Source organism: Phyllobates terribilis, unplaced genomic scaffold (assembly GCF_046119375.1).
Source record: "Phyllobates terribilis strain yellow unplaced genomic scaffold, ASM4611937v1 Scaffold_11__3_contigs__length_659146591, whole genome shotgun sequence".
Taxonomy (NCBI): domain Eukaryota; kingdom Metazoa; phylum Chordata; class Amphibia; order Anura; family Dendrobatidae; genus Phyllobates; species Phyllobates terribilis.
In genome coordinates, this window is record NW_027362771.1 from 561083381 (window position 1) to 561154895 (window position 71515).

General features: G+C 45.6%; 1 protein-coding gene, 1 long non-coding RNA gene, 7 other non-coding genes and 1 pseudogene across 9 annotated transcripts in view; 7 read left to right on the plus strand and 3 right to left on the minus strand.

Moving 5' to 3' along the window:
* UBL5 (ubiquitin like 5) overlaps window positions 1-4788 on the plus strand; it is a 5889-nt gene extending 1101 nt beyond the window's left edge. The window contains exons 2-5 of the mRNA XM_073650935.1: window positions 1330-1393; window positions 1626-1709; window positions 2450-2487; window positions 4544-4788. Of these exons, the coding sequence (XP_073507036.1) occupies window positions 1338-1393; window positions 1626-1709; window positions 2450-2487; window positions 4544-4587 (222 nt within the window). The 5' untranslated portion in view covers window positions 1330-1337 and the 3' untranslated portion in view covers window positions 4588-4788. The remainder of the gene's footprint in view (window positions 1-1329; window positions 1394-1625; window positions 1710-2449; window positions 2488-4543) is intronic.
* A 769-nt stretch (window positions 4789-5557) lies between these two features.
* LOC141167378 (uncharacterized) lies at window positions 5558-12902 on the plus strand (annotated as a pseudogene).
* Window positions 12903-28050: 15148 nt separating this feature from the next.
* Window positions 28051-28122, plus strand: TRNAH-GUG (transfer RNA histidin (anticodon GUG)). Its single transcript has one exon. It is a non-coding gene; the product is annotated as a tRNA-His (tRNA).
* A 4959-nt stretch (window positions 28123-33081) lies between these two features.
* Window positions 33082-33153, plus strand: TRNAH-GUG (transfer RNA histidin (anticodon GUG)). Its single transcript has one exon. It is a non-coding gene; the product is annotated as a tRNA-His (tRNA).
* Window positions 33154-33589: 436 nt separating this feature from the next.
* Window positions 33590-33662, minus strand: TRNAM-CAU (transfer RNA methionine (anticodon CAU)). Its single transcript has one exon. It is a non-coding gene; the product is annotated as a tRNA-Met (tRNA).
* An 8201-nt stretch (window positions 33663-41863) lies between these two features.
* Window positions 41864-44675, minus strand: LOC141165335 (uncharacterized). Its single transcript, XR_012251143.1, has 4 exons — window positions 44577-44675; window positions 44255-44376; window positions 43858-43968; window positions 41864-42071 (listed from the first exon to the last, which is right to left on the minus strand). It is a non-coding gene; the product is annotated as an uncharacterized lncRNA (long non-coding RNA).
* On the plus strand, window positions 42194-42265 carry TRNAH-GUG (transfer RNA histidin (anticodon GUG)). The gene has a single exon. It is a non-coding gene; the product is annotated as a tRNA-His (tRNA).
* A 75-nt stretch (window positions 44676-44750) lies between the features above and the next one.
* On the plus strand, window positions 44751-44822 carry TRNAE-UUC (transfer RNA glutamic acid (anticodon UUC)). The gene has a single exon. It is a non-coding gene; the product is annotated as a tRNA-Glu (tRNA).
* A 260-nt stretch (window positions 44823-45082) lies between these two features.
* On the minus strand, window positions 45083-45155 carry TRNAM-CAU (transfer RNA methionine (anticodon CAU)). Its single transcript has one exon. It is a non-coding gene; the product is annotated as a tRNA-Met (tRNA).
* A 563-nt stretch (window positions 45156-45718) lies between these two features.
* TRNAE-UUC (transfer RNA glutamic acid (anticodon UUC)) lies at window positions 45719-45790 on the plus strand. The gene has a single exon. It is a non-coding gene; the product is annotated as a tRNA-Glu (tRNA).
* The last annotated feature ends 25725 nt before the right edge of the window (window positions 45791-71515 follow it).

Sequence of the window (71515 nt, forward strand, 5' to 3'; positions counted from 1 at the left end):
CCCATGATAATATCATTAATTACCCGGTAAACGCCTAGAAGAGGAAAGAGATGAAATGGAAGTGGCAGAATTACTGATTTTTGGTTGCTGCACCTCCACCAAAAAATGTCACAAAAGCGATCAAAACATTGTATGTACCCCGGCATGGCTCCGACAATATGTCCGCTCACCCCGCAGAAAGCCAAGTCCAGGAAAATTCCAAACCGGGTCTTAGAAAATGGCGACACAAAGTAATAAATACGTTTGTTTTTTTCACAAAGTTCTACATTTTGATCCAAGCCACTAAAATAATAACAACTATACAAGGTTGGTATCGCTGTAATGGATCTGGAGAATCGTACCGCCGGGTCCATATCACCCCACAGTGAGGGGCGTAAACAATGGCAGGATTGCGCTTATGTCACCGCTCACTATTTTCTTCTGTTATTTCAGTACATTACATAATTAATTGAACGATGTCATTCAAAGGTAGAACTATTCCAGCAAAAAAAAAAAAACAGAAATCCTTCATGCTGCAATGTTGATACAAAAAAACAGTTATGGGTCTTGGAAGAAGGCAAGGAGAAAATGAAAAAAATCAGGGGTATTCCCATCTCAATATGTAGTAAGTATAATAATAATAATAATATTAGCAAATACCTTAAATTAGAAATGTAGTATAGTTCTTCTGATTTGCTATGTCGCTTACCCCATGTGAAGGGCATTGCAGTAGCTTAGGTATCCATGGTTACAACCACTAGCAACTAACTTTCACTATATGAGTGGTCATAACCATGGATACCTAAGGCCCTGCACATGGGGTAAGCGACATAGGGAATCAGAAGAACTATACTACATTTCTAATTGAAGATATTTGCTATTATTATTATTATTATTATTATTATTACACCTACTACACATTGGGATTCGATCTTGGAGATGGGAATACCCCTTTAAAGGCGTCTTCCAGCACTTTTATATTGCAGGCCTATCCTTCAGATGGGTAATCAGTATCCGATCAGTGATGGTGCGACACCCGGCACCCCTGGCCATCAGCTGGCTCTAGTGCTGGCAGCATCAGATGTGATCAGCCGGGTACCGCAGATTTTCCCCTATTTATTCAGGTAGGGGTGGGTGTGCAGTACCCGGCAGTGGCCACTATACTGATGATGGCGCTGTGCAGCTTCATTACTGATCACACCCGGCTGGCGCTACCAATCTGATATTGATGATTTATCTGAAGAATAGGCCTTAAATATAAAAGTACTGGACAACCCTTATAAGGGGTTAAGGAGGTCTTTGACTACGGTGCCATAATTTGACTGAATCTGATGACTTTTTTATCTCCAGGGCTCATCATGATCGAGGTTGTATGTAACGACCGATTGGGAAAGAAAGTGCGAGTAAAATGCAAGTATCCTTACAATGTCCGCCGGAAACAAGACATGCCAAGAACTCCATAGGCTTTCTGCCTGAATCTGGAGGTCTGGCCCACCAGTCCTTGTAGAAGCCGTCACAGACCGTCCCGGCCGTACAGAGAAGGCCGTGCGTCCCTCGTCTTTTCTCTCATGGTTGTCAGATATCCTCTGTATTTTTCTGCAGGCGATCGTTTTATTAGAGTGTTTCCTTAACCTTGTGTTGTGTAGCTCGGAAGACACCATCAAAGACCTGAAGAAGCTGATAGCCGCCCAGACAGGAACACGGTGGGAGAAGATTGTCCTGAAGAAGTGGTGAGTGCCGGGGACGAGCGCCGATCAGTATCTGCTGCTGCGTGTAAGTGGCAGGCGGCACCCCCAGACAAAGTGTGTGAACAGGGGGTGATGTACGGAGACAACTTACACACGGACAACATTTCTGGTAAAGTAAGAACTACGCACACCGGTGGCTGAAATAACTTGAAAATGGAAATCTAGTACTATGTGCAGGGACCTTAGATTAGTAGCACCAGTCGAGTGGTGGGGGGGGGGGGGGGGAGTGCAGGAGTGGGGCTTTAAACTTTACTTTTCCAGAATTTTGGAAATTGTTCTTGTGTTCAGTAAGGCAGAGATTAAAATCTTACTTTTCAAAAGGGGTGTACTTATTTATGCTGAGCACCGTGTATATGACGCAGCATCCAGCAGCCATACGTGTCCGGTACTGTAATGACTCCGGAACGGCAGCGGGTGTCAGCCGTGTATTACAGGATTGAGAGAACCGTACTACCTGTTGTTGATGCCGTGGTCAGCAGTCACCGTTGCATCTTAACCAGTTACTTTTAGTATCGCTGTAATCGTATTGACCTGCGGAATTAAGTTATCAGGAAATGTATACCATATAGTCAATGTCATATAAAAATACTGAATTTTTGTTTGTTTTTTCTCAATATCCCCCCCCCCCCCCACCAAATAAAAAAAAAAGAACTTTTATACACCAAAATGGTTCTACAATAATGGTAAATACAGTCTGTTTTCTGGGTATTCTCCGTTTTTAGGTATACGATATTTAAGGACCACGTTTCACTTGCTGACTGTATCCTTTCTGAGTATGAAGACACGTACAATTCTCAATGTATTGTGGATCCCACGCTGGAAAAGCAATAATATCAGGGAGCGTCACAGGATAAAAGTCTGGAGTGAAGGTTGTGTCCTACAGTGTGTAGAGATTCCCGGTGTACACAGGCCTCCTGCTCGGTTATGTGGAAGACACAATAATGTAGATGCATGGGGCATTAGAAGGAACATTGAATTTTGCTTAAAGATGATCTATCACCTCTTAAATATAAAACTTTTCTTTCTTCGCGAAAAACTCAGATAAACCCCTTTAAAACCATACATCTCCTCTTTCTTAGATTAACCCTTTACAAGCAGCCTCTAGTACAGAGATGGGCAATTAATTTTTCTTAAGGGCAACGTAAGAGACTGTGACTGTTGCGAAGGGCTGAACCACTACGCTAAAATTAATTCTGTTCAATATTAATATTAACATTTTTATTTGCTTATTCAGTAGATCAAAACCCTATAATTTACAGATTTTTTTTATTATAAGCTTTGTATAAAAAAAAAAACACTAAATCATACTGTTCTTGTTATTCAACTCTTGCACCATGATCAACAGCTGATTCAAAAACAGTATGATGTCCGCACAGCTCCCAAACACAGTTTGATGGTTCCCACAGCCCTGTGCAGACTGATGGCCCCCACAAAGTATGATTTCACGCATAGACTCACCGTCAACATAGTATGATGGCTCCCACAGCCCCCCATAAATATTATCCAGAATGATGATACCCATTCAGTTTGATCCCGTATAGCTCCCTATTTACAGGATGTCCCTCAGTGTGATCCCCCATTCCTCCAACACCTTATGATGACCCTCACAGCCCCCTACACACAGTATGTTAATGATCCCCCACGTACAGTTTGATTCCCTCCCCACAGTCCACCTACTCAATATGATGGATCCCACAGCTCCCCACAAAGTATAATGCCTCCACAACCTGCTAAAAAGAATGACACTACACACAGAATGATGGTTCCCCCCTCATAGTATGATCTACAGCTTATGTACAGAATAATGACCCTCACAGTATTGTCCCAATGGTCCCTTCACACATTATGAGCTACCAACAGAGTATGATTCCTCCCATGGCTCCTCAACAGAGTATGATAGCTACCACAGCCCCCTATAGACAGCATGATGATTCCCACTGCCCCCCACACAGAATGATGTTCCCCCTCCTTAGCTCTGTAAGAGTACGTTGGACCTTGCAGCACACACAACACAGAATGATGATCCCCAGAGTATGATCCCATTCCCCATAGCTCCCCGACACAATGTGATGGCTCCCACAGCCCCCCCCCATACACAGCAGAATGATAACCCCCCCCCCCCCAATAGCTCTGCAACAAAGTATGTTGGACCTCCCAGCACCCCCCAACACAGTATAAACACCACAACATGCCCCCGCAGCCCCTCAAACACAGTGTGATTGGCCCACATATTACCCCCCCCACACAAATGACTGACAATAAAAAGAAAACAAACGCTTCTCAACTCGCCCACGATTCCCCGACTCGCTGCTCTGCAGACATGATGTCGTCGCACCTGTGCTGAGATGCTGAATGGTGAAAGACTGAGTAGATGTCTCCCTCCTCCACCATTATATTCACCGGTATCTGCATCCCCAGGATGCCGATACCAGAGAAATCGAAATGCCGGACGGAGGTGGTGAGGGAGGCCGCAGCGTGCTGGTAAGGTTGGGACGTGGTCTGCAGGCCATAGATTGCCAGGTCTGCTCTACTAGATTCAGTTCTAGGCAGCCGAATCCTCATTTTCCTGGGCTGCATAGTACACAGAGATCTCTTAATACATGACTGATAAATACCAGTATTCTGTTTGAAGGAAAGTTTAGGCTTCATTGGGTGAAGGTGAGGAAAAATTTCACATTTTTGGTGAATTTTTGAGAATAAATAATTCAATTCTCCTTGGTATTCTGACAACTCGACAGTCGCGGTACTTGAGTGTATTGTGCGCCATTAACCTGTACACATCCAGACTAATCATTCCTTAACAGAATTCCTTCCAGATGAAATACACGATGGGATGAACCTGGAGTTATATTACCAGTAGCCGTCACCTTCTCGCCGCCCTCGCCCACTACTCTCTGTTTTTCGGTGTTTGTCCACAGTCCGGGATCAGTCTGCTCGGATCAGTGGAGATTGCATCCTACATTATGACCATCAGGAGGACTTCAGTCGCCATTTTGGCTTACATTGTTTTTGGATAAAGTTTTTTTTTCTTTTTAATAATAAAATCTTGTTCTGTACATAATTTGTCCGGTTTAGTGTTCGTCTTCTTCAAACAGCGGCCATCTTCTTGGTTCCAATTTAACACTAATCTGGGTTGGTGGGAGGACATAATGGAGGACATGGCAACGTCGGTGGGATCCATGGAGGGAACCTAACTCCTCAACATAGACTATTAATGGGTAATTATTGGGGATCCGTTGAGGGAGCCCAACTCCTCAGCATAGACTATTAATGGGTAATTATTGGGGATCCGTTGAGGGAGCCCAACTCCTCAGCATAGACTATTAATGGGTAATTATTGGGGATCCGTTGAGGGAGCCCAACTCCTCAGCATAGACTATTAATGGGTAATTATTGGGGATCCGTTGAGGGAGCCCAACTCCTCAGCATAGACTATTAATGGGTAATTATTGGGGATCCGTTGAGGGAGCCCAACTCCTCAGCATAGACTATTAATGGGTAATTATTGGGGATCCGTTGAAGGAGCCCAACTCCTCAGCATAGACTATTAATGGGTAATTATTGGGGATCCGTTGAGGGAGCCCAACTCCTCAGCATAGACTATTAATGGGTAATTATTGGGGATCCGTTGAGGGAGCCCAACTCCTCAGCATAGACTATTAATGGGTAATTATTGGGGATCCGTTGAGGGAGCCCAACTCCTCAGCATAGACTATTAATGGGTAATTATTGGGGATCCGTTGAGGGAGCCCAACTCCTCAGCATAGACTATTAATGGGTAATTATTGGGGATCCGTTGAGGGAGCCCAACTCCTCAGCATAGACTATTAATGGGTAATTATTGGGGATCCGTTGAAGGAGCCCAACTCCTCAGCATAGACTATTAATGGGTAATTGTTGGTCCGCAGTACTAAGTGCAGATGCTCCGCTGTCCCTGGACATACATGGAAAGAGACCCTCCTACGATCTACAGAGCGCTAGCGACTCCGATATCTCAAGTATATCTCCTCCATGTGTATCCCATAAAACAATCCCATCAATTGGGACCTAAAGACTCAACAGCAGGTGTTCAATATCCTTACAGCTCCCCTGCAGGGGAACTTAAGTATTACACAGGTCCTCCAGAGTGACAGATTCTACTTAAAGAGGTATTCCCATCTCCAAGATCCTATCCCAATATGTAGTAGGTTTATTAATAATAATAATAATAATAATATTAGCAAATACCTGCAATTAGAAATGTAGTATAGTTTTTCTGATTCTTTTTCCTCATGTGCTGAGCATTGCAGGACCTTAGGTATCCATGGTTACATCCACTGATAGTTAGCTAGTTGCTAGTGGTCGTAACCATGGAAACCTAAGGGCCTGCACACGAGGAAAGAGACCTAGCGAATCAGAAGAACTATACTACATTTCTCATTGGAGGTATTTGCTAATATTATTACACCTACTACATATTGGGATAGGATTACCCCTTTAACCCCTTTACGACATAGGGCATATTAATACGTATCTGTGCCCTGGGCCTTATGGACCAGATACGTATTAATACGCCCTATCTTTAATGCGGCACCGCGACCGAAGTCGCGGTGATAGCATTAAAATTCAGGTGCCATCTTACCTTAGGGTAGATGGTGCCGGCATCTCGGGGGGGTGTCGCCGCCCTTTCACACCCACGATCGCTGTGATTGGCTGTTCAATTCTGAACAGCCAATCACAGCATTTCTCACTGTTTCCGGCAATCAGATTGCCGGAAACAGTGATGTGCCTAGTAACCCTAGCCCTCTCCCCAAACTGCTAGGATCGGTGCGATCGCTGATCAAATCGATCGCACCGATCACAGCGGTAACAGGGCGGTGACCGGCTTGTGACCTGCCTGTCACCTCCCCATGACCCCCTGTGATGTAATAGAAGCCCCAGCCAGCTCTGATTGGAGCCATCGATGATGACATCGATTGCTCCAATCAGAGTACCTGAACACAGGTGACAGGGCAGTGACCGGCTTGTGACCTGCCTGTCACCTCCCTGTGACCCCCAGTGATGCTGCTCAGGCCCCAGCCATCTGATTGGTGCGATCGATGTCATCATCGATCGCACCAATCAGAGTACCTGACCGGGTGGTGACCTGCCTGTCACCACCCTGTCACCCCCCCCCCTGTGACCGCCCTGCAGATCCTCACACTTGGTGAGGATTTCTACAGAGCGGTCACGTCTGATCTGCGCTGTGCTGGGCCTTGTAGTGCCACATAATCTTCTGTTACACTACAAGACCTTTCTCCTACCTGCTCCAGTCTCTGCTGCTGCTCCGGCATCCTGCTGCGGTCTCCAGGGCCCTGGATCTCCTGCTCCGGCGTCCTGCTGCTGTCTTCAGTGTCCTGGATCTCCTGCTCCGGCGTCCTGCTGCTGTCTCCAGGGTCCTGGGTCTCCAGCTCCTTATCCTGCTGCTGCGGATTCTGCTCCAGAGCCTCTTCCAGAACCTGCTGCTGATCCTGCTGAAAGAAGAACAGAGAAGACTTTGGTAAATCCATCTCCCCACCCCCCCACACACAGTTTTTTTTTTTTTTTTTTTTGTGCGTCCTGCAGCTACCGAGCGCTGAGCAGTGTATGTCACTGATCAATGTCCGTGCTCGCTGCTTTTCAGGACTTTTTCTTTGCACCACATCCGCACACACACCCAGCAGCTGCCGAGAGTTGATTAGTGACATAGTTCACCGATCCGCACTCGTGCTCGCTGTTTGCACCACCTACTGTAGTTCCTTTTTTTCTCTTTTTTTTTTTTCAGAAAAAAAAAAGTTCACACCAAGTACACTGACACACACACACTCTAAATAAAGTACTGACACACACGCACCACATACACGAGAAAAAAAAAAATGTCCGGCTCATCCCAAACTCGCTATTCAGCGGAGGAGGCATACGCTATTGTTGCCTCCGACACTGAGACTGACAGCGAGGGCAAGGATCTACATTTCACCATCCTCATCTGCATCACCCCCGGGCACCCTCCAACCATCTGAGCCATCCAACCAGACCCTCCGGCCGGCCTGGTGCCCTGCGGCCCTCACCTTAGGCCCGAGCCCCGACACCGCCGGCACCCAGGTACATCCAGCGCTCTCAGTACCCGGATTCCTCCAGCGCTCCCGGCTGCAGACCACGTGCGACCAGCGGCCGTGCCCTGCGGCCCTCACCTAGGCCTGAGCCCCCGACACCGCCGGCACCCGGGTACCTCCAGCGCTCCCGGCACAGTCCCCCAAAGGCTGCGGCGCTCATCCGCACTGCTGCAGCTCCGGTCCTCTGTGCGGCTCCTCACCACCTGGACCACTGGTAAGTGCGGTGCAGCCGTCCCCGTCCTCCACACCCCGCCACTGCTGCAGGCCCGAGCGCGGCCTGGCCTGCTCCCTCCTGGACTCCCGTACCTGCGCCTGGCCCCCGGCAGTGCTACAGAGCTGTGGGCTGCAGAGGGCAATCGGTGCTCCCACGGGGTCCACTGCAGCACCCCAGCTGAGGACCAAGTGGAGCGGCCAACGCTGCCCTCGGGACCCTCCACAGCGGTGCGGGACCGTGGGCTGTGCGGGGATCGACGGCGCCGCCTTCGGTGCCCTACCCTATCGGCCCCGGCCTAGCGTGGAGCCCACTGCCCCACGACAGCTCCGAGCCCATAGACTGTGCAGCGGACCCCCCACACTGGCCTGCCCCACAGCTGCCCACAATGCAGCCAAGACCATCCGGTCAGGACCCTAGGCCGCACCGGGCCCCCAGCCACATCTGGCCGCACCTGTCTTTGCCGGCCCGGACTGCACCGTACCCCAGGCTATATTGGGCCCAGCCACACCTGGCCCCTGGCTACACCTGCCTGCGCCGGCCCCGACCGCACCGAGCCCCCCGACCGCGCTGAGCCCTCAGCTACGCCTGGCCCACCCGCAGGTTCAGGCCCTTAGCTGCAACGTGCCCCTGAATGGACTGGGCCCTCGGCTTCACAGGACCCGACAGCACCTGACTCCGCAACGAACCCCCTCTGGCCGCCTCTGACCCTGCTGGCCGCCTCTGACCCTGCTGGCCGCCTCTGACTCTGCTGGCTGCCTCCCATCCTGCCTCCCACCCTGCTGCCTGCACTAACCCTGCCAGCCGCTCCTAAGCCCCTGGCTGCTTCATCCTGCTCCCGGCTGCATCATACTATCCACGGCTGCATCACCTGCACCATCCTATCCTCGGCTGCATCACCTGCATCATCCCATCCTCGGCTACACTATCCCATCCTCGGCTGCATCATCCCATCCTCGGCTGCATCATCCCGTCCTCGGCTGCGTCATCCCATCCTCGGCTGCACCATCCCATCCTTGGCTGCACCATCCCATCCTCGGCTGCACCATCCCATCCTCGGCTGCATCATCCCATCCTCGGCCGCATCATTTTATCCTCGGCTGCATCATCACATCCTCGGCTGCATCATCCTATCCTCGGCCGCATCATCATCCCTCCCTCGGCTGCATCATCCCTCCCTCGGCTGCATCATCCCATCCTCGGCTGCATCACCATCCCATCCTCGGCTGCATCATCCCATCCTCGGCTACACCTTCCCATCCTCAGCTGCATCTTCCCACCATTGGCTGCTTCACTTCATCCTCAGCTGCCTCCTCTCACCTCGGCTGCATCACCTCACCCCGGCTACATCACCTCATCTCCGACTGCATCATCCCACCCCGACTGCATCACGTCATCTCCGGCTGCTTCATGTCATCCCCGCTGCATCACCTCACCTCCAGCTGCCTCATCTCATCCCTGCCGCGTCACCCCACCCCTGCCGTATCATTCTATCCCCAGCCGCACCCTCTCATCCAGGCTCCATCACCTCATCCACGGCTGCTGCATCTCCCCCGGCTACTTCACCTTCACCTCTACCCCGGCTGCTTTTACCTCTCCCCCGGACTGCAACTCATCCCTGAACTGCACCCCATCCCTGATCGCATCCTATCCCCTAGCACCACCTCTCATGCGGCCACCCGTCCCCCACTAGGACTCACCCCACCTACACATCTCCCGGGCTGCCTCCCACCCCTGTCACCTCTCGCCCACTACCCACCCCAGCTATGTTCCCGCTTCTTCTCACCCTCACTCCCATCCTTCTCCACTTCCTACTACCCCCACTCATCACTCCCCCCAATAATGAACTGCTCATCTCTCCCTCCATCCTACCTACTCACCTCACCCTCTCCTCTGAACTCTTCCTCCACTTTCAACCCTCCACCTCCAAACAAACACGCCCGACACACAAGCTCTCCTGCCCGCACCTTCTCACCCTCTCCCTGCTCCTCCTAATTGCGGGTGACATCTCCCCTAATCCCGGTCCACCCCATCACACCACCCCCTCACTCCCACGACATATAACCAACCCCCGTAACCTCAACAACCTCAGACCCATACCTCCCGCCCCTGCTTCTCCAGTCTCCCTTCCGGGCGCCCTCTGGAACGCCCGCTCGGTCTGCAATAAACTTCCATACATCCACGACCTCTTCATCTCCAAAAAACTCTCCTTCCTTGGCATCACGGAAACCTGGCTCACCCCCTCTGACACAACCTCCCCGGCCGCCCTCTCCTACGGTGGGCTTACATTTTCCCACACCCCCCGCCCCAACAACACCCACGGTGGAGGTGTCGGCCTGCTCCTGGCCAATACGTGCTCCTTCATCCCGATTACGCTGCCCCCCTCCTACCCCCTCCCCTCCTTCGAGGCACACTCCGTGCGCATCTTCTCCCCCTGCAACCTCCAACTGGCAGTTATCTACTGTCCCCCAGGATCCCCTTCCTCCTTCTTTGACCACTTCACATCCTGGCTCCCCCACCTCCTCTCCCCTGACATCCCCACCATCATCATGGGTGACTTCAATATCCCCGTTGACACCCCCTGCACCGCCGCCTCCAGACTCCTATCCCTAACCTCCTCCCTCGGTCTCTCCCAATGGACCTCATCCGCCACACACACCGACGGTCACACACTGGACCTTGTCTTCACCCGCCTCTGTTCCCTCGCTGACCTCGAAAACTCACCTCTCCCCCTATCTGACCACAACCTACTGACCTTCTCCTCCCTCTCCCCCCCTCTCTGATCGTCCCTCCCCGCTCACTCCCCCACCCCCGCAGAAACCTCAAACTCATCGACTTCCACTTACTCTCCGAGTCCCTCCTCCCTCTCTCCGACCTAGCTTCTTCCCAGGACGCCGACGCTGCCGCCACCCTCTACAACACCACCCTCACCACAGCCCTCGACCAAGCTGCCCCGCTCTCACACGTCACAACCCGTGCACACAGACAACCCTGGCTAACGCCCCTCACGAAAAAACTTCGGCAGACGTCTAGAGTGGCTGAGCGAAAATGGAAGAAATCCCACTCTGCCGAACACCTCACCCTGTTCAAACAGTCCCTCACCGCCTTCAAGACCGCTCTCACGAATGCAAAACATGACTACTTCTCCTCCCTAATAATCACCCTATCCCGCAACCCCAAGCAACTTTTCAGTACCTTCAACTCCCTACTCCGTCCCCCCTGCACCCCCCCCTCGCCCCTCATCTCAGCCGACGACTTCGCCACCTTCTTCAAGGACAAAATCGACAAAGTCAGACAAAGCTTCGACCTACAAGCCGCTCAGCCCCCCACCCACACCGCCCAGCCCCCCTCACCCAAGCGTAGTTTCTCCCCCCCCACCTCATCCCTAACCTCACCACTGTCCTCATCCCCGCCCCAACCCATCTTTTCAACCTATCACTTAAATTCGGCACTTTCCCTTCATCCTTCAAGCATGCCACAATCACACCCATCCTCAAAAAACCCTCCCTTGACCCTGCAATAGTCTCCAACTACTGCCCGATATCCCTCCTCCCCTTTGCCTCAAAATTACTTGAACAGTACGTTCATGCCGAGCTGTCCTCCCACCTCTCCTCCTTCTCCCTCTTTGACCGCCTCCAATCTGGCTTCCGACCCCACCACTCCACTGAAACAGCCCTAACTAACGTCACCAACGACCTATTGACCGCCAAGAGCAAGCGACACTACTCAGTCCTCCTTCTCCTCGACCTCTCCGCCGCCTTCGACACAGTCGACCACCCCCTCCTACTCCACATCCTAGAATCCCTTGGCATCACTGACCTAGCCCTCTCATGGATCTCCTCCTACCTAACGGACCGGACTTTCAGTGTCACCCACTCCCACACCTCATCCTCGCCCCATCCCCTTTCTGTTGGAGTTCCCCAAGGCTCAGTCCTGGAACCACTACTCTTCTCCGCATACACCCTCGGCCTGGGGAAACTCATCGAATCCCACGGCCTCCAATACCACCTCTACGCTGACGACACCCAGCTCTACCTGTCTGGCCCCGACATTTCCGCCCTACTAGCCAAAATTCCCCAATGCCTATCCGCCATCTCATCCTTCTTCTCCGCCCGCTTCCTCAAACTCAACATGGACAAGACCGAGATAATCATCTTCCACCCCAACCGCTCCCCCCAGGTCCACAACCTATCCATCACAATCAACGACTGCACCCTCTTACCCGTCTCCCACGCCAAGTGCCTCGGGGTAATCCTTGACTCCGAGCTCTCCTTCAAGCCCCACATCGAAGCCTTCGCCACCGCCTGCCGACTCCAACTGAGGAACATTGCCCGAATCGGCTCGTTCCTTGACCAGGACTCGGCAAAAACGCTTATCCACGCCCTCATCATCTCCCGTCTCGACTACTGCAACCCCCTGCTCACTGGCCTCCCCGCTTCCTCCCTCGCACCCCTCCGCACCATCCTCAATTCCGCTGCCCGACTCATCCACCTATCTCCCCGTTTCAACCCTGCCTCCCCCCTCTGCCAAGCCCTCCACTGGCTCCCCATTGCCCTGAGATCACGGTTCAAAACCCTAACCCTAACATACAAGGCCATACACAACCTGTCCCCTCCCTACATCTCCGACCTGGTCTCCAGATATGTCCCCCCGCGCGATCTCCGCTCCTCTTAAGAACTTCTCCTCTTCTCCCTTCTCATTTCCTCCTCCCACAACCGCCTGCAAGACTTCTCTAGTGCCTCCGCCATACTCTGGAACTCTCTCCCCCATCACATCCGACACTCTCCTACCCTGGGAACCTTCAAGAAAAACCTAAAGACCCACCGCTTCCTTCAGGCCTACAGCCCACACTGAGACCCATCCACCTCACTATCTCACCCTCTCCTCTCCCCTTCCTCCTGTATCCCCATCCACCCCCCATAGACTGTGAGCCCGTGTGGACAGGACCCCCTACCCTACTGTACCAGTGCGCCTCGTTTGATGTCTCGTGTTCATGTCCCCGTCGGCCCCTACACTTGTAAAGCGCCATGGAACCTAATGGCGCTATATAAATATTTAATAATAATAATAATAATTACTTTTCCAACGCCTCATCGTCCTCCTCTTCCTCCTCAGGTGCTGCTGGACCGCCCCACAGTCGTCGCAGGAGAGAAGATGTTCCAGCGCCCCCCACTACTGACCCCATATGGACCTCGCCCCCCAAAAATTTTGAGCCACTGATTCCTGATTTCGTGGCGGAATCAGTAATCAAGTTTGACACCACCGGCCTCACAGAAATAGACTTTTTCAAAGTCTTTTTCTCTGAGGATTTTATAAACCTCATGGTGGGCCAAACTAATTTGTATGCTCATCAATTTTTGGAACAAAACCCCTCTTCATCATTTTCTAACTGGTCTCCTGTAGATGCAGAAGAAATGATGACGTTTTGGGGCCTGGTCCTTCATATGGGGATCCTGAAAAAAACAGAGGTTTGGCAATACTGGAGTGTTGACGTTTTGTATAACACTCCAGTGTTCCGAATGGTCATGACCCGGACACGTTTTGAGGCCATCCACAAGTTCTTGCATTACCAAGATAATGCAAGGTGTCCTGCACGCGATGACCCGAACTTTGATCGTCTTTTCAAAGTTCGACCGGTCATCGAGCACTTCAACAACAAGTTTGGTGAAGTGTACGTGCCCCAAAGGGACATCTGCGTGGATGAGTCCTTAATTTCTTTAAAGGGGCGGCTTGGATTACAGCAGTACCTGCCCAGTAAAAGGTCCAGGTACGGGATCAAGCTGTATAAACTTTGTGAGAGTACCTCAGGGTACACTCACAAGTTTAGAGTTTATGAAGGGAAGGCCTCCCGGATTGAACCCCCTGAATGCCCCCCTGTTCTGGGAGTGAGTGGGAAAATTGTGTGGGACTTGGCGCACCCACTGCTGGATAAAGGTTATCACCTGTACGTGGATAACTTTTATACAAGTATCCCGCTCTTCAAGTCCCTCTCTGCGCGACATACCGCAGCTTGCGGTACTGTCCGCAAAAATCAGAAAGGCTTCCCAAAGACGCTAATTGGGCTGCTGCTCAGAAGGGGTGAGAGTAGAGCCCAATGTAGCGACCACCTGTTGGTGGTCAAGTACAAGGACAAGAGGGATGTCCTTCTCTTGACCACCATACATGGTGATGGCAGCACCCTCAGCACTGTAAGAGGTTCCACTACACAGGTCGCCAAACCAGACTGTGTAGTGGGGTACAACAAGTAGATGGGGGGGAGTTGATCTCTCCGATCAAGTCCTCCAGCCATACAGTGCTTTTAGAAAGGCCAAGGTATGGTATAAGAAGCTGGCTGTGCACATTGTTCACATAGCAATGCACAACGCTTTCCTTCTGTCAAAATGTGCAGGCCAGACTTCTGCGTCGTACCTTCACTTCCAGGAGACAGTTATCAAGGCCTTGATATTTGGCAGTGGTGGCGGTGCGGGCCCCACTACTTCTGGAACTGAAGGACCTCGAATTGTACCGGGCCAGCATTTCCCGGGGCAGATCCCTCACAGCGGAAAAAAAGGTAAGTCACAAAAGAAGTGCTGAGTGTGATACCGAAGGGGAATACGCAAGGACACCATTTACCAATGTGACACCTGCCCTGACAAACCTGGCCTCTGCATGAAAGACTGCTTCAAAAGGTACCATACTTCCATGGACTATTGAATTAATTTCTGACGTATGACAACCTGACGAACACTACACAGCTGACGTAGTGTTCGTCAGGTTGTCATACTTCAGTTGTGTAGTGTTTGTCAGGTTGTCCTACACAACTGGCGTATAACACTACATTATAAAATTGACAAATCAGGTATCCGTTCCAAAAAGGGGGCACTTGTTGGGCATTTCCACTGTTTAGGCACATCAGGGGCTCTGAGAACGTGACATGACGCCCGCAGACCATTCCATCAAAGTCTGCATTCCAAAGCGTCACTCCTTCCCTTCCGAGCCCTGACATGCGCCCAAACAGTAGTTTTCTCCAACACATGGGATATCAGCGTACTCAGGAGAAATTCCACAACAACTTTTGGGGTCCAATTTCTCCTAGTACCCTCGTGAAAATAAAAATATTGCGGCTAAAAGAGCATTTTTTTGGAAAAAATGATTTTTTTTTTTTTTCACGGCTCTACGTCATAAACCTTTGCAAAATACTTGAGGGTTCAAAGTGCTCACCACACATCTAGATAAGTTCCCGGAGGGGTCTAGTTTCCAAAATGGGGTCACTTGTGGGGGAGCTCCAATGTTTAGGCACACAGGGGCTCTCCAAACGCGACATGGTGTTCGCTAACAAATTGGAACCATGTCGCGTTTGGAGAGCCCCTGTGTGCCTAAACATTGGAGCTCCACCACAAGTTACCCCATTTTGGAAACTAGACCCTCCAAGGCACCTATCTAGATGCATAGTGAGCACTTGGAACCCCCAGGTGCTTCACAAATTAATCCGTAAAAATAAAAAAGTGTTTTTTTTTTCCACTTTTTCATTTTTACGAATCAATTTGTGAAGCACCTGGGGGTTCCAAGTGCTCACTATGCATCTAGATAGGTGCCTTGGTGGTTCTAGTTTCCAAAATGGGGTCACTTGTGGGGGAGCTCCAATGTTTAGGCACACAGGGGCTCTCCAAACGCAATATGGTGTCCGCTAACAATTTGAGCCGATTTTCCATTCAATTTGTTAGCGGACACCATGTCGCATTTGGAGAGCCCCTGTGTGCCTAAACATTGGAGCTCCCCCACAAGTGACCCTATTTTGGAAACTAGACCCCCCAAGGCACCTATCTAGATGCATAGTGAGCACTTGAAACCCCCAAGTGCTTCACAAATTAATCTGTAAAAATAAAAAAGTGTTTTTTTTTCCCACTTTTTCATTTTTACGAATCAATTTGTGAAGCACCTGGGGGTTCCAAGTGCTCACTATGCATCTAGATAGGTGCTTTGGGGGGTCTAGTTTCTAAAATGGGGTCACTTGTGGGGGAGCTCCAATGTTTAGGCACACAGGGGCTCTCCAAACGCAATATGGTGTCCGCTAATTATTCAAGCTAATTTTACAATTAAAAAGTCAAATGGCGCTCCTTCCCTTCCGATCCCTGCCGTGCGCCCAAACAGTGGTTTTTCCCCACATATGGGGTATCTGCGTGCCCAGGGGAAATTGCACAACAAATTTTGGGGTCCATTTTTTCTTGTTACCCCTGCGAAAATAAAAAAAATTGGGTCTAAAATAACATTTTTGGGAAAACAGTTAAATGTTCATTTTTTTCTTCCACATTCCAAAAATTCCTGTGAAGCACCTGAAGGGTTAATAAAGTTCTTGAATGTAGTTTTGAGCACCTTGAGGGGTGCAGTTTTTAGAATGGTGTCACTTTTGGGCATTTTCTGTCATAAAGACCTCTCAAAGTGACTTCAAATGTGATGTGGTCCCTAAAAAAATGGTTTTGTAAATTTTTTTGGAAAAATTAGAAATCGCTGGTCAACTTTTAACCTTTATAGCTCCCTAACAAAAAAAATTTTGGTTCCAAAATTATGCTGATGTAAAGTAAACATGTGGGAAATGTTATTTATTAACTATTTTGTGTGACATATCTCTGATTTTAGGGCATAAAAATTAAAATTTAGAAAATTGCAAAATTTTCAAAATTTTTGCCAAATTTCCATTTTTTCCACAAATAAACGCAAGTGATATCGAAGAAATTTTACCACGATCATGAAGTACAATATGTCACGAAAAAACAATCTCAGAATCAGGGGGATCCGTTGAAGCGTTCCAGAGTAATTACCTCATAAAGTGACAGTGGTCAGAATTGTAAAAATTGGACTGGTCATTAACGTGCAAACCACCCTCGGGGGTAAAGGGGTTAAAGCGAGTCTGTCTGCCCAAAAATGCATTTTAAATGGGCTATGCAGTATTGTATGGGACTTGGCTCCTATAGCAACTATATTAGCAGTGTGCCTGAGAAAATTAATTTTTAATTCATATGCAAATTAGTAGCCCTCTGTGTGCCCTTGTACCTTTTGGTGTACCGTTACGCCTCCTCATTTGCATATTGGGGCCCTTTCTCTGCTTTTTGATTGACAGTGCTCACTTCCCAGAGCGAGCACTCTGTGAATGCTGCCGGTGTGTCCTGCTGCCCGCAGTCTACTCCTCGTCTCCTTTCTTCTGATGCCTTCACTGCACTTCATGGTATATTAGTGCAGTGAGCGACGGCACAAGAAAAGAGACAAAGGAGAAAGCGTGTGGCTGCACCCAACGGCATTCAGACAGTGCTCGCTTCAAGCTGAGCCGGGAGAAGGGTCCCAATATGCAAATAAGGAGGCATAACGGTGCAGCAAGCTCTTGGCCATGCAAAGGGTGCATCAAAACCTCCTAATTTGAATATAAATTAAGTTCTTTTCTCAGGCACTGGTCCAGTAACTGGCACAGTGCTAGTATGGTTATTAGGGCTAAGTACCCTACAACATGGTACATCCCACTTAAAATGAATTTTGGGTGTGTTGGACTCTAATGGTGGACCTTTTGTTGGTAAGTATGAATTCCATAGTCGGGTATTTAATCTTACCCAAGCTATTCCTATTACGTTCCCACAAGGAGTTTTTGACGCTGTGTAGTTTCACTGTATAACCAACACAGCATCTTACAGTTCCAGCAAAAGTGGAGGGATCTATCAAAACCTTCCCACTGCGTAAACTGACCTGCGGTGCGTGCTTCAAATCTGCAACCAACCTATTGTAACACAGGTACTTTAGATGCAGTGACACAGAGCAGCCAATACAGGGTTAATAAACAGGGGAGGTTTATAATAACAGGGTCAATCTCCACGCGGGAGTAATGTTAAAATATGGGGAAAAACAAGGGAAATAGCAGGTAGAAGTCTATAACTGACAGTTCACAGTTTAACTAGATGTAGCAAAGTCAAACCGGTTGTAATCAACAGTTTTTACACTTAGCTGACTTTTATCCTCCACAAGGCAGTTGCCAGCTGATGCTGGTGATGCTGTCTTCAGGCTTCCCCGCCCAAACAATGCTCCGTCTTCTGGCGGCAGCGGGCGGTCTCCAGTTTTCCCCGCTGAGCCCCTAGTCCATAACAGTGCACCTCACGTGCTCAGCTCCCCGGACCCTGCGTCTCTCTCCCTCTAGTCGGCTTGACTCCTCTGGTCCACTGCACTCGGATCTTGCTCTCAGTACTGGAGCCAGGAGCCTGGACCCTCTCACACTGCTCTCCTGAGCAGAACTCTCTTGCCGCTTTCCCGCGCAAAAGTCCTTGTCTCCCCCTCTCTCTAGCCATGCCACCAGTTTCCCGGTCACCTGACCTCCCAGCTTTTACTCTGGACACGCCCCCAGCTTCCCAGTTACCTGACTCCTGTGCTCGCAGTCTGTTTTCCCCCTGCAACCAGAGGTAAGGCCCCGGCAGTTCTGGATCCCTTGCTCTGAAAGTACTTATACCCCGGTCTTCCCCCTTACACCATCAATGTCTCTTGCGAGTACACTGAGTTTTTTTGTGCGGATTTTCCCCATAAACCTGCATAAGAGCCGCAAAGTCTGCAGGTAAAAAAATGAGTTTTTAGAGCATTTCCACTATCCAGGTGCTTCTCACAAAATTAGAATATCATCAAAAAGTTAATTTATTTCAGTTCTTCAATACAAAAAGGGAAACTCATTATATAGAGTCATTGCAAACAGAGTGATCTATTTCAAGTGTTTATTTCTGTTAATGTTGATGATTATGGCTTACAGCCAATGAAAACACAAAAGTCATTATCTCAGTAAATTATAATAATTAACAAAAAACACCTGCAAAGGCTTTCTACACGTTTAAAAAGGTCCCTTAGTCTGTTTCAGTAGGCTCCACAATCATGGGGTAGACTGCTGACCTGACAGATGTTCAGAAGGCAGTCATTGACACACTCCACAAGGACGGTAAGCCACAAAAGGACAAAAGGTCATTGCTAAAGAAGCTGGCTGTTCACAGAGTGCTGTATCCAAGCATATTAATGGAAAGTTGAGTGGAAGGAACAAGTGTGGTAGAAAAAGGTGCACAAGTAACCGGGATAACCACAGCCTTGAAAGGATTGTTAAGAAAAGGCCATTCAAAAATTTGGGGGAGATTCACAAGGAGTGGACTGCTGCTGGAGTCATTGCTCCTAGAGCCACCACACACAGACATATCCAGGACATGGGCTTCAAGTGTCGCATTCCTTGTTTCAAGCTCCTCATGACCAATAGCCAACGCCAGAAGCGTCTTACCTGGGCCAAGGAGAAAAAGACCTGGACTGTTGCTCAGTGGTCCAAGGTGTTGTTTTCAGATGAAAGTAAATTTTGCATTTCATTTGGAAATCAAGGTCCCAGAGTCTGGAGGAAAAGTGGAGAGGTCACAATCCAAGATGCTTGAGGTCTAGTGTGAAGTTTCCACAATCAGTGATGGTTTGGGGAGCCATGTCTTCTGCTGGTGTAGGTCCACTGTGTTTTATCAAGACCAAAGTCAGCGCAGCCGTCTACCAGGAAATTTTAGAGCACTTCATGCTTCCCTCTGCCGACAAGCTTTTTGGAGATGGAAATTTCATTCTCCATCAGGACTTGGCCCCTGTCCACACTGCCAAAAGTACCAATACCTGGTGTAAAAACAACAGTATCACTGTGCTTGATTGGCAGCAAACTCACCTGACCTTAACCCCATAGAGAATCTATTATAGAGAATCTATGGGGTATTGTCAAGAGGAAGATGAGAGACACCAGACCCAACAATGCAGACGAGCTGAAGGCTGCTATCAAAGCCACCTGGGCTTCCATAACACCTCAGCAGTGCCACAGGCTGATCGCCTCCATGCCACATTGCCACATTGATGCAGTAATTGATGCAAAAGGAGCCCAACCAAGTATTGAGTGCATTTACTGAACATACATTTCAGTAGGCCAACATTTCATATTTTAAAAACATTTTTCAAGCCGTTGTTATAAAGTATTCTAATTTACTGAGATAATGACTTTAGTGTTTTCATTGGCTGTAAGCCACAATCATCAACAGTAACAGAAATAAACACTTGAAATAGATCACTCTGTAATGACTCTATATAATATATGAGATTCACTTTTGTATTGAAGAACTGAAATAAATTAACTTTTTGATGATATTCTAATTTTGTGAGGAGGACCTGTACGTAAACCACACATGGAAGCATCAATAAAGTGGTGTCAGAACCAAATACCAAAAAGTATTAGAGTCTCCAAAAATATATACAGTATATACTTTGCTTACAAAGTAATGATGCTGAAAAAAAGCGTCCTTACAGAAGCACTCCTCCCATCAAAGATTTTATCCTCTTAACATATTGCAGTCATCATATTATATAGCACTGTGTACTTACAATTGCTCATTTGGCCTTTCTACCCAGTTAATTATTTTCTCTGCTCTATGTAGAAACAGGAAGTCTCTTGTCCCTGCAGAAATCATTCCCCTCCAACTCCTGACCCAGCTGCTCCCTCCTCCTCCTGCCAGTGACTTTTGCGGTGACTCATGAGTCATGCAAGGAAAATTGACCTCCTGTTTCTATATACAGTCATTGCCAAAAGTGCTGGCACCCTTGAAATTGTTCCAGGAAATGAAGTATTTCTTCCAGAAAATTATTGCAATTACACATGTTTATTTCCTTTGTGTGTATCGGAGCAACACAAAAAAACAGAGAAGAGAACTGTCTGAGGACTTGAGAACCAAAATTGTTGAAAAATGTCAACAATCTCAAGGTAACAAGTCAATCTCCAGAGATCTTGATGTTCCTTTGTCCGCGGTGCGCAATATAATTAAGAAGTTTACAACCCATGGCACTGTAGCTAATCTCCCTGGACGTGGACGGCAGAGAAAAATTGATGAAAGGGGCTGTGGAGTCTGTGTCTATTTTTTTGGAGTTGGAGCTCACAGGGCTGTGGAGTCGGTGTCCATTTTATTGGAGTTGGAGCTCACAGAGCTGTGGAGTTGGAGCTCACAGGGCTGTGGAGTCGGTGTCCATTTTGGTAGAGTTGGAGTCCATAGAAAATGGACCGACTGCGACTCCAAAAATCTATAATAAATTGGTAAAGTAGTACAATGCAGTATGTGCTGTAAATGTTTTCATAAGAATTTGAGAAAGTTATGAAATGCCCTGTAAATGTCTGTTCTATTCCTGATCTAAGGATCTTGGCTTTTAGTTGAGATGAATCTGTGCTGCACTTTATGTACATGCTCAGTAGTAAGGCAGGGCTGTGGAGTCGTGTAATCGGAGTCAGAAGTCAGGGAAATTGAGGAGTCTGAGTCGGTGGTTTGGCTTACCAACTCCACAACCCTGGTTGCCACGCAGGATAGTCCGGATGGTGGATAATTTGCCCCAATCAAGTTCCAAAGAAATTCAAGCATTCCTGCAAGCTCAGGGTGCATCAGTGTCAGTGCGAACTATGCCTCGGCATTTGAATGAAATGAAACGCTATGGCAGGAGACCTAGGAAGACCACACTACTGACACAGAGAAATAAAAAAGCTAGATTGCAGTTTGCCAAAATCCTGAGTAAGCCAAAATCCTTCTGGGAAAGTGTCTTGTGGACAGTTGAGATCAAGATAGTTCTTTTTGGTAAAGTACATGATTCTACTGTTTACTGAAAATGGAATGAGGCCTACAAAGAAAAGAACATAGTACCTACAGTCAAATATGGTGGAGGTTCAAAGATGTTTTGAGGTTTTGCTGCCTCTGGCACTGGGCGTCTTGGCTGTGTGCAAGGCATCATGAAAACTGAAGGTTACACATAGATTTTGGGTCTCAATGTAGTGCCCAGTGTCAGAAAGCTGGGTTTATGTCCTAGGTTATGGGTCTTCCAGCAGGACGAAGACCCCAAACATACTTCAAGAAGCATCCAGAAATGGATGGAAACAAAGCGCTGGAGAGTTCTGAAGTGGCCAGAAATGAGTCCAGATCTAAATCCCATTGAACACCTGTGGAGATATATTAAAATTACTTTTGGGAGAAGGCGCCTTCAAATATGAGAGACGTGGAGCAGTTTGCAAAAGAGTCCAAAATTCCAGTTGAGAGGTGTAAGAAACTGATGATTATAGGAAGCGAGTGATAGCAGTTATTTATTCCACAGGGTGTGCAACCAAATATTAAGTTGAGGGTGCCAACAATTTTGTCCGGACAATTTTTGGGGTTTTGTGTGAAATTATGTCCAATTTGTCTTTTTTTTCTCTGTTTTCTTGTGTTGTTCCAGTACACACAAAGGAAATAAACATGTGTAAAGCAAAACATGTAATTGCAATAATAATTATCTGGGAGAAATACTTCATTTTCTTAAAAAATTTGAAGGGTTTCAACACTTTCAGGGGTGACTGCAAAGCTCAGAAGGATTCAGTTAGTCACTTTTTAATCATGACCTAATGGAAAACAGAAGAATTAACTGGGTAGAAAGGCAAAATGAGCAATTGTAAGTACACAGTGCTATATAATATTATGACTGCAATATATTAAGAGAATAATAACTTTGATGGGACGAGGGGGAGGAGTGCTTCTTTAATGGAGAAATCCCATGTGCTTTAGATGCAATATGGACCTAACCAGTATGTGGCTCATACAAAGCAGTCTATAGTGTGAGGTGATTAAAAAGACAATTAGTGCCCTTTACTGCAGCTGTTCTTGCAGTCAGACATGATCGTATAGTGGTTAGTACTCTGTGTTGTGGCCGCAGCAACCCCGGTTTGAATCCGGGTCATGGCATTTTTTTTTTTTTTTTTAATATATCAATTTTTGTTCTCTAAAATTTAGATAAATCAGAAGTCTCACTCTTGGCAAAATTACTGTGCATGAAAACTTGCCGGAACAATGCACAACTGAATTATGTTTTCTACAATAGTTTATAAAATGTTCATTTGTGTTAAAGGGAATGCATGGTAGGGGTTTTTTTTTATTGATTTTCAGTTTTTGGGTCATTTAAATTCAGTCAGAAATTTATTATCGCATCAGATTTGAATTCAGGAGATCAAAATCACGAAGGAATGGCTCATTACATAACGGAATCTGACAACTTTTGAAAATATGTAGAACAATAATTATCGGATCTTGTGCGGATTTCAGCGGCGAATCCGTACAGAAATCCATCTTTAGGCCACGTTCACACGTTCAGTATTTGGTCAGTATTTTACATCAGTATTTGTAAGCCATAACCAAGGAAAAGTATAAAAGAAACACGTCATCACTTCTGTATTTTTCACCCACTCCTGGTTTTGTCTTACAAATACTGATGTAAAATACTGACCGAATACTGAACGTGTGAATGTGGCCTTAGACTACATTTCCATGATGAGTATGTTTCATGAGTTATAAGTATTTAATTTTTTGCAGTATTCCTGCACCTATTGGGTTTCTTGCGTTTTTTCATTGCATTTTTATCACGTTTTTTACGCTGTGTTTTTGTCTCTTTCTGGTATGTCATATTTTAAATTAAAGGGAACCTGTCACCAGCTTTTTTCAATATGAGATACGCCAGCACCTTTCAACCCTGCTGTATATAAGCCCCCAATGCGACCTGCAATCAAAGAAAAAGAGCTTTTATTATAGTCACCTGGGGGGCGGTCCGCAAGTAAAATGCATATTTACCGCAAGAGACATCGACATGTTATGGATTTCAAAAATACACCGCAGGTCAGTTTATGCTGTGCAAGGCCAGTATTTGATCAGTATTTCACATCAGTATTTAAAAAAAAAAAATCAGATTGCACTCTGACCAATGTTATTGTTATTGAGTCACATCTCATCTGAGATTTTTTTCTCAGCTGAAATCGGACTGAGAAAAAAATCGCAGCATGCTGCAAGTGGCCACGTATATCGAGACGAGCCTTGTCAATGCAAGTCAATGAGTGCGAGAAAAACAACGGACGGCATACGGACCATCCGTATGCCATCCGATTTTTACAGATACATTACCATTCTGTAGCACAGAACACTGTAAATGGTCCTGTAAATGAATGTAGAATAATAGTTGCAGAGCAAAAAAACGCATTGCATACGGATGTCAAGTATGAAAAATCGCATTGTCCTTTCATGAAAATCGCATGACACTTGTCCGATTTTTCAGTCCAGATATCGGAACGTTTTTTTTCACATATGGGTATGAGCCCTTAAAGAGATTGTCCAGGATCATAGCAACATGTTAAACCCTCCCACAGCTTCTCCTCAGTGTGTCTGCTGTGGGTTTTTTCTACATGAATCGAGAGACTCAGAACACCCATTTAGATGCAGGTGTGTCCTCCATACTAGCTTAACCCTTTACAACTGCTATGTCCTCCTCTAAAAGACTAACTGTATACAAGCAGCCGCTGGTAGATTAACCTTTTACAAGCAGCTATGTCCTCCTCTTGCACATTGACTCTTTTGAGGCAGCTGTATCCTCTTGATTTTTCTGGGCTGCATAATAAGCAGAGATACTGTGTCCAATTACATGATTAACAAATACCAACATGAAGTAAAGCTCAGACATCTATGGATTAATCTGAAGAAAATTTGCCTTCGATTTCAGCTTCACTCTTTTGCAGCACATTGGGATGAAGTGCTGAATTATTTTACCATGTTTATGCTTCATCTTTGGCAAACTTTTCTCCATTATATTTTATCCAGCAACTCGAAAGTCGTGGTACTTGAGTGTATTGTGGATCAATAACCTGTATGTATCCAGGATAATCATTCCTTAAAGAGGTTGTCCACAACTTTTACATTGATGGCCAATACTTAGGATAGGTCATCAATGTCTGATCGGCCGGGGTCCGACACCAGGCATCCCCAGCGATCAGCTGTTAGCGGTGTCGGCGGCCACTGGGCCGTTGGAACATAATTGCGGAGCTGGCCGTCTACTTGTAGTTGCCACCGCAGGGTACTGCACATCTGTCTCCTGTTGATTTGAATGGAAGGCGGATGTGCAGTACCGTTTCTGACTTTCCACTGCAATCCCCCATGTGACTACAGAGGCAATTTTGCATACATATCTGTCTTAGATATTATAGATATCACAGTAAGATGGAATATTTGAGCGCCCTCCGGGGGCTGCTGAAATGTATCTTCCACGTCAGAGGTCAGCAGTGACACTGTGTGCTGCACATTGTTACTGATATTGTTATGGGGGAGCGCTCTGTTCATGTGCCATAGATGTCTTATAGCCATTTAAATTTTCTTGCAGCCCATCGGAGCAGTACAATTTGGTAACATGGCCTGCAGACAAGAAAAGGTTTGTACATTTACACAAACTGCTGTAAGAAATATACAAGACAATCAGGTAGAAGTGTGTGAGTGTGTTTAAAATGAAATCTCTTACCAGATTTTTGACACCTAATCTGAGAGTAGCATGATGTAGAGGTAGAGACCCTGAATCCAGCGATGTGTCACTTACTGGGCTGCTTGCTGTAGTTTTGATAAACTCTCGGTGTTGTCAGCAGGAGATTATCACTAAAGGACTAGTAAACCTGCTGCCATGTAGTCCTCCATATTCATGAGCTCTATTTAACCCCGCCCCACACAATAACACCACAGCATTGTACTGAACCTTAAGAAGCAGAGACTGAAGACACTATATGCACATGGGTAAAATCTGGTTAAGAGACAGGAAACAAGAGTCTTTGTAAATGGTACATTCTTTAAATGAGATAAAGTCAGCAGTGGGGACCACAAGGATTTGTACTAGGAGCACTGGAGTCCAGTAAAATCAGTACTGGGAGCAGTGGGGGGACACAAGGATCAGTATTGGGAGCAGTAGGGGACACGAGGATCAGTACTGGGAGCAGTGGGGGACACAAGGATCAGTACTTGGAGCAGTGGGGGACACAAGGATTAGTACAGGGAGCAGTGGGGGTTACAAGCATCAGTATTGGGAGCAGTAGGAGACACGAGGATCAGTACAGGGAGCAGTGGGGGACACAAGTATCAGTACTGGGAGCAGTTGGGGACACGAGTATCAGTACTGGGAGCAGTGGGGATCACAAGGATCAGTACAGGGAGCAGTGGGGGTCACAAGGATCAGTACTGGGAGCAGTGGGGGGGTCACAAAGATCACTACTGGGAGCAGTGGCGGACACGAGTATCAGTACTGAGAGCAGTGGGGGACACAAGGATCACTACTGGGAGCAGTGGGGGCCACGACTATCTGTGTGAGGACCAATTATTTTTAATCTCTTTATTAAAGACCCTGTGGATGGGATTGAGAGTAAAGTGTCAATCTTTGTTGATAACCCAAAACTATGTAGGATAATAAAAACTGAGCATGATCATATAATATTGCAAAACGATCTGGATAAGATATCTGCATGGGTAAACACATTGTATGCATACCAACTTATAGTCCAGTTCATTTCTTTTGGTTTTTACTTTGTTTTTTTTGCACTATGTGCAAATAAAGGCGTGGCGTAGCTTTGCTTTGAGCTGGATCCACATTACATTTATATAGCTAGGGATGACTGGGTGTTCAACAGTTAGGGCCTTGGTCCTGCTCGGCCCTTATTCACATTTACGTCATTTGACATGATAAGGTTTTAATACTAGAGGTTAGGACCGTCCCTAGTAGTGTCACCTTGACATGGTGGGATGACTTGTAAGTTTTTGTTTTATCAAAACAATATTAACTAAGTACCCTAAGTGATTTTCATGCACTATTGCTATTTATTTACTTACTGCAGGGTATTTGCTCAGGTTGTTTTTTTCTTAGGTCTTGGCAGATGAGACTAAATGTACAGTAATGCAACATGGCCAGAGGAATCCCATTGCTGTGTATACATTAAATGGACACATTTATCAGGGATTAATGAACAGGAGAAGGACTTGGGTATTCTGGTTAAAAGTAAGCTGAGCAGCAGTACTCAATGTCAGGCAGCAGCTGGAAAAGCAAACAAGATTTTCAGGTGTGTAAATAAAGAGATAAAATCCAGTGATCTCAATGTATTATCACCCCTCTATAAATCACTTGTAACTTTGTAAGACTACATCTATCATACGAGATCCAGTTTTTGGCTCCACCTTTTAAAAAGAATATTTGAAAATGAAAATCAGTTCAAAGGCGGCACCTAGATTATTACAAGGGATGGAGGCCTCTCATATGATGAGCGGTTAAAAAAGTTGTTCTTGCTTAGCTTAGAAGAAAAGACGCCTCAGAGGAGATCTCATTTAGATGTATAAATATATGTGTGGTCAGTACAAAGGACTGGCACATGACTTATTCCTTCCAAAGACCATACTAAGAACTAGGGGGCCACTCATTACAGGTGGAAAAAAGGTGATTCCGTCACCTAAACAAGAAAGGGTTCTCTACAGTTAGAGCAGTCAGTCATACTGTGGAGTGCCCAACAGCAAGTAGTAATAATGGAAGACACTATAACAACATTTATAAAAGGGCCGAAGGCTTTTCTTACAACAAATGGCATTGTGGGTAATAAATAATGTAGTGATAGAATGTATAACTGGTGAAGAAAGTTTGAACTTGATGGAGCCTTGTCTGTTTTCATCCTATTTAACTATGTAACTAAATTATGTAACCAAGCGATTCCTATTAGCGTACCAAAAAATATTTACTTTACTTACAAATTAACAATGATAAAAAATGGTTCTTAATGGGTTAGTCTCAAGTTCTTAAATTACTTTAATTACTTAGATATCATGAAAATATGCAAGTTTGCAATTTACTTGCTTTCGCTATCTGCTATTCTTCTCCTTCAATGACAGCTTTTATCTTTTATAGTGTACAGCTGGTTTCCAGAAGAGGAGTTAACTCTTAACATCCCAATCAGCTATGTCCAGCCCATTGATTTCTGCACAGCAGTTATCTGCTCACCTCCCTTTTAGCTTCTGAAGAGATGCTGTTATAAATCTTGCAAAATCACCAGCAACCAGACCATTGTGTGGCTAATAGAAAATCCTCTTCACAAAGCAGTCTACAGGGTGAGGTCATTGGAAAGACAGATAGTAAGTGCCCTTTAGCGTGACCTTACTTGCAGTCAGCCGTGATCGTATAGTGGTTAGTACTCTGCGTTGTGGCCGCAGCAACCCCGGTTCGAATCCGGGTCACGGCATTTTTTTTTTATTATTATTTATTTTTTGTTCTCTAAAATTTAGAAAAATCAGAAGTAACACTCAGGGCAAAACTACTGTACATGAAAATGTGGCGGAACAATGCACAATTGAATTTTGTTTTTTATAAAGTGGTAATTTGTATTTTTAAATTAATATTTATTTTTGCTTCATTTAGTGTAAATCCGAAAATTATTATTGCATCGGCGCTAATAAAACTCAAGCAAATATTTTTATAGTGTAGCATCATCATGATGCGCTATATTACATGTCATGGTGGTGCAATGACTACAGGAAAAAAACAGGGGACCAAAATGTCATGGAAGGAGTTTTTAAGGGGAATGAAACCCCCCTTAAATAAAATGGCATCTTGCCCCGTGTGAGGATCAAACTCACGACCTTCAGATTATGAGACTGACGCGCTACCTACTGCGCTAACGAGGCAGTTGAGCATTTTGGTAATCTGACCCCAAATGGACAATGTGGTGGTGGTGGGGGAGACAGGTGGTGGGGGAGAAAGGGGGTTATCACCATCATCATGTGCTTTAACCCCTTCAATCCAAGGTAATTTTTGTTTTTTTTCGTGTTTCCTTGCCTTCTTCCCAGAACTATAACTTTTTAATCGTCCTTCGACATAGCCATACGAGGGCTTGTTTCTGGTGTTTAGAGTTGTAATCTTGAGAAATTTCTTTTAGTTAGTAATAATAATATAATGTACAGATAAATGGGGGACAAATATTCCATTTGGGATGAAATTATAAGAAAATGGAATTGTGCCATGAATTTTTGGGTTATGATGGCGTTTATTGTGCTTTTATTTTGGATGGAGCTCCATGTTTTTGCGTGGAGAGCTGACGTTTTTACTGACACCTGTTTGGGGACACATATGATATTTTGATTCCTTTTTATTTCATTTTTTGAGAGAGATGCGGGGTCCAAAAATGTCATTTCTGGCATTGCAATGTTTTTCTCCATACGGCGTTTATAGCACTGGATAGTTACTTTTAGATTTTGATAAATCAGACTTTTACAGACGTGGATATGTTTATTTTTTACATTGCGTCCGTTTGTGCTATTGGGTTAAAAGGAAACGGTCAGGACTTCGGTCAGGAGTCACCAGCCTAATTAGACAGCTGAGATGGAAAAAAAATGCAAACTTAAATTGAATTTGTAAGTAAGAGCAATCCCCCAAATCACATATTTGGGAATGCAGGTCTTTGAAATGTAATTACATCAACACCTTTATATCTTTGGTTTTTATTAAGTTGCCTAATAATTCGGCACAGTAATAGTTACCTGCACAAACAGATATCCTCCGAAGATAGCCAAATCTAAAAAAAGCCCACTTCAACTTCCAAAAATATTAAGCTTGGATATTTATGAGTCTTTTGGGTTGATTGAGAACATAGTTGTTGATCAATAATAAAAATAATCCTCTAAAATACAACTTGCCTAATAATTCTGCACACAGTGTATACACAGAACTCCTGTGTATAATGTCACTGGTGATCCCTGTATATTCAGGGCTGTATTTGGTGTTCATGCTGCCCTAGGCACTTTTAAGGGGTTGTCCACTACTATTAATAATTGGCCATTCTATTTTTATGTTGAAAAGAAGTATCTTTTTAAATACCTTGCTTTGCAGCTACTACCTGTGAGTGGCGCTATCACTGGTTGCTCACAGGCATTACGTGACCCCCGACTGCAGCCGGCTCTGACATCCACTGATGTCACGTCAAGTTCCATCTGCAGCTGGGCGTGACTCAGTGCTGCATTCCATGGTGGATGCTGGGCTGTGGGCGAGGTTACCCCGCGCATCACACCCAGCATCCACCGCGCACTCTCCCTCTCCTTAATCATTGGGAAAGTGCGCCGTGGATGCTGGGTGTGACGCGCGGGGTAACCCCACTCACAACCCAGCATCCACCGCGGGGACCGTGTCACTGATGTCACGCCTCACTTGCCGTGACATCAGCGGCGGATCACGTGATGCCTATGAGTGGCCAAGGATAGTGCCACTTACAGGCAGTAACTGCAAAGCAAGGTATTTACAAAGAAACTTATTTTCAACATAAAAATAGAAAGGCCAGATATTAAAAGTAGTGGACAACCCCTTTAAGTTTTCACGTCCCACTGGTAAGTCAGACTAAGGGTACGTGCACACGACATCTTTTTCAGGTGGATCCGCTCCATTACCCATCTGAAAAAAATGCTAAATAAACTCTAAAAATACTGAATATATGCGCTGCAGTGTAAAAGTTTCTTGCTGATCATATGTTCAGTCTTTTGAGCTTCTTTTAGCTGCTTCAGGTTTCCAAACATGCAAATTGGTTGAACGAAGTGACCCGACCATTCCTCAAGAGACTTAAACTTGGAAGCTGCTATTTTATTTCATAGAATTAAATTAAAAACTGGTCACCAAAAGATGTCGGAAGAGATGACTGAAACAAAGCAAAAAAAGTAGTTTTAGCACAAAAGATGCCGGCGTGTTCTGCAGAGTCTTCTGCCTGAAAAACTCATTAAATTCACTGTAGTCTAAATAACATTGTGCGCCCATATCCTTTAGATAGTAGTTAAGCCCTCCCGTACACAGAATAAAATTGTTCGAATCCCCCAATATCGACACGTATTGACTGGTGACAGTCTAATATGTATGAGTGCTCCTGACTGATGATGTCCGGGATGATAAGGATCCAGCATGTCTAATTTAGGGCTGAAGATCCTTATGTTCTCTAAATGATAAGCCCACAGAGATGCCAGGCAGCAGCTATCTTATAGAGAACACAGAAGCGATTGGAAAAGTGAGCACTCCTATATATGAGAAAGTTGGGGCGAGATAGCCGCTAGCCGAATAATTAGACAACTGTCTATAATGTATGGGGCATTAGTTAAACACTTGTTCAGCTGACAAATACAAATTCAGATGCCTATATTATCATTCCTGCATCCTGAACCTATAATGATCAAGTATCATGTCTAAAAAATTAAAGATTACAAGATCTACATTGATAATTCACCAGAACCACCACAGCTACATTACCATAACCATTATCAGCACATAAATACATTACCGGAACCACCGTCAGTACATGACTACATCACCTTAACAATCATCAGTGCAGAAATAAAGCACCAGAACCACTGCCAATAGATAAATATATCACCAAGATTAGTACAGTGACCACTTGCAATGTCAGGTTAGCCCCCAGTTACACACTTATATCACATGAAACTGCAACTCCCAGTATGTCCTTAACAATGGCAAGGAGATGATTGAGTTGTTGTTACCAACCATCATCAAACTACGGACCATATAGGAACCACAGTACTGATTAGTTGCAGGCCAAGACACTAGTAAACATTTAAAGAGTAACTTAAAGAGGTGGTCCGAAGGCAAAGTAATTTTCATTGTATATCCTTATATATTTAGTGCCATATTCTAGACTATTTTCAAATATACTTCTATTAAAAATTCCCTATCCTTCCTTAACTACACTATCTAACTAACTGCTTTTCTTTCTTTTTTTATACTTCCTTTTTGATGATGCTTCGTTTGAGAATCCCAGTGCATGCTGGAATACTCAAAAGAAGCGTCATCAGGGGGTAGAGGCTGCAGAAGTGACCGCAGCCTCTTCCCCTCCCTGAAATCAAGTGTCATCAGTGACGTCCATTTCAGGGGCTGAGCTAGTCCATGGGCGCTGTGCACTGCGTAATATGCACAATGACAGCGCGCCTCTGTTGCAGGCTAATATCAGTGGTAATGAGCCTGCAACAGAGTGATTTCTGAATACATGAATGCAGAGACCAGTATCTCCCCCGCAAGAGACGTCACTGGCGAGGGCCTGGATGGAGTCTCAAGGGGCTCCAAAAATTTTTCCAGTATGGGGCCCTGAAATTCTTGGTGGCAGCCCTGTTTCCGGGTGTATGAAAAGAGAGATAAAATCCAGTGACCTCAATGTACTATCACCCCTCTATAAATCACTTGTAAGACTACATCTAGAATTTGGGATCCAGTTTTGAACGCCACACTTTAAAAAGAATATTTGGAAGTGAGAATCAGTTCAAAGGCTGCAACTAGATTATTACATGGGAATGAAAGGCCTCTCGTATGATGAGAGGTTAGAAAAGTTGGGCTTGTTTAGCTTAGAAAAAAGACGCCTCAGAGGAGATCTGATTTATATGTATGAATAGATGTGTGGTCAAAACAAAGGACTAGTACATGACTTATTCCTTCTAAAAAACATTCTAAGAACCTGGGGACATTCATTAAATGTGGAGGAAAGGCGATTCCTGTAGATATCTAGGAAAGGATTCTTTACAGTTAGAGCTATAACTGCATTAATAAAAGGGGCAAAGGTTTTTCTAACAACAAATGGCATTGTGGGTAATAAATAATCTAGTGATAAAATGTATAACTGGTGGAGAAACATTGAACTTGATGGAGCCATGTCTGTTTTCAACATATATAACTATGTTACTATATTATGTAACCCTGCTATTGCTATTAGCGTACCAAAAATATATACTTACAAATGAACAATGATAAAAAATGGTCCTTAAAGGGGTATTCTCAAGTTCTTAAATTACTTTAATTAGACATCATGAAAATAAGCAAGTTTGCAATTTACTTTTTCTATCTGCTATCATTCTCCTTCAATGAGAGCTTTTATCCTTTTTAGTGTACAGCTGGTTTCCATGGAGCTTGGCCAGTACATTCCAGGAGAGGAGTTAACTCTTAACATCCCAATCGGCTATGTCCAGCCCATTGATTTCTGCACAGCAGTTATCTGCTCACCTCCCTTTTAGCTTCTGAAGAGATGCTGTTATAAGTCTTGCAAAATCACCAGCAACCAGACCATTGTGTGGCTAATAGAAAATCCTCTTCACAAAGCAGTCTACAGGGTGAGGTCATTGGAAAGACAGATAGTAAGTGCCCTTTAGCGTGACCTTACTTGCAGTCAGCCGTGATCGTATAGTGGTTAGTACTCTGCGTTGTGGCCGCAGCAACCCCGGTTCGAATCCGGGTCACGGCATTTTTTTTTTTCTTCTTATATATTTTAATTATTTTATTGTTCTCTAAAATGTAGAAAATCAGAAGTAACACTCTCGGCAAAACTACTGTGCATGAAAATGTGGCGAAACAATGCACAATTGAATTTTGTTAAGTGGTCATTTCGGTGCATGGGTATGGTATTTTTTTTATTAATTTTTTTTATAGTTTCATTTAGATTCAATCAGAAAATTATTATCGCATCGGCGCTGATAAAAGTCAAGAAAACATGATCGTAATGTACCGTCAGCTATTGGCCAAAATATATTTAAGGTAGAAAAGTTAGTAGATCCCATAATCGTTATGCGCTAAGCAACATGTCATGGTCGTGCAATGATAATAGGAAACAGAGGAGCAAAATGTCACAGAAAGAGTTTTTTAGGAAAGATGAAAACTCCCATTAAATAAAAATGCAAGTTTGCCCCGTGTGAGGATCGAACTCACGACCTTCAGATTATGAGACTGACGCGCTACCTACTGCGCTAACGAGGCAAGTTGTACAGTTTGGTTATCTGACCGCAAATGTGCAATGTGGTGGTGGGGGAGACAGGTGGTACTCTTAAGGGGGGACTATCACCAGGGGGTTGTCATCTTTTTTAACCCCTTCAATCAGGTGTGATTTTTGTTTTTTCATATTTCTTTGCCTTTTTCCCAGTACAATAACTTTTTAATCATCCTTCGACATAGCCATACGAGGGCTTGTTTTTGGTGTTTAGAGTTGTTTCTTTAACTTTATAATAATAATATAATGTAGAGATAAATGGGGGGGGGATCCATTTTGGGTTTGTTATGATGGCATTTATTGTGCGGTAAAAATGACCTGGCAACATGATTTTTCAGGTCAGTACCTTTACAGCAATATCAAACATATATATTTTTTATATTAGAGGTTAAAACCCCCCCGAAATTTGTAAAAGAAAAAATAATTTCTCTCGCTATTTTTATAGACCCGTAACTTTCATTTTCGATGGAGCTCCTTGTTTTTTAGCGTGAAGAGTTGACATTTTTACCGATGCCAGTTCTGGACACATATGATGTTTTGATTGCTTTTTATTTCATTTTTTGAGAGAGATGCGGGGTCCAAAAATGGCATTTTTGGCATTGCAATGTTTTTCTCTATACAGCGTTTATATGAAGATATTATAATTAAAAATGCGGATAGGGGGGGTAGTTATAATGGATAGGGAATGGTATCTAAATGAGGGCAAAAGAATTTTGGATGACAAGGAGTATTATCAAAAATTAGACTCCAACCTGTCCATAACGATATTTTTGAATTATAATGGACTGGTAAAAAGAGCTTGGGAAAAAGGAATTCTAAATAGGAATGAGAAGAAGTTCCTAGACATCCCCAGATATAGGGTTCCTTTTTTCTATTTTCTTCCAAAACTGCACAAAAGTGAAACAAACCCCCCTGGCCGCCCTATTATATAGGGCATTAACTCCATAACCGCTAATCTTTCCCACTATGTAGATCTTTGTCTTCAAAAATTTGTAGTAAATCTTGAATCCTATCTGAAGGATTCATCCGAACTGATTAAGTTAATGAAAGATTTACCTTCCCTGAAGGACTGTCTATTTTTAACATTAGAAGTCGCCTCACTCTATAGCATCATTACCCATGATTTGGGTTTGAAAGCTGTAGATGTATTTTTAAGTGGTGATACTTCCATGCCGGAAGAACAACGAACCTTTATTTCGACAGCAATTGATTTTATACTGAAAAATAATGTTTTCACTTTTGATGTTGTGATGTACCGACAGGTAAGGGTCTGCGCGATGGGGATGAGATTCGCACCCAGTTATGCAAACCTGTATATGGGTTTGTTTGAGTCCATCTTCATCGCGCAGTCCCGCCTGGCTGGTGGTCACATCAAATTTTATCTCCGTTTTATTCATTATCTCTTCCTGATTTGGAGTGGGTCTGAAACTACGGCTTTAGATTTTAGAAATGAGCTCAATAGGAAGCTATGTCCAGCACTTCCATCCATTTTCTTGACCTCCACATCAAAGTCGATGTCCTGGGGAGAGTGTCCACGTCAACGCATTTCAAAGCAGTTGATGTCAACAGTTACCTTAGGTTTGATAGTGGACACCTCCCCAGTTGGATTAAGAACATACCGTACGGACAGTACTGGAGAATTCGCAAAAACTGTTCTTCATCTCGGGACTTCGTCCTGGAATCCCGGATCTTGAAGCACAGATTTTTACAGAAAGGGTACCCAAAAAAGCTGCTTGAAGATGCATTTAGGAGAACCCAGTCTTCATCACAAGATTCCTGCATCTCCAAAAAAAAATTTGACCCAAAATGATGTCAGTGAAAGAAAATTAAGGGATTTAAGTTTAATAACCACTTACATTCAATCCCGTGTAAGGGTATGTGCACACGATGCAGAAATGCTCAGGATTTTTTCCTGAGCGTTTCTGCATCTCTCTGGCAGGAAAAAACGCATGCGGATTGTACATGCGGTTTCCTGCCAGGGACATGCGGAAATGAAGCGGTCTTCACTTTCATTTCCGCATGCGGGTTGACAAGCGCTTCCCAAGCGATTTTAGCATCACTTGGAAAGTGCTTGTCAACTTCACACTATATAAATCCATGCAACCGGCATGGATTTATATAGTGTGTGATGTCAAAAAATAAAAAATAAATCTATACGTTACCATCTGATGGCCCCCGGTGTCCTGCTTCATCGGTCCCGGCTGCCGGCAGTGAAGACTGTAGGACCTTCCGACGTCAGCGTCACGTGACCCGTCACATGACTCTGACGTCAGCGAAGGTCCTTCATTCAACCACGAAGTGCGCGGGAAGCCGGCAGGATGCAGCGCGGGCCGTCAGAAGGTGAGGATATATATATTTTTTATTTTATTCTTTTTTTTTTAATGGTACCTGGGTCTGGATGAGAGTCCTCTCATCCACACCCGGGTACCATCCGCACATTAGACCGCATGAAAAGCGCATCAACATATACAGTGATGCGGATTCCATGCGTTCTAATGCAAGTCAATGGCGGCAAAAGAGCAGCGTTTCCGCAAAATTAATTGACATGCTGCGGATTTTTGACCGCAGCGTTTACGCTGCAGAAAAATCCGCATCATGGGCACAGCACATGCGGATTTCCATTGGGGAACATTGCTTCCCTTCTACCATGCGTTTTTCATGCGTTTCCGCGGCGTTTACGCAACTGCAAAAACGCCGCGGAAACGCATGAAAAACGCATCGTGTGAACTCAGCCTAAAAGTTCAAAAATTGTTGGAAAAATATTGGTTTATCTTAAAGGCCGACCCCTTTTTGTCAAAACAGTTGCCGAATAGACCCAGTATTATATATATAGAAGAAATCGCAATCTGAAAAGCATGGTTGCGCCGAGTAATAGTGAGGTAAAAGAAAAAAATGAGGGATTAAGCTGCATACAGGAGGCCTTGGGCTGTTCTGCATGTAATACTCCCAAGTGCTTGTGTTGCAGAATAATCATAAATGGTACCACAACTTTCCAATCTCAAACCACAGGTGAAAGTTTTACTATTAATTGCAGGGTTGACTGTCAGTCCATGTATGTAGTTTATTTGTTACAATGTCCTTGTGGACTGCAGTACGTGGTCCGCAACATCCAGACGGTACATGCTAGGTTAAACAAACTCCGTCAGAACATACGGAATGGATTCTTACAACACAGTGTGTCCAAACATTATTGTTTGGTCCATCAAAAAGGTCCCTCAAAACTAAAATTGATTGTTATTGATTTTAGTATCTGCAAAAATTCTGAATCGCTACAGTACGTTAATAAAGAGAGAGAACTTTTGGATTTTTAAGCTCGGTACATTGAGTCCTGAGGGTCTCAATCTAACCATCGAAAACGTAGCGAAATAACATACACAGAGTTGATATGGAATCCCAATGGTCCCGTATGATCAGATTTTAGTGTTTTTCTAAAGGGATTTTTTTACAAATTTTTTTTTTTATATATACTTTAATATATGTTCAATATCGGTTTAACGTACTATAGGTCGTCTGTAAGGTAAAACATGGTTTTATGGATATCCTCCGATTTGTTTTTGTTGTTTACTTGTGAGGTTGGATTTATTTTAATTTTATTTTAACATTTTTATCATATTTCTTATCATTGTGCTTGTTATATCTTTCATGTTTTTATAGGTGTGTCTCCTGAATTTATATTTTATTTTATTTGGCCTTTTTTTAACACATCTAGGATAATTTAACGATTGTATATGTTCCATTTTATTAGTCTGTATAGTTACTGTTAGTTTCCAGCGTTTCCTGCAGTAATTAGGAATGCCAAGGGTTAAATGACATCACTAAATGGCTATTCTTGTCCCTATAAATGGCCACTTACCTCTCTTGTCTGTAAACCCCACCTGAGAAAGACAGCATGCCGCAGTCGAAACGCGTAGTGATTGTGTAATAAACAGGTCTGTATAACATCTCCTCTCTGAGAGTCTCCTTGCTACCTAGCACTCCTTTCCTGACCACAAATTGTTTGTTTCAAAATTTGCCTTTCCCAACCTTGGGATTGTGTCTGGAGCTGCTTGGAGCTGTTAGTGAGCTCTCAAGAGCCTTCCAGGACCTTAACTGATGTTTATCCGGTAACGCGGACGTCAGGTGACCGGGACTCTGTACCACGTGACCTCACCGGAAAGGAGGACGGGGCAGTGGTCCTGCAGCAGCCCGAAGCCCCTTAATATCGTGCCGTTGCCGGTGCTGTGCAAGGGTGCACAACCCCACCAAGTGAGTGAATAATCCCCCACCTCACAACACATTTCCCCACTAGACCACAGGGAACTTCTCAGGGTGCGCCTCTCTGCTTTTTGTATTACATCATTTCCTTGCCTGGCACCTGACTTCACACATGTAGTAAACTATCAATCAAGCTAAAGAGGCTGGTGATAGACAGTGAAAAAAGGTCGGGAAGAAGAGGCTGGGGAAGTGCTTTTTCAGGTTTACAGCAACTATTGCCTCATTTAAATAATTCTTCAGGAATGCAGCAACTGATAAAAGATATTAAGGTGTTGATTGATTTACATTTCAAAGACCTACACCCTCATATTTGCAGTTTGGAGGTGGTTGTTTTTACTGACAGATTCTCTTTAAACAGATTCTCCAAGATTGTAATAGAATGGCCCCCCTTCATGTTATTCAAATGGCAGCCATCCTAGCCACGTGCCAGGACAGGTTGCATTCTGAAGAAACACAGCTCCCAAGACCTGTGTCTCAACTGATAGAGGAGCTGTATCATAAGCACACATAACAGATCTGCCTGAGAACGTCTGTAACAGGAGACAAAATAAATCTTCTTGGCTGTCTGAGTATGGAGTACTGAGATTGTAGAAAAAAAATCATTTGTGCTCAGTCCGCCGAGGAGAATTTTTATTTCTTCCCCTGTCACAGCCTTTCTCTGACAGCTTACCAGATTGGGTGCTTATGATGCTGCTCCTCCTCTGTCCGTTGAGACACAGGTTCCAGAAGCTTTGCTTCTTGACATTGCAACCTAATACGTAACTAGGATGGACTGCAGTTTCAAATCCGTAATGTTTTATTTAGTTCTTGAAAAACCCTTTAAACATATCTTCCTGGAAGAAAGTAAATATTTCAGTGCTGAGACAATCAACATAAAATCTTTATGTAAATGAAGATGAAAGTGAACTGAGATCGGGGCGAGTTTTGACAAGTGGATCAATCCTCTGCATTGTTCCCTGTCTATTCAGCTCTGCTATGTCTTCTGTGGTGTAGAAGTTTTCTCAGCAATTGAGAATCGATTTGATTAAAACTTGTCTTTTACCAAAGTACTCAGCCATGTAATTAGTTTTGTGACCCCAAATCTCCTGACAGGTTCCATTTAAAGGGGTTGTCCGGGATTCAAGCATTGATAGCTCATCCTTAACATAGGTCAACAATGTCTGATCGGTAGGGGACCAGTGCTGGTGACAGCTGGAACATCTCAGTTAAACAACTGCATAGTGGCTGCGGCCGGGTACTGCACATCCACTTTCTATATAGTTGACGGACCTGTGCTGCACAGCTACGTAACTGAGGGACAGGAAACAGAGTCTTTTGTAAATGGTACATTTTTAAATGGTATAAAAAGTCGGCAGTGGAGACCACAAATATCTGTGCTGAGAGCAGTGGAGGCCACAAAAATCCTTACCAGGAGCATTGTGGGCTACAAGGATCAGTGTTGAGAGCAGTAGGGTCACAAGGATCCATACAGAGAGCAGTGGGGGCTACAAGAATCCTTACCGGGAGCAGTGGGGGCCACAAGGATCAGTACTGCGAGCAGTGGGGGTCACAAGGATCAGTACTGGGAGCAGTGGACACAAGAATTAGTACTGGGAGCAGTGGGGCCACAAGGATCAGTACTGGGAGCAGTGGGATCACAGGGATCCATACAGAGAGCAGTGGAGGCCACAATAGTCCATCCCTGGAGCATTGGGTGCCACAAGGATCCGTACTGTGAGCACCCTAATGCAGTGGTCGGCAAACTTTTTTGCACCAGGGACCGGCTTTAAGCAAGACCAGTTTTCAATGGCCCGGTGGGGGTGGGGGCGGGGCTTTGGTCATATGTGGGTGGGGTTATGGAGGGGTGGAGCTTAGTGCATACTTATCATATAATTATGACATTTATAATGAGAATGTGATTCAACTTACCATAGGTTCAGAATGAGTGGGAGCACCAGGCTTGTTTCCCTGGATCAGTGGGAGCACTGGGCTTGTTTTCCTGCAACAAGACGGTCCCATCTAGGTCCCATCTGATGATGATGACCACTACTGCTGCTACTGGACACAGCCACTGCTGCTATGAATTTTCACTGTTATTTGCTTTTTTCACTTTAACCAGAAAATCTGCTGCTGGGCCGCACGACACCAGAACACAGCTACAGGAGTCATAAGGGTGGGACACCTGACGTCATATCTAGCTGCCCATTAGAATCCAGAGCCCCTCCTCCTCCAACTCGCAGCTAGCAGGAGGGGAAGGAGCGCTGGACACACATGACCTGCTTGTCCCTGCTCCTGCCTGAGCACATTCTGCGAGTAGGGCCGCATGGCTAATTATCTATTCACTGCCAGTCCCTCCTCCTCTTTTCTTATAGGCTACTGATCACATGCTGGCTTTCTCCCTGCTGATCCTCTACAACTGTCAGCGGCGCCTCGGACTGGCTGAAAAACCCCAACGGCCCGGTCCTGGTCCGCGGACCGGCGGTTGGGGACCTCTGCCCTAATGGACCAATCTTTTTTAATCTCTTTATTAATGACTTGTGGATGGGATTGAGAGTAAAGTGTCAGTCTTTGCTGATGACACAAAACTATGTAGAATAATAAAAACTGACCATGATCATATAATATTACAAAAGGATCTGGATCAGATATCTGCATGGGCAAACATGTTTCATGCATACCAACTTATATTTCAGTTCATTTAATTCGATTTTTGCTTTAGTTTTTTTGCACGCTGTGTAAATAAGGGTATGACCTCCCTTTTATTTGAGCTGGACATTACGTTTAAATAACTTTCCGTGGCTAGGCGTCTAATAGTCATTTGACATATGGCAAAGCTTTAATACTAGGAGGGAAGGACTGTCCCGAATAGGGTCACCTTGACGTGGTGGGATGGCTTTTACATTTTTTTGATCAAAATAATGTTAACTAAGTACCCTATGTTATTTTCATGCACTATTGCTATTTATTAATATACTGGAGGGTATTTGCTTATTTTATTTTTTATCTTAGGTTTTGCCAGATGAGGCTTAATGTTGATAAATGTAGAGTAATGCACCACGACCGGAGTAATCCCATTGCTGTATGTACATTGAATGGACACATTTATCAGGGATTGCAGAGCAGGAGAAGGACTTGGGTATTCTGGTTACAAGTAAGCTGAGCAGCAGCACTCAATGTCAGGCAGCAGCTGGAAAAGCAAACAAGATTTTCGGGTGTATAAAAAAAGAGATAAAATACAGTGACCCCAAAGTATTATCATCCCTCTATAAATCACTTGTAAGACTACATCTAGAATATGGGATTCCAGTTTTGGGCTCCACATTTTAAAAAGAATATTTGGAAGTGAGAATCAGTTCAAAGTTGGAAACTAGACTATAAAAGAGATGGAAGTCATCTCATATGGAAAAGGTTGGAAAAGTTGAATCTGTTTAGCTTAGAAAAAAAGACTCCTCAGAGGGGATCTCATTTACATGTACACATATACTGTATGTGTGGGCAGTACAAAGGACTAGCACATGACTTATTCCTTCCAAAGACCATACTAAGGACAAGGGGACATTCATTATGTGAGGAGGAAATGTTATTCCTGCAGCTAGATAGGAAAGAATTCTTTACAGTTAGAGCAGTCAGACTGTGGAATGCCAATCACAAGAGCTAGTGATGGAAGACACTATAACAACATTTATAAAAGGGCCGAAGGCTTTCTTTCAACAAGTGGTACTGTGGGTAATAAATGGATGATGGAGCTATGTCTGTTTTCATCCTATTTAACTATGTAACTAAATTATGTAACCAAGGAATTCCTATTAGCATACCAAAAAATATTTACTTTACTTACAAATTAACAATGATAAAAAAAATTGTCCGGGTATTCTCAATTTTTTAAATTACTTTAATTAGTTAGACATAATGAAAATAAGCAAGTTTGCAATTTACTTGCTTTCGCTATCTGTTGTTATTCTCATTCAATGACAGCTTTTATCTTTTATAGTGTACAGCTGGTTTTCATGAAGCTTGGCTAGTACAAACAGAGGAGTTAACTCTTAAGATCCCAATCAGCTCTGTCCAGCCCATTGATTTCTGCACAGCAGTTATCTGCTCACCTCCCTTTTAGCTTCTGAAGAGATGCTGTTATTAGTAGTCTTGCAAAATCACCAGCAACCAGTCTAATAGAAAAATAGAAAAAAAACAGGCAAATAGAAAAACCCCTCAACAAAGCAGTCTACATAGTGAGGTCATTGGAAAGACAGATAGTAAGTGCCCTTTAGTGTAACCTTGTTTGCAGTCAGCCGTGATCGTATAGTGGTTAGTACTCTGTGTTGTGGCCGCAGCAACCCCGGTTCGAATCCGGGTCACGGCATTTTTTTTTTCTTATTATTTATTTTTTTATTCTCTAAAATCAGAAAATAACACTCTCGTTAAAACTACTGTGCGAAAATGTGGCGGAACAATGCACAATTGAATTTTGATTTTTTACAAAGTGGTCATTTGTGTTAATGGACATGGTATTTTTAAATAAATTTTTATTTTTGCTTTATTTAGATTAAATCCTAAAGTTATTATCGCATCGGCGCTGATAAAAATCAAGAAAATATTATCGTAGTGTAGAATCGTCTAGTGGCCAAAATATAGTTAATGTAGACATGTAGTAGATCCCACCATCGTGATGCGCTATATTACATGTCATGGTGGTGCAATGACAACAGGAAAAAACAGGTGAGCAAAATGGCACGAAAAGAGTTTTAAGAGAGAATGAAACCCAACGCAATCTGAAAAGCATGGTTGCGCCGAGTAATAGTGAGGTAAAAGAAAAAAATGAGGGATTAAGCTGCATACAGGAGGCCTTGGGCTGTTCTGCATGTAATACTCCCAAGTGCTTGTGTTGCAGAATAATCATAAATGGTACCACAACTTTCCAATCTCAAACCACAGGTGAAAGTTTTACTATTAATTGCAGGGTTGACTGTCAGTCCATGTATGTAGTTTATTTGTTACAATGTCCTTGTGGACTGCAGTACGTGGTCCGCAACATCCAGACGGTACATGCTAGGTTAAACAAACTCCGTCAGAACATACGGAATGGATTCTTACAACACAGTGTGTCCAAACATTATTGTTTGGTCCATCAAAAAGGTCCCTCAAAACTAAAATTGATTGTTATTGATTTTAGTATCTGCAAAAATTCTGAATCGCTACAGTACATTAATAAAGAGAGAGAACTTTTGGATTTTTAAGCTCGGTACATTGAGTCCTGAGGGTCTCAATCTAACCATCGAAAACGTAGCGAAATAACATACACAGAGTTGATATGGAATCCCAATGGTCCCGTATGATCAGATTTTAGTGTTTTTCTAAAGGGATTTTTTTACAAATTTTTTTTTTTATATATACTTTAATATATGTTCAATATCGGTTTAACGTACTATAGGTCGTCTGTAAGGTAAAACATGGTTTTATGGATATCCTCCGATTTGTTTTTGTTGTTTACTTGTGAGGTTGGATTTATTTTAATTTTATTTTAACATTTTTATCATATTTCTTATCATTGTGCTTGTTATATCTTTCATGTTTTTATAGGTGTGTCTCCTGAATTTATATTTTATTTTATTTGGCCTTTTTTTAACACATCTAGGATAATTTAACGATTGTATATGTTCCATTTTATTAGTCTGTATAGTTACTGTTAGTTTCCAGCGTTTCCTGCAGTAATTAGGAATGCCAAGGGTTAAATGACATCACTAAATGGCTATTCTTGTCCCTATAAATGGCCACTTCCCTCTCTTGTCTGTAAACCCCACCTGAGAAAGACAGCATGCCGCAGTCGAAACGCTGCAGCAAATCCCCAACGTGTGGGTTTTGTATGTGGATATAATGCAGATTTCACTTAAAGACGTTCTCCACATACCTTTAATTGCTTAAAACTGTGTAGTGTAAGGGCGGTTATGTACTCACAGATCGCCATCTTCCCTGGTTTCCAGCGCCACAGGCGGCTCCTGACTGTGTGCACATATCCTTAGGGTGGAGAGCATTTAGTTGGCGCCACTCACCGGTCTTTACCGAGATCTGAGGGCAGAAGTCATGTCATTGCCGGCTGCAGCACTCAGATCACTGTAGTTACAGGTGAGCATTGGGTATCGGCGTGACTTCATCCAGCTGTAAGTACACATCACTGGATGAAGTCACAACCGCAGAGCTGTAGCCTAAACCTGGTCACCGGTAATTACTGGTATCAATCATATAATTGTGGCAGCAGCGCTCAGATCCCAGTAATGAGCGGTGAGCACAGGTCGGGGCACCAAATTCAATCAGTGACATATACTCACCGCTGGATGAAGTCACCGCCACATACCTGGAGCCCGTACCTGGGGCAGTCGACAGTCCAGGAGGTAGGTTCATCGTTCCACCGCAGTCTCCTATGACCTGTGGCTGCCATATTTGTTGTGTATAAGTGTCCTTCTCTGCCACAAGCAACTAAAAATGGTAGCCGGGTAAAAAAAAAAAAAGTAATAAAAAATACACCAGTATTAAATAGTCAGAAATACATTTTTACATTTTTAACATAAATTCCACACAAAAAAAAAAAATCATGACACATTCCCTTTAACAAACAGCATTACTGAGCCCCAGTGAGTGGGATTCATGTCACACCCCGAAGACTGTTCTTCCCTTACATAATGGGGCAGCAGAACAGACAGGAGCTGAACATTCCCATAGACGAGCACCGTCCTGAGCACTGCACAGCTCTCAGCGGCTCCTCCACAATAACTCTCTGATTGACTAATAAGTATCATGTGATCTCTCCTTCATACTTCTAGTACACACATTCCACTGCAGCTCTCACGCAGTCCCATATGGTCTAGCGGTTAGGATTCCTGGTTTTCACCCAGGCGGCCCGGGTTCGACTCCCGGTATGGGAATGTCAAATTTTTATTTATTTTATTATTTCCAAAGTGATTGTAATAAATAATAGAATCAGCTTGTATTCTTATACATTTTACCAAAGAAATTATTATATAGTAGAATAATTATGAGATGCATTTTATGATATTGTAATTCATTCTCTGTGTATGCAAAAAAAATATTATGTGATCATCGCACCAATTATATCTGTGAAGTCATTATGAATAGTAAATAAATATATAGACTAGAAAATAAAAATCCACCTAAATAAAACATGTGCCCCGTGTGAGGATCGAACTCACGACCTTCAGATTATGAGACTGACGCGCTACCTACTGCGCTAACGAGGCAACTGGTAAATTGAGAGTGATATAATCTGTAGTGCTCTAATCAGAAGGTCCTATTACAGGGGAAGAGCAGTCAGGGACTTCTCATTGCTGGGAACATCGGTGCTGATTACAATGTTACAACCAACCATGTGAAGGGAGTGTCAGAATATATGTATATATACATATATATACACACATATATATATACATACATGCAAAAAGTATATTTTTATCTATTATTAATTTTATTTTTACTATGATTTTATTATTTTCATATATTATAAAGTATTATTATATTTTAATATTTTTTTTTCATTATTATATAATTTATTACTAATATTAGTATTTAGTATTTTAATATTTATTTTTGTATATTTTTATGTATATTATATTGATAAATCTTTTTATCGTCATATATATATACACACACACACGCAGAAAAAAAACGATTTATCAATATTGTATATCTATATACATATATTTATGAAAATAAATAGAAATAAACACACACATCTACACAGGGTACTTTTTGTTGTTGTTTTTTATCCATTAGTGTCAGAATGTGCAGGCTGTCACCCAACAATTCCCATATGGTCTAGCGGTTAGGATTCCTGGTTTTCACCCAGGCGGCCCGGGTTCGACTCCCGGTATGGGAAGAAGTTCCTTTTCCTTTTCTTTTTCTTTTTTTATTACTGCTCCTGCAATAAACCATTATATAACAATATAATAATAATATATAATAAAACAACAATAAACATTATATAACAGCCGGACAGTAAAATCAGCGAGCACATAGCTGAAAATGTTATATTGGGGTCAAGACATGGAGTGCTCTTAATAGTTTCTCCTGTGTGTGTGTTAGACATTCACAAACTTTTGGTTTTAATATTACATTACACCAAGATGGTATTTTATCGCACTTCATGGATGCCACTGTTACAGAGGTGTTGTGTCTATGACTATTATTATGTGTGCACAGGGTCGGTCTGGGCTGGCGGGATATCGGGAATTTTCCCGGTGGGCCCCGCCCCCTGCTGCAGAGGAGAGGGGGGAGAAGAGAGCAAAAAAAAAAATCCTGCGGTTTTAAGGGGCACGGGCCCTTTAAAAGCGCAGGCACAGTGTATGCAGGGACGCGCGCACGCGGCGTTCATTACCTGAACCACCGCGGCACACGTCCCAGTGAGGCAGCTGAAGTTGCGCGTCTCCCTTCGCCGGCCGGCGTGTGATGTCATCGTCATGCGCCTGCTGTGAAGGAGGCGCGCAACTCAGGAGAAGGAGGACACCGCACGGGAGCGCAGGAAGGTAAGAGGTGTGTGTGTGTAATGGTCTGGGCCCCTGGCTGGACACACAAGGGGTTAGCCGACTGGACACAAAAGGGGGGGTCCTGGCTGGACACACGGGGGAACCCTGGCTGGACACACAAGGGGGGCCCAGCTGGACACACAAGGGGGGCCCAGCTGGACACAAAAGGGGGGTACTGTCTGGACACACAAGGGGGGAACCCTGGCTGGACACACAAGGGGGGAACCCTGGCTGGACACACAAGGGGGAACCCTGGCTGGGCACACAAGGGGGAACCCTGGCTGGACACACAAGGGGGGCCCGGCTGGACACACAAGGGGGGTACTGTCTGGACACATAAGGGGGGAACCCTGGCTGGACACACGAGGGGGAACCCCAGCTGGACACACGAGGGGGGGCCAAGCTGGACACACGAGGGGGGGCCAAGCTGGACACACGAGGGGGGGCCAAGCTGGACACACGAGGGGGGCCAAGCTGAACACACAAGGGGGGAGCCCTGGCTGGATACACGAGGCGGGAGCCCTGGCTTGATACACAAGGGGGGCCCTGGCTGGACACACAAGGGGGAACCCTGGCTGGACACACAAGGGGGTGGCCTTGGCTGGACACACAAAGGGAGGCCCTGGTTGAATACACAAGGGGGAGCCCTGGCTGGACACACAAGGGGGGACCCTGGCTGGACCCAGGCAAAGGGGGGTGGGCAGGATGGGTATATGGGGGGCAGGCTGGACACATGGAAGCCAGGATGGATATATGGGGAGCAGGCTGGACACATGGAGGTCAGGATGGATATATGGGGGGCCATGCTGGACACATGGAGGCCAGGATGGATACATGGGGGAGGGCAGGCTCGACACATGGAGGCCAGAATGGATATATGGGGGGGGGGCAGGCTGGACTCATGGAGGCCAGGATGGATATATGGGGGGCAGGCTGGACATATGGAGGACAGGATGGATATATGGGGGGCAGGCTGGACATATGGAGGACAGGATGGATATATGGGGGGGCAGGCTGGACACATGGAGGCCAGGATGGATATATGGAGGGGGCAGGCTGGACACATGGAGGCCAGGATGGGTATATGGGGGGGGCAGGCTGGACTCATGGAGGCCAGGATGGATATATGGGGGGGGCAGGCTGGACTCATGTAGGCCAGGATGGATATATGGGAGGGGGCAGGCTGGACACATGGAGGCCAGGATGGATCTATGGGGGGGGCAGGCTGAACACATGGAGGACAGGATGGATCTATGGGAGGGGCAGGCTGAACACATGGAGGCCAGGATGGATATATGGGGGGGGGGGAGGCTGAACACATGGAGGCCAGGATGGATATGTAGGGGGAGCAGGCTCGATACACGTGGGCTAACATAAATATATGGAGGGGCACGCTGGATATATGGGGGGTGTCAGGATGGATATATGCAGGGGGTAAGGGCAGGATGGATATATGAGGAGGCAGGCTGGACATATGGAGGCCAGGATGGATATGTAGGGGGAGCAGGCTGGACACATGAAGGCCAGGATGGATATATGGGGGAGCAGGCTGGACACATGGAGTCCAGGATGGATATATGGGGGAGCAGGCTGGACACATGGAGGCCAGGATGGGTATATGGGGGCAGGCTGGACACATGGAGGCCAGGATGGATATGTAGGGGGAGCAGGCTGGACACATGGAGGCCAGGATGGATATATGGGTGGGGCAGGCTGGACACGGAGTCCAGGATGGATATATGGGGGGGTGTCAGGATGGATATATGCAGGGGGGAAGGGCAGGCTGGACATATGGAGGCCAGGATGGATATGTAGGGGGAGCAGGTTGGACACATGGAGGCCAGGATGGATATATGGGGGAGCAGGCTGGACACATGGAGTCCAGGATGGATATATGGGGGAGCAGGCTGGACACATGGAGGCCAGGATGGGTATATGGGGGGCAGGCTGGACACATGGAGGCCAGGATGGATATGTAGGGGGAGCAGGCTGGACACATGGAGGCCAGGATGGATATATGGGTGGGGCAGGCTGGACACGGAGTCCAGGATGGATATATGGGGGGTGTCAGGATGGATATATGCAGGGGGGAAGGGCAGGATGGATATATGGGGGGGGAGGCTGGACGCATGGAGTCCAGGATGGATATATGGGGGGGCAGGCTGGAAACATGGAGGCAAGGATGGATATGTGGGGGGGGCAGGCTGGCCACATGGGGGGCTAGGATGGGTATATGGGAGGGGGCAGGCTCGATACATGTGTGCTAGGATAAATATATGGAGGGGTCACACTGGACAAATGAGGGCCAGAAGGGATATATGCAGGGGGGTGTCAGGATGGATACATGGAGTCAAGGATGGATATATGGGGGGTGCAGGCTGGAAACATGGAGGCAAGGATGGATATGTGAGGGGGGGCAGGCTGGCCACATGGGGGGCTTGGATGGATATATGGGGGGGAGGGCAGGCTTGATACATGTGGGCTAGGATAAATATATGGAGAGGCCACCCTGGACATATGGGGGCCAGAAGGGACATATGGGGGTGCCTGGCTGGACAAGGGACTTAATTACTGTTTGGGGGCCAGATTGAGGAACATACTTTATTAGTTTATGGTGGCCAGTGGGGAACATTATTACTTTAGATTCCAATTATTATTATTACATTATTACTTCTGTAATATAATTTACTTTTTAGGAAACTGTTTTCCATGGGATGGGACAAAAGAGGAGTCCTGTTACTGTGCAGGATGGCACTATGTTGCTTTTTTTCTTCAACTGGTATCGTGTAGAAGTCGGGGGAGGGGGGGGGGATATTCTCTAGAAGAGATCAGTTATTGGTAACTGTGTGTTATTTTCTGCAGAGACGATTCCTGGCTGGAAGAAGTGATGGCCGTCTGTACCTGATGAAGAAGAAAAGCGAAGATCAAGGACTTCACCTAGAGACGTCACTGGTGAGTCAGTGTATTACATGTACACTTACACTACACACGTGGTCAAAATTGTTGGTACCCCTTGTTTCATGAAAGAAAAACCCACAATGGTCACACAAATAACTTGAATCTGATAAATTACAAATTTTTGAAAATGAACAAATGAAAGTCAGACATTGCTTTTCTGCTTCCACAGAATTTAAAAAAAAATTAACCTCATGAAATCGGCCTGAACAGAAATGATGGTTCTTCTTAACTTAATATTTTGTTGAACAACCTTTTGAGGCAATCACTGCAATCCAACGATTCCTGTAACTGTCAATGAGACTTCTGCACCTCTCAACAGGTATTTTGGCCCACTCCTCATGAGCAAACTGCTCCAGTTGTCTCGTGTTTGAAGGTTGCCTTTTCCAGACATCATGTTTCAGCTCTTTCCAAAGATGCTCAATAGGATTTAGGTCAGGGCTCATAGAAGCCACTTCAGAATAGTCCAGTGTTTTCCTCTTAGCCATTCTTGGGTCATTATCCTGTTGCAAGACCCATGACCTGCGACTGAGACCAAGCTTTCTGACTCTGGGCAGCACATTTCTCACTAGAATCCCTTGATAGTCTTGAGATTTCATTGTACCCTGCACAGATTCAAGACACCTTGTGCCAGATGCAGCAGAGCAGCCCCAGAACATAACAGCCTCCCCCATGTTTCACAATAGGGACAGTGTTCTTTTCTTGATATGCTTCATTTTTCCGTCTGTGAACATAGAGCTGATGTGCCTTGCCAAAAACTTCCATTTTTGTCTCATCTGTCCATAGTACATTCTCCCAGAAGCTTTGTGGCTTGTCAACATGTAGTTTGGCATATTCCAGTCTGGCTTTTTTATTATTTTTTTTTTCAACAATGGTGTTCTCCTTAGTCGTCTCCCATGAAGTCCACTTTAGATCAAACAATGATGGATAGTACGATCTGACACTGATGTTCCTTGAGCTTGAAGTTCACCTTTAATCTCTTTAGAAGTTTTCCTGGACTCTTCTGTTACCATTCATATTATCTGTCTCTTTGATTTGTAATCAATTTTCCTCTTGCGGCCACGTCCAGGGAGGTTGGCTACAGTCCCATGGATCTTAAGTTTCTGAATAATATGTGACACTGTAGTCACAGGAACATCAAGCTGCTTGGAGATGGTCTTATAACCTTTACCTTTAACATGCTTTTCTATAATTTTCTTTCAAATCTCCTGAGACAACTCTTTCCTTTGCTTCCTCTGGTCCATGTTGAGTGTGGTACACACCATGTCACCAAACCTCACAGTGAGTATCTGTAGCCCTATATACAGGCCCACTGACTGATTACAAGATTGTAGACACCTGTGATGCTAATTAGTGGACACAACTTGATTTAACATGTCCCTTTTGTCACATTTTCAGGGGTACCATAATTTCTTTCCAGGCCTATTTCATGAGTTTAATTTTTTTTTTAATTCTGTGGAAGCAGAAAAGCAATGTCTGACTTTCATTTCTTCATTTTCATAGATTTTTAATTTATTATTACTTTTGTCAGATTCAAGTTATTTCTGTGACCATTGTGGGTTTTTCTTTCATTAAACGAGGGGTACTAACAATTCTGACCACGTGTGTATATAGTATATACAGAGCTCCTGTGTATGTCACTGGTGATCACTGTATTACGTATACACTATATACAGAGCTTCTGTGTATAATGTCACTGGTGACCACTGTATTACCTGTACACTGACACTATATACAGAGCTCCTGTGTATAATGTCGCTGGTGGTAATAACAGTGTTATTAGTATTGTGGTTTGTATTCATGATCAGTATTGTAGTATTTGGTCACTTTGGGGTGGTAACATGTGGTCTGGTCATGGTGTGGCCATATTTGTTCCTTGTATGTGGTATTATTCAGTCACTATGTGGTGGTAATATGTGATCTAGTCATGGTGTGGCGATATTTGTCCCTTTTGTATGTGGTATTATTGGTGTTGATATAGTGAACTGTGTTGTGTATGGCGGTCATTTTGTTCTTGCTGATATTAACTAGGAAAAGATTTTTTTCCATTAGGCCACAGCCCCACCATTAGTATTTGGTTAGTATTTTTTCTCAGGAGTCGCTGCCAAAACAAGTAGTGGGTAATAAATGCAGAATTGGTGACTTGTTTCTATTCTACCTTTTCTCTGATTGTTCCTCACCTGGTTTTGGCTCCCACTCCTGAAAAAAAATACTGACCGGATACTGACCAAATACTGATAGTGGGGCCGTGGCTTTAGAGATTAAATACGTGGACCAGAGCAGCAGAGATGCACTTACAGGGGTTCTCCAGTGAAAACAAGTAATCACTAGTGTTGAGCATTCCGATACTGAAATATCGGGTATTGGCCGATATTCGCGGTATCGGAATTCCGATACTTAATTCCGATACTTTTGCAATATCGTATACCGGAATCGGAAGTTCCCATAATGCAATGAGCCATTTTCATTTTATTCAGCCAATGAGGATCCTAAGAAGTGTGGGCAAATCCTGTTAGGCATGTAGGCATCTTAACTAATGGCATGGCTGTGATTGGCTGCTGAAATGATGTCATGATGCACTATAAAATCCGCCGCCGCCATTTTGAGCTCACTCTGCTGTGAATTCAGTTAGGGATAGGACGCTGTTGTTCTGAGGGACAGTTTTAGCTACCTATTTGGTCTATTCTGCTTTACCCAAGCTACTTTATAAATCGCTGTGCCTTGCAGTGCTAGTGCACAGTTCTCTGTGCTGTTCACCGCTGTCTGCAAGGTCTCTGTGTGTGAGTGCAGCTCACCCTGTAGTGTGTGCTTCAACCACGTCTGGTTGTAGTGCACTCAGTGTGTGTCACTGCCTCATACATTGTCCTTTTTTGCCAATTCATCATTTTTCCTGATATCTCCTATTAGTGTGGTGGTTCCATCCGTATTCAGCTAAATTGGTTCCAAACACACTATATAGGAGTAGATAGAGAAATTTTTTTGGTCTTGCAGCGCTAGTGCACAGTGCTCTGCATCTGTACTGTTCACCGCTGTCTGTAAGGTCTGGTGTGTGAGTGCAGCTCACCCTGTAGTGTGTGCTTCAACCACGTCTGGTTGTAGTGCACTCAGTGTGTGTCACTGCCTCATACATTGTCCTTTTTTGCCAATTCATAATTTTTCCTGATTTCTCCTATTAGTGTGGTGGTTCCATCCGTATTCAGCTAAATTGGTTCCACACTATATAGGAGTAGTTAGAGGAGCCTTTCTGCAGCATTGGGCCCTGCAGCCCCAGCCAGATTAGTATTAGCCTATTTTTTGTAGCCTCATCTTTTGCATTGTAGGTTACCTTCCTACATTGTAATAGCTACAAAAAGTTTGTGATACTATCGTTATTACATCTTTAGGCACATCCAGTGTCTTTTTGTGACAAAAAAAACCTAAATAAAGTTCACCAAACACTCCACTTTACAGTTGTGTAGGCCACATTAGCTCATATTAAAGTCTAGTCCACACTTTATAAAATTAGTGTTTCTTATACCTGTTAGCAGCTGTTCAGGAATAAGCACACTAAGCTCTTAGTACTTTTCTGCCTATCTTTATCAGTCTACCAAGATGAAGAAGGCAGGGAGTAAGGCATGTGGTCGTGGGCGTGGAGTTTCTGCAGGGAGAGGACGTGAGGATTCTGTGCCTGCAGGGAGAGGACGTGGGGATTCTGTGCCTGCTGCGGGCACCAGTGACTCAGCATCCCCCAGTTTTACCAGGGAACAGTCCTTTATGCGCAGCTTTGTAGGAGCTAGCCGTACCCCACTGTTGCGAGAGGACCAAATTGAAGCCGTTGTCGGATGGATGGCAGCTAACGCATCGACTTCAATTAGTTCCAGATCCTCTCAGGTCCTGAGCACTGAAGAGCACCCATCTGTCTCTTCACCACCTGCCAAATTGTCCAGGCAGTCAGAGAGCCCTGGACAGAAGCCATCTCTACTTCTGTTCTCTGAATCTCTTGGCTTGGAAAGAGGGGGCCAGCCAAGCAGAATTCGAGAATTTGAAGAAGAGGTAGTATGCAGTGATGCGCAACCGTTTTGTCTCTCTGAATCTGAAGAGGCGGGTGGGCCAGTGTGTTATGTTCTGCTACCAAAGCTAAGGAAAGAGAGGAGATCTGTCCCTACTATAGGACTCAGCTGAATCCCTACGATGTAACAGGGAACCTGATCCTGCGATCAGGCCTGCTAAAGTCCTAATCTAGTCTGTACGGAGACCTATAGATGTGGGGAGGGAATCCCTACAAGTACTAAGGACTGGGAGGAATATGGGACACCTCCTAACAGAAATAGTAGCAGACAGACGAACAAACAAAATAGATAGAACATAGAGGTCCGTAGACCAAGCAAACTAACAGAGTTAGATACAGAGCACAGGCTAGCAAGAAAGTAGATATACAAAGAAGTCCAGCAAAGCCAGAAGGGCGGAGCAGGATTAAATAGGCCAACAAGGTCATGTGACCAGCAAAGGAAAAAAAACCTAACAGCAAGGTTCTAACAGTACCCCCCCTTCTAAGAGGATCCTCCGGATCCCCTAGGACCAGGCTTATCAGGAAATCTCCTGTGAAACGCTCTGATAAGTCTGGACGCGGAAACATCATCTGACCTCACCCAAGAGTTATCCTCGGGTCCGAAACCTTTCCAGGCCACAAGATACTGCAAACTACCTCTATACCGTCTAGAGTCAAGGATGCGAGAAATTTCATATTCCCCGTCCTCCACCACCGGAGGAACAGAGGCAGAGGCGTCACCATCCGACACAACAGCTTTTTTTAACAGAGAGACATGAAAGACCGGATTAATTCTCCAGGAGGTAGGAACCTCCAACCTAACAGCAGATTGGTTGACAACCTGAAGCACCTTAAAGGGCCCTACAAACTTGGGACCCAATTTCTTAGAAGGAATCCTCAACCGCAGATTCCTAGAGGACAACCAAACCATGTCACCAACAGCGAACAAAACCTCCTGTCGTTTCCTATCAAAGTAGTCTTTAGATTTTCTGTTGGCCTCCTGAAGATTACCACGCACATCCGTCCAAACTCTTTCCAAATCACCGGAAAAATTCTCCTCCTCAGGCACGGCAGATCCCAACTTGGAGAACGACCCAAACGACGGATGTCTCCCAGAACAACAAAAAAAAGGCGAACAACCAGCAGAAGAAGATGTATGATTGTTCAGAGCAAATTCGGCAAGTGGCAGAAACTCAGACCACCCCTCTTGATTGTCTGCCACAAAACAACGCAAGAACTGCTCAACATCCTGGTTTTTCCTTTCTGTCTGGCCATTAGATTCAGGATGATATCCGGACGAAAACGACAAATGAATTCCCAACCTGTCACAAAAGGCACGCCAAAAACGAGCCACGAACTGAGGACCCCTATCAGAAACAATGTCAGTAGGAACGCCATGAAGTCTGACAATTTCCTTGACAAAGGCCTTAGCGAGAGTTTTAGCGCAGGGCAGTTTGACGAAGGGAACCAAGTGACACATCTTGCTAAAACGGTCCACGACCACCCAGATGACAGTAAAACCCTCAGAGGGGGGAAGGTCAGTTATAAAGTCCATAGCCAAATGTGTCCAAGGAGCACTGGGGACCTCCAAAGGACAAAGCAACCCCGCAGCAGGAGTATGTGAGGACTTAGATCTAGCACATATAGTACATTGGCGCACCCACTTAATGACTTCCTTCTGCCATCCAGGCCACCAAAAACTGCGACCCACCAGTCTCTTGGTCTCAGAGATTCCGGGATGACCTGCCAACCGAGATTCGTGACACTCAACAAACAAATCTCTCCTAAAGGTCCCAGGCACAAACAACCTCCCATGAGGAGTGTTAGATGGGGCATTCTCCTGAGCTTTAAGAATCTCATCTTCCAAAACGGAGTCTAAAGCAGCTATCACAACACCTTCTTGTAAAATGTTTTCCTCTTTCTCAGCACCGACTATGGGAGAAAAACTGCGAGACAAGGCATCCGCCTTAACATTCTTAGTACCAGGGATGTAAGTAACGGAGAAATTAAACCGCGAGAAAAACAGTGCCCACCTAGCCTGACGGGCATTCAGGCGCTTGGCAGCATCAAGATATATCAGATTTTTATGATCCGTAAGAACCTGAACGGGAAATTCCGCACCTTCCAAGAAGTGGCGCCAGTGTTCAAATGCGAGTTTAATAGCCAATAATTCCCGATTACCAATATCGTAATTCAGTTCAGTCTCCGAAAATTTTTTTGAAAAAAAGGCACAGGGATGTAATCCATCCCCGTTATCCTGAGACAATACTGCGCCAACCCCCACAAAGGAAGCATCAACCTCAACCAAAAACGGCCTAGTAACATCAGGCTGCATAAGGATGGGAGCAGAGGTGAACCTCTCCTTGAGATACACAAAAGCTTCAATGGCCTCAGAAGACCACTGAACCGCATCAGCACCTTTCCTGGTGAGATCAGTCAGAGGTTTGACAATACTAGAAAAATTTTTTATGAATTTTCTGTAGTAATTGGCGAAACCCAAAAACCTCTGTATCGATTTCAAACCAATAGGCCTAGGCCATTCCTGCACAGCCTGAACCTTAACCGGATCCATCTCAAAACCTTTGCGGGAGATAATGTAGCCCAAAAAACTAATTCTCTGTACAGCGAACTCACATTTCTCCAGCTTAGCAAAAAGCGAATTGTCCATTAATAACTGTAATACCTCACGCACGCTCCGCCAATGAGACTCCAGATCTGGCGAATAAATCAAAATGTCATCCAAATACACAACCACATTTTTACCGATCAAAGGTCTAAGGATGTCATTAATCAGATTCTGAAAAAATGCAGGAGCATTAGTAAGACCAAAAGGCATAACCAGATTCTCAAAATGACCCACAGGAGTGTTAAAAGCAGTCTTCCATTCATCACCCTCCTTCATGCGCAACAGATTGTATGCCCCCTTAAGGTCAATTTTAGAGAACCACTTGGCCCCCAATAACTGGTTAAACAGATCAGGAATCAATGGCAGTGGGTAAGGATTGCGTACCGTAATTTTGTTAATCTCACGAAAATCCAGACAAGGACGTAAACCGCCGTCCTTTTTTTTTACAAAAAAAAATCCAACCGCCACAGGAGACTTAGAGGGCCTAATGTGACCGGCGGCCAAACTTGTCTGTATGTATTCCTCCAAAGCCTTCCTCTCAGGAATAGTAAGGTTAAATAAACGACTTTTAGGAAGAGTCGCTCCAGGGACAAATTCAATAGAACAATCATAGTCTCTATGGGGAGGCAAAACCTGCGATTCCTTCTCAGAAAAAACTCTCCAAAAATCCTGAATAGGAACAGGCAATTCTCCCCTATCCAAAGCTGCAATACGCCCGTTACAACACTTGTCATAACATTTATGGCTCCAGGATTTAATTTCACTGGTAGACCAATCCAGTACAGGATTGTGAAATTTTAACCAGGGCAAACCCAATATTACTGGAGAAGGCAAGTTATTCAACACTACCAAATCCAATTTCTCATGGTGAACACCATTAATAGTGAGAGGAAATTCACTGACCTTGAGAGTAATATTCTTCAAAGGGGAGCCATCCACAGAAACCACAGCAATGGGGGATGATAAAGGTTCAGGTTTTAAATTGAGTTTTTCCACGAATCCCCCATCAATTACATTCAGTGTAGACCCGCAATCAACAAACACCCGAAATTCCATTAATTTTTCCTGAGCAATCGTGGAAGCAGCTAAAAATATACCCTTGGAATTTAAACAGGCAATACGGGCGTGACTGACCATCTTTTTTTCTTTCTTCATACGAAGCTCACAGCCTTTAATCAAATGACCAGATTTTCCGCAATAGAAACACAAGCCTTCCGAAAAACGACGGTCTTTTTCTTGAGAGCGAGGTGCCACCGATCCAATCTCCATCGGTTCACCACTGTTAGTACACACATTATCATGACCAGAAACTGACATAGCAGAGGATTTGCTCTCATTAACCCTAGCACGCAGTCTTCTATCCACCCGTATAGCTAATTGCATAGCCTGTTGCAAATCCTCAGGTGTAGGATAAGCAATTAGCAGGTCTTTAACCCTTTCACTGAGCCCAGCAAGAAATAGACTTTTCAGAGCAGAATCGTTCCACCCTGTTTGAGTGGACCAACGACGAAAATGAGTACAATATTTTTCGACATTACCTGATCCTTGTTTTAAACGTCTCAACTCAGTCTCAGCTGATGCCACACGGTCAGGATCATCATATAATAGTCCCAAAGCAGAAAAAAAACTATCCACTGATCTGAAGCATGTATCACTAGGTTGCAAAGAAAAGGCCCACTCCTGAGGCTCTTTGCGCAAAAGTGACATTATGAACCCTACGCGCTGGGATTCATCCCCAGAGGACTTGGGTCTCAAACGAAAATACAATAAGCAAGCATTTTTAAATGAAAAAAATTCTCGATGTTCACCAAAAAATAAATCCGGCAAACATACCTTAGGCTCCAAGAAATATGCTCCAGGACAGTTACTCACGTGCTGACGGAGCTCGGCCACTTCCAGAGAGAGTCCCTGCAGGTGTTTAGCCAAATCGTGAACCGACACCATGATGGAACAAAAAAAAAAAAAAAATCTTTCCTTAGAGAATTTGCAGGCTGGACTTACTGTTATGTTCTGCTACCAAAGCTAAGGAAAGAGAGGAGATCTGTCCCTACTATAGGACTCAGCTGAATCCCTACGATGTAACAGGGAACCTGATCCTGCGATCAGACCTGCTAAAGTCCTAATCTAGTCTGTACGGAGACCTATAGATGTGGGGAGGGAATCCCTACAAGTACTAAGGACTGGGAGGAATATGGGACACCTCCTAACAGAAATAGTAGCAGACAGACGAACAAACAAAATAGATAGAACATAGAGGTCCGTAGACCAAGCAAACTAACAGAGTTAGATACAGAGCACAGGCTAGCAAGAAAGTAGATATACAATGAAGTCCAGCAAAGCCAGAAGGGCGGAGCAGGATTAAATAGGCCAACAAGGTCATGTGACCAGCAAAGGAAAAAAAACCTAACAGCAAGGTTCTAACACAGTGCCTATGGTCAGCAGCACACCTCAGTACGCATCTGATGATGAGACTCAGGTGCCACTTTCTGGTGCGTTCTGTGCTGTCGAGACTACCCAGGAGAAGCAGTTGTTTGAAGAGGGTGGTGTAGATGATGAGGTCCTTGACCCATCATGGCGTGAGGGACAGGAAGGTGGTGGGAGAAGCTCTGAGGAAGAGATTCCCCGAACAGCCCAAAAAGGAGGGAGAGGGAGGGGGCAGACTTGGTTGCCTGTAGCCTCCACTTCGGCACCCATTAGGAGCATGGCTCTTCCAAAATCCAAAGCGGGCGCTCCCAAGACTTGCAGTGCCTGGTCCTTTTTTGACACAGTTGCAGATGACATTTGCTTTGTCAAATGCAAGCTGTGTAATCAGAAGGTGAAAAGAGGGAAAAGTGTCAGCAACCTCAATACCACAAATATGTGGAAACATGTGCGGACCAAGCACGTGGTGGAGTTACAAAAACACACTGAAGACCTAGGCCAACCTACAGCGCCACCTACCACCTCTTCAGCTTGTGTTGTAGCCTCTTCCTCCAGCTCACACACAGCTGGTTCGGCTTCCTCACAGGATCGCCATGGAAGAATCTCTGGCACTGTTGTACAGAGACACAGTGTAATTCCACCCACAGCACCACTTTCCCAGTCATCCTCACACTCCCAGGCCAGTCTACAGCCATCGTTAGCACAGGCATGGGAGAAAAGGCGCCCATACTCGGCAAACCATCCCCGAGCACAGACTCTGAATGCTGGCATTGCTAAACTACTGGCCCTTGAAATGCTATCATTCAGGCTGGTGGAGACTGACACATTCCGTAACTTTATGGCATTGGCAGTCCCACAATACAACGTGCCCAGCCGTTTTTATTTCAGCAGGCAAGCCGTCCCTGCCCTGCAACATCATGTGGAGGGAAAAATTAAACATTCGCTACAAAACGCCGTCAGTAGCAAGGTCCACCTGACCACCGATGCGTGGACCAGTAAGCATGGACAGGGACGATACCTTTCCCTCACTGCCCATTGGGTAAATGTTGTGGAGCTGGGTACAAATCTTGAGAGTGGCGCTGTACGTGTTCTGCCAACTCCAAGGATTGCAGGAATCCAGTCTGTACACATTGACTCCTCCTCATACTCCAGTTCCTCTGAATCAGCGCTGCAGGAGAAGTCACGGTCTACCTCCACATCGACCCGTGAACGGTTACCTGTTATGATGACCAATATGAGCACAGCCGTGGCCAAACGTCAACAGGCCGTATTAAAATTAATTTCTTTGGGGAATCGAAGCCACACAGCGCAGGAGCTCTGGAATGCCATCAAGCAGCAGAGCGACGTGTGGTTTGTGCCAGCGAATCTCCAGCCAGGCATGGTAGTGTGTGACAATGGCCGAAATCTGGTGGCAGCTCTGGGCCTAGGCAACCTCACTCACATCCCATGTCTGGCACATGTGCTCAACTTGGTCGTGCAGAGTTTTTTGAGGGACTATTCAGATCTTGATGCACTGCTTCACAAGGTCCGCATAGAGTGCGCTCACTTGCGGCGTTCCAGCAATGCAAGATCATGCATTGCAGCTCTGCAGCGCCGATTACGTCTTCCGGAACATCGCATCATATGTGACCTACCCACCAGGTGGAATTCAACGTTACATATGTTGGAGAGGTTGTGTGAGCAGCAGGCAGCAGTAATGGAGTACCAGCTGCAGCAGGCGCAAACAAGTCGCAGTGCGCGCCGTTCACACTTCACCACCACTGAGTGGGCCTCTATGAAGGACATTTGCCACGTTTTGCGTGCCTTCGATTATTCCACGCGGATGGCGAGTGCAGATGATGCACTAGTCAGCATGACTATCCCCCTTATCTGCCTGCTTGAAAAAACACTGCAAGCACTAAGGGATGAGGTTTTGGAAGAGGTGGAGGATGAGGAGTCACAAATGCCATCTGCTTCTCTACAGTCTGCGCAACGTGGTTCCTCACAAAGGCCTAGGCAGGGGACACTTTGTGAGGAGGATGAGGAGGAGTCAATGGATGAGGAAGACATCTGTCCAGAGGAGGGAGGTACACAATGCTCTAGTAGTCAGTATCTAGAGCGAGGGTGGGGTGATGCAGAGCAGGCAGAGATCATGCCTCAAGCAGGGGACAGCGTTTCTTGGCCAGTTGGCAGTCTGCAGCACATGGTTGATTTCATGCTGCAGTGCCTGAGAAACGACCGCCGCATCGCCCACATTCTCAACACGGCTGATTATTGGGTGTCCACCCTCCTAGATCCTCGCTACTGGGACAACTTACAAAGCCTCATAACACCGTTGAACCGGGAGCGTAAAATGCGGGAGGACCAAGACGCACTGGTGCATTCCATCATGTTCTCCATTCCAACCGAGAGCAGTGCTGCTAGTGCTTTACAAAGCAGCTCAGTGCGTCGAGGCAGTGGAGGAATCTCTGCACAAAGAGGGAGCAGAAGCAGCGCCTCAGCACAAGGCAAGACCAGTATGGCCGAAATGTGGCAAAGTTTTGTGTCCCCGCCGCCACAAATGTCTACACTATCACAGACGGCTCCAGTCAGCAGGAGGCAACGTTTCCGTCAGATGGTGACAGACTACATGTCTTGCCCTCTTAGTGTACTCCCAGATGGCTCTTCTCCCTTCAAGTTTTGGGTCTGTAAGCTGGATACATGGCCAGAGCTTAGTCAGTATGCATTGGAGGTGCTAGCTTGCCCTACTGCTAGTGTATTATCGGAACGCGTCTTTAGTGCCGCAGGTGGTGTACTAACAGACCGTCGCATGCGACTATCCTCCGATAACGTTGACCGGCTTACTTTAACGTTGACCGGCTTACTTTTCTCAAAATGAACAAGGCCTGGATCTCTCATGAATTTGCCAGTCCTCTTCCAGAATAAATAATTGGTTGGCAACAGTATCCAGGTCTCCTGTTCTGTTCATGTTTCTACCACCTGAACTGTAATCCCTGAGCTCCAACACCGCCAGTTGGCGCTCAGAAGTGCCGTCTGCACAGTCAACACTTGCTGCCGTGTTATTGGGGTTCAGTAACGTCAGCTGTTCCCCTGCTGTGCGGACGGCAATTTCTCCTGCTCTGTCCACATTCTCACTACTACAGATTTTAAAGTTGCTCCAATTACACCTCTGGCTCCTCTGTTTTCAGTATTATCCCTGAGCTCCAACACCGCCAGTTGGCGCTCGGAAGTGCCGTCTGCACAGTCAACACTTGCTGCCGTGTTATTAGGGTTCAGTAACGTCAGCTGTTCCCCTGCTGTGCGGACGGCAATTTCTCCTGCTCTGTCCACATCCACTGTACTACTGATTTAAAACCTCCTCCAAATACACCTCTGGCTCCTCTGTTTTCAGTATTATCCCTGAGCTCCAACACCGCCAGTTGGCTCTCGGAAGTGCCGTCTGCACGGTCAACACTTGCTGCCATGTTATTGGGGTTCAGTAACGTCAGCTGGTTCTCGGCAGTGACTTTGGCATGGGTACTCCCTCCTGCCCAGCCTGGTTCCAGCACGCCAGCTGTTTCCGGGTAGTGTCAACGTCACTTTGCCTCCAATGCGTTGTCCTGTCGTGTTGCGGTCGGTGCCTGCAGTTTAGGTGACTCCTATGTGGGCTGCGGGATCTGGCAATGAAGGCTGGTTCCATAGTGCCAATAGGACAAGCACCCCCTGTAGGACTGTGGGTTTTGGTAACTGCGGCCGGCTCGCGGCCTTGAACTTTTTTTTACATGGGTACCTTCTGCTACCCATCCGGGTTCCAGTACCGTCAGCTGGTTCTCGGCAGTGCCTTTGGATTAGGTGCCTCCTTCTCGGTATCCAAGTTCCACCAACGTCTGCTGGTCCTTGGTAGTGCTTTCTGGCACAGGTACCTCCTGCTTAGTAACCGAGTTCCAGTACCGTCAGCTGGTCTTCGGCAGTTCCATTGGCTCTTGTACCTTCTGTTACCCATCCGGGTTCCAGTACCGTCAGCTGGTCCTCGGTAGTTCCTCAGCTTTCTTGTACCTTCTGCTACATTCCCAAGTTCAAGCTTTTTGAAATGGTTCTTGGTAATCACTCTAGATCTCCCTGACGAGGACCCTGAAGACGAGGACCCTGAAGACCAACCCTAAAAAGACGAGGACCCCGAAGACGAGGACCCTGAAGACCACCCCGAAGAAGACGAGGACCCTGAAGACCACCCCGAAGAAGACGAGGACCCTGAAGACCACCCCGAAGAAGACGAGGACCCCGAAGACGAGGACTCAGAAGACCAACCCGAAGAAGACGAGGACCCCGAATACGAGGACCCCCGAAGACGACGACCCTGAAGACCACCCCGAAGAAGACCAAGAAGATGACCCTGAAGAAGTTGACCAAGAGGACAAAGAAGAGAAGACAAGCACCAAGATACAGAAGAACAAGAGACAGAAAACCAAGAAGCAGAAATACAAGAAGCTGCAGAACAAAAAGCGGAAGAACACTAAGCATAAGACTAAAAATCAGAGCAAAAGATAATATCTAAATTATAAGCAGAAGATGACTAAGCAGTGTATGGGGGTGAGTCCGTTCCTCCTCGTGGTGCCCCTGGAAAAGACCTGCTGCTGCAGGCCAAACTGAACGCGGACAAATCCTGTTGTAAATCTTTTGTGACGGGCAGAACGAAAGGTGTAATGTCCAACCTTTTATAGATAACAACTACAGGAATGCCTGCCACAAATAAGAATATGATGAAGAAGAAGAATATGAAGAAGATGAAGAAGTAGAATATGAAGAATGTAAAAAAAAAGAATAATACGAAGAAGGTGAAGAAGAAGAAGATGAAGAAGGTGAAGAAGAAGTGGATGAAAAAGATGCTGAGGATGATGAAGGAGAAATGTGGGAGAAGTAAAAAAGAAGGTGAAGAGCATGGAAGTAGTGAAACATAAATATCTGACAAAATATAAAAATACTTAACATAGTCAATATTTCCGTAACTCAGAACGTCTTAAAAAAAATATTAATTCCTGCTATTCCATTTGATTGGGCTAAAACTCTATGCCTTTATTGTCTCCCCCACCTCCCCCAATACATTCTACATTATTCTTAGTTGTTTTCCTTCATGTAGAATTAACCTACAAGGAAAGAAAGGGTTTATTTTCATTCCGATATTTCTGTCCCATTGACTTGCATTGGTTTCCGGTATCGGAATCGTCAATATCCGATACTTTTTCGGTATCGGTCCGATCCAATCCGATCCGATATTTCCCGATATCGGAAGTTATCGCTCAACACTAGTAATCACCTTTCCACAGGATCAGTGATAATATTGATTGGTGGGGGTCTGACGGCTGGCACACACCAGCAGAATGTGAAGCTTTTCTCCCCATTAGACTGGAGCGGCATGTGAGATGCGACCACTGATCCATTCATCCATTCATTCCGTCAGTGGCTGTGAGCGCTGCTCTTTTTTGGAAGCCCCCAAGAGAATGAATGGAGCTGCGGTCAGACGTCCCAGCTGTCGCTGCATTTTAAATTGGGGATAAGTGTCCTGTCAGGGATAAAACTTCCCCATTCTTCTGCGTTTTCCAATGTTCGGACCCAAACGATCAATAAGTTATCACTAGTGTTGAGCGAGCACTAAAATGCTCGGGTGCTTGAAGCTCGGGCCGAGCTCACTGATACTCGGGTGCTCGACCCGAGCAACGAGCCCAATGTTAGTCTATGGGAAACCCGAACATTTTTGCGGCGGCTCCCCCGATAGTCTGTAGAAAGCCTAAAAAGTGCCCAAAACGATAGTGACAGTGCTCAAATGACATGGGGACAGCATGGGGATCGCCCCTGGAAGCATTTCTGACCCCCAGGTCACTGCTTTCAACAACGTGGTCAGAGGTATTAAGCCACTTTTACAGGCTCACAATAAAACGTTCAAAAACGAAACCGAAAGTGCTTTCCTGTGAAATATGTTAACCCCTTAACGACCATGGGTCTTTCTGTTTTCGTGTTTTCCTTTTTTGCTCCCCTTCTTCCCAGAGCCAGAACTTTTTTAATTTTCGTTCAATATGGCCATGTGAGGGCTTATTTTTTGCGGGACGAGTTGTACTTTTAAACACCCTCACTGGTTTTACCATATCGTGTGCTGGAAAATGGGAAAAAAATTCCAAGTGCTGTGAAACTGCAAAAAAAATGCAATTCCACAGTTGTTTTTTGGGTCCTTTTTTTACCACGTTCACAGATTGCTAAAACTGACCTGCCATCATTATTTTCCAGGTCGTTACGAGTTCATAGACACCAAACATGTATAGGTTCTTTTTTATTTAAGTGGTGAAAAAAAAATCCAAAGCTTGCTAAAAAAAACCAAAAAAATGACGCCATTTTCCGAGACCCTTAGCTTCTCCATTTTTCGGGATCTGGGGCCTGGTGAGGGCTTATTTTTTGCGTGCCGGGCTGACGTTTTTATTGATACCATTTTGTGGTAGATCTGATGTTTTGATCGCCCGTTATTGCATTTTATTGCAAAGTTGTAGCGACCAAAAAAACGTAATTCTGGCATTTAAAATTTTTTTCTCGTTACGCCGTTTACTGATTGTATTAATTCTTCTTTTATATTGATAGATAGGGCGATTCTGAACGCGGCGATACCAAATATGTGTATGTTTTTTTTTTTTTATATATATATATATTTTATTTTGAATGGGGCGAAAGGGAGGTGACTTAAACTTTTATATATTTTTTATTTTTTTTATTTTTTTAAAAACTTTTTTTTTACACTTTCTGATTGCTTCTATAGTCTCCAGAGGAGACTAGAAGCAGCAGTTGTCTGATTGCTTCTACTGCATACAAGCGATGAGCAGATCGCTTGTATGCAGGAGAAATGCTCACTTGCTATGAGCGCTGACCACTAGGTGGCGCTCATAGCAATTGAGACATAACAACCACAGGCGTCTGCTGCAGACCCCGAGTTGTCATGCCCACCCATTGGTGACCCGCGATCACGTGACGGGGTCACTGATGGGCGGGGCTTAGGACTCCCGGAAGCGCGAGTTAAATGCCACTGTCAGAGATTTAACATGTTAACAGCCGCGGGTGGATTGCGATTCCAATAATCAGCTGACATGTGCTCGCTTCAGTGCGGGCTCACCGCCGGAGCCCCCGCTGAACCGGCCTTCCCGACCTGGTGCACACTATTACTGACCAGGTCGGAAAGGGGTTAAGGAACATCCTTTCCAGGGTAAAGACTTGTGTATAAGGTAAAATAAATAACCAAAAACAAAAATACTCCTCCACACCTTGGGCTATGTTCACAAGTAGCATTTTTTATGCGTTTTTGCACGTTTGTATTGCTTTCAACCGTGACGAATGCATTCACCGGGAAATGTCATTTTAACATTTTACAACCTTATCTGGCCATGTGCTGTGTGACACATGCATACAGTGCTGAAAAGACATGGGAACAGCATGGGGAAGACCCCTGGAAGCATCTCTGACACCCAGGTCACTGCCTAAAAGTGTGCCCATCAGAAGTGATCCTTGCCGCATCAGAAGATGCAGACTTGCAACTATCCCCGTGCAAGTCCTTGTCCCAGGGCAGTGTTCAATTGTACCTCCCCCATAACTTGCAATACAAGCGCAAGTATGCAGCCTGCCACCCACCCACCCCCAGGCTGCAATACCACACTGCTAGCTTGCTTGCACTTGAAATTGGGCCTTTTAGGCATGTGGAGGTGGAATCTGGCCACCACGTCACGGTTGCGTCGGTAGCCTGGTATTCATACTCAGTCCCCAGCCACCCCGCGGTCGGGTGCCCACACACAGTCCCCAGCCGCGTGGGGGTGGCCGGGTGTCCATAAACGGTCCCCAGCCGCCCCTATTTGTCCCGATGCGCCTTATACACAAGCGCGCATACCAAAACATTACCTGTGCCCTCCCCAGTGCATTTAGTGGGAAGGACAGCCTAACCACAAACACGTGGACAAGTGAATGTGGCCAGGAATGGTCCATCTCACTGACGCCTTCACATTGGGTTAATATTGTGGAAGCTGGGACACAGTTGGACACTGGGATGCAAGACGTCCTCCAGACATAGAGGATTGCGGATCCTGGGTCAATCAGGCTTCAACACAAAGTTCAGAAGGTAGACAGCAGCAGTGTTTGGCCTCCTACACAACGAGTAAATTATTCATGATCATGAGGCCATCCACCTCCTTAGCTTTCTGTTCCTTGGAATGCAAGCGCATGTATGTAGGTACTGTGGTACTCCCTCACCATCTTTTGAAACTTTCCACTCCTTGTGAGAGTACCCTGCGCCTCAGGGCCTGTAAGCTGGGCAGGTCTCCGAAAACTGTCCTAGAACATTGACAGTGTTCCCCTGCCTCTGCTGGATTGGAGTTGCGTCTCTCTCACCTGTATGCCTTAGTTGGGCAGCGAACTGTGACCTCTGCCGCTACCGTGTTCAGATGGGAATTTTTTTAATAGTTCTGCAGCAAGGGCCTTCTGGTACTGCCCCATTTTTGTAGACCTCTCCAACTCAGGAATAAGAGAGTGAAAGTTCTCCTTGTAGAGGGGGTCTAAAAGTGTCATCAACCAGTAATGACTGTCACCCAACATTTTGACAAAGCGAGGGTCACGGTTAAGGCAGCGTAACATAAAGTCAGCCATGCGTGCCAGACTGGTAACGGGCAAGATTTCCGTGTCCTCACCAAGATGACGACTGACCATGCTCTCCTCCTCCTCTTCCTCCTCCCCCCTGTCCTCAGGCCACCCACGCTGAACCGACGGTATGACACTTGTACAGGTACTACCGTCTACAATGCATGATAGCAGCTCCTGTTCTTCCTCCTCCTCCTCCTCTCCCTCATTGTCCCCCAATGCACGTTGGGATGAGATGAGGCTGGGCTGTGTGTAATCGCCCGCTACGGCTTCTTGATCCATCTCATCATACTCTGGCTGCAATGCCTCCTCTTTAATAGTGTTGAGCCACCCCCGTAGTGTTCGAGTTCGGTTCGGTTCGTCGAACACCCGTGTGTTCGCCGAACTGTTCGTCGAACTGTTCGACGAACACCTTCGAACACCGTTAAAACCAATGGCAGGCAAACAAAAACACATAGAAACACATAGAAAACACCTTCAAAGGTGTCCAAAAGCTGACAAACTGCTCAGAAGACACAACTAACACATGGAAAAGTGACAAGTACATATAGTCATGCGAAAATAAAAGAGGTGGAGGAGTAAAAGGAGGGGGAGACACAGATATAGGCATGTCATGCCCTTCTAAAATCCAAAAAGTGAGAAGCCGACACGGCCAGTCCGCTCCTGCCCGTGCCACCTCCGTGTCGCCGGGTTTGTGCCAGAGCCGCGGTGAACCCTGATGGCCAGCCCCCCTCTCCCAATACTGGTGCCTGTCCGCTGGTGGGTCGAGCGAGCCCCCCTGTGGTGGAGGCAGCTCTAAGCTTTTTAATTTAAATTGTCTCTCTAATTTGAATGAATACACTTTAAATCCATTTACAAGGATCTATTGGAGGGCAAGTCTCATGCCAGCAGCCGCGTAATTCCAGCTCCAGTAGCGTCCACTAAAGCTGCTGCAGTTAAAAAGCTTTTATAAGGATCGAGCTCGGCTGTCCACCGCAAGGCATCCTACTGCCAGTCCCAGCCCCTATGCCTTGGGGTGCCTCCTGATGCTCTTCACTGAGTATCCCATGGTCCCGAAGCATTTCCTTTGAAAAAATTAAGTGTCTAAACTACAGGTGGTGTAGCTTGCTTAGCAGCCGGGATAATCCGCTGACTAGCAGACACTGCTACTAGGCACAAAGTATTTCCTGGGCTAGATGCAGTTAAAAATTTGTAATTAGATACTCTCGTTGGATGCTGAGAAAGCATTCCATAGAGTCTCCTGGCACGCCATATATGATTCTCTTAAAAAGCTTGGGGTAGGGGTCTAGGGGACCCTTTTATAGCCAAAATCACGGCCCTGTATCGCAATACGTCACCTAGGCTGAAGATAAATGGAACTGTAGCACCCTGAGGGCTCGGTTGCTACAGACGTATTGCACCTCACCCAGAGGTGTGATATCTCACTCTCAGGTAAGGATGGAGTGTGGATCAGGACCCGACACCTGCATGCATTACACCACATTGCCGTGGGGCAGGGCGACCAATATGCCCCTGAGATGGGCACGACAGTCCCTGTCCCTGGCTGGAGTGGGGGGAGGGAACACTGAGGAAGGGGAACCCTGTAGTGCAGGAGCAGGGAGGAAGCAGTTCCTGGGTGCATTGAGAAGGGAGTATAAAAGGTGGGCACCATCTTAGTTCAGTGCAGAGAAGTCTGAGCAGAAGTGGCAGGGAGCAGGGGCTCTGCATGAGCTCTGCTCCGGAGGCGGGCCTAGTAACAGAGGCCCAGGCCTGGAAGAGGGAGAAGGAAGGAAGAGGAGCGGAGAAGGCTCCAGGAACGAGGAATGAAGGGATCCCAGGGGTGCGGACGGGCGAGTCGCCACCGCACGCCCGAATCCACCTGCGTGGAGGGGTCAGGCCAAAGGGGGAGACCGGTCCCCGAACTAGTGGAGGCAGGAAACGACCCTCAGCTAGAAACCGGAGGCTCTGACATTTTATGTGGCGCAGCCCCTCGCTACACCCGCTAGGAAGGCACCACATAGGGTCAGGGAAACTGGCGCCAAGTTTACCAAGAGGAGGCCCGAGGCAGCCGGACAGAAGTGTTGGTAAGAAAGGCCAGACAAAGGACACACAAAGGGGGTCCTGTGAAGTGCTCCAAAGTTATCTGGGAGTTGTCTGAGCCCCTCACCTGGTGAGCACAGTACGACGTGGGCAGCCGTTACCTGCAGACGTGGTCTGGATAATAAGAACTGTGAGTAAAGGCCCTGGACTGCATCACTGACTCCGTGTCGTTACTGCTGCTGCCCTGCACCATCACCCCCATCCTCCGCATACACTGCCCTGAGGCTATACTCCTCCCGTGGGGAGTTATGCTACGCTCTGCTGCACCCACAACACCAGCCTCAGCGGTCTGCCCTGTAGCGGCGGTTCACTCTGACCGCAATCCACGGGTGGCATAGTCAGACATTTAAACATCAAAACCACATAAATAGTTCCGCCACTGGTTTGACCGCCCTGAGCCACGGAACCGGGTCGCCGCCACGAAGACTACAACCACCAGCATCCACCAAAAAGGGTCCGGCTCCGGGTGTCCCAAGGCCCAGGGGGTGCGTCAGAACATTTTCATCACCTTTCACAATCACCAATGGGACAAGGCAGGGATGTCCTCTGTCCCCTCTCTTATACATCCTAGTGACGGAGCACCTGCTCTCATCAATTCGCCATAACCCCAATATTAGGTGGATTGAGGTGGGAGGCACCGAGTACAAGTGCTCTCTATTTGCTGATGATGTCCTAGTATATATCACTCAATCACATATATCCATCCATGCTGTTATGGCTGAAATAGATCACTTTGTTACATGGTAAAATTTTAAAATCAATGCAGCGAAGTCTGAGGCCCTCGATGTCTCCCTCCCCAAATCCATATAGGATTCCATCCAGTCCAACTTTCCCTTTGCCTGGCCCTCACAGGGTATCAAATACTTAGGAATTCCTATTCATAGAGACCTCTCCCATCTATGTTATCTTAATTTTGGGCCCTTTATTGAACAATTCCATACAGACCACGGTTGGCAAGTTAGAACTGTAAGATTCACTACGTGAACCGCTGGTGTTTTGTGGAAAAGCACATGTACACCGCGTTCCAAATTATTATGCAAAAAGTGTTTAGGAGTGATAAGGGAAGAATTTGTTTGTTTGTCAGTTAAACTCATTGATGGTGATGTGTGTCAGGGCTCTTTATATCACTGTAAGCAATTGCAGACACCTGTGCTAATTAGTTTGGCAGGTGTGTCCAATGAAAGGCAAGACTACTTAAGAAGGCTGTCTCACATTATTAAGCAGCCTACATTTTCTGCCAAAATGGGAAAGAAAAAGGATGTGTCGGCTGCTGAGAAGCAACAAATTGTGGAGTGTTTAGGTCAAGGCATGACTACAATCAACATTGTGCGATGATCAGGATGAAGTGTCTTGGCAATCAAGAAGTATGTAGCTGATTCACAGTACACACGTGTGCGTGCTGATAAGGGCAAATTGAGGACTCTTTCCTACAGGCAATTACGTCAGGTTGAAAGAGCAGCGGCAAAAAAGCCTTGTCATAGCAGCAGACAAGTTTTTGAAGCTGCTTGTGCCTCCAACGTCCCCCGAACAACAAGATGCAGGGTCCTTCAGAGGTTTGCAGCTGTGCATACGCCATCCTGCCGACCTCCTCTATCCACTTCACACAAGCAGAAACGGCTCCAGTGGGCCAAACATTACATGAAGACTGATTTCAAAACTGTTTTGTTGTCGGCCCCTTTAGGATCCCTGAAGGCGCTAAAGATGAACTCCATAATGTATGTGGATTTTCTCAAACAGCACTTCCTGCCATGGTTCAAGAAGAAGAACCGTGTATTTCACAGCAAGATCATTTTTCTGCATGATAATGCACCATCTCATGCTGCACATAAAACATCTGCATCTCTGGCTGATATGGGCATAAAAGGGGACAAACTTATGGTGTGACCCCCATGCTCCCCTGACCTCTACCCCATTCAGAACCTTTGGAGCATCATTAAAAGGAGTGTCTATGATGGCGGGAGGCAGTTCACATCTAAGCAACAGCTCTGGGAGGGTATTCTGTCCTCATGCAAAACAATTGAAGCAGAAACCATCCAAAACCTGACAAATTCAATGGACGAGAGAGTTCAGAAGCTCCTTTTGAACAAGGGGTCCTATATGAAAATGTAACATCACCTAGAATAAAGTTTTGAGTTGAAAACTGTTTGATTTCAGTTTCTAACAACCTGCTAATGCTTATAATTTCAAAAATGACCATTTTTTTGGTCTTTATTAAAATGAAAAGGTTGATCGAAAAGTTTGGGGGATCTAAGAGTGTGGCAACCCAGTAGTCATGATTACTTCGAATTCTGACAATATGAGGGTCATGCTGCAGGTAGTGCAGCAAGAAGGCACTTATGTGTCTTGCGCATCTCG